This window comes from Mya arenaria, chromosome 10 (assembly GCF_026914265.1).
Source record: "Mya arenaria isolate MELC-2E11 chromosome 10, ASM2691426v1".
Lineage (NCBI taxonomy): Eukaryota > Metazoa > Mollusca > Bivalvia > Myida > Myidae > Mya > Mya arenaria.
In genome coordinates this window covers 42,362,060-42,434,148 of record NC_069131.1, presented here as the reverse complement: position 1 = coordinate 42,434,148, position 72,089 = coordinate 42,362,060, and the positions used below count along the sequence as shown (strand labels likewise).

General features: G+C 34.7%; 1 protein-coding gene across 1 annotated transcript; it reads right to left on the bottom strand.

The window, feature by feature from the left end:
- Positions 1–39,967: 39,967 nt before the first annotated feature.
- Positions 39,968–65,714, bottom strand: LOC128206833 (uncharacterized). The gene is made up of 6 exons (XM_052909515.1): positions 64,726–65,714; positions 52,229–52,283; positions 49,443–49,586; positions 46,930–47,033; positions 42,154–42,310; positions 39,968–40,981 (listed from the first exon to the last, which is right to left on the bottom strand). Exons 1-6 carry the CDS (start codon positions 65,041–65,043, stop codon positions 40,938–40,940), a joined length of 822 nt encoding a protein of 273 aa, XP_052765475.1. The 5' UTR covers positions 65,044–65,714; the 3' UTR covers positions 39,968–40,937.
- Positions 65,715–72,089: the final 6,375 nt, after the last annotated feature.

Genomic DNA, 72,089 nt, shown 5'->3' with positions numbered 1-72,089 from the left:
ATATATCCTGTTCTGTGTGCAGCAGCTTGGGTTGTGGTTACTAAGCCTACGAAAAACCAATTGCACCTGACTAATATGAGTTTTTTACATAATTGTTAAATTTTCATTAACATACCATCTTGGAACATAACGTCGAGATGTGTGGCGCAAGATTACATTTCCCCAAATACGATTTCACCATGCGTATACAAAATAAAAGTCTATGTCGTGGTTTCAATTGTTGTAGCTTTATTTTAATTCACCCTTCTTTGAGGACATGTCGAATAATTTGTTGTTAACCGAATTGATAACGAAAATAGTTTAAACAGGCTGTCTTGTAAGATTTTTATCAAATGGAATGTAATTATTCTAAGCCAAAAGGAAACGCGTCTAAGGCGTCTAAGCTAAAGGGAAAACATGTTGACAGAAAATACGACAAATGCGTTTGCTATATAACAATGAGCTTCTCTCTTTCGCCCATCCTTGTTTTATTTTATTTTTTTCATTTATTTCTTATTCCTTTGGGAACGTTTATGCGATTTAAATGGCTGTGTATTTGTGGAAGGAGTTGGTTGTTACCGAGTTTCAATCTTATAACTGATGCAGCCAACTTATATAACATTTAGTTGTAATTGTTAACACAAAGTGAAGCATTTTCATAGAACTACAGGTATTTGTCGGAGGCATACCCTATAATTATCTGTATGAGCGCCAGCGCCTGCGACGGACTTATGTTTTACTGTAAAAAGTATTTCAATATATAATATTCGTCAAAAGGATATATAAACACTTACATTTAATAGTTTGTACGTACTTTTATTTCATTCATTTCACCGAAACGTGTGTTTACTACCAGTTAATTGAATTAAAAAAAATGACTTGATTAAACAATCGTGGTAAACAGCAATGTTTCGACAATAATAAAATGATAGGGGCCTTTTATCTATATATTATGTAAATGCAAACAATTAAAACAGATGAGTACAATTTGACGTCAACCACTCGCCGTGTGACTTCACCAGCTGTGTACACTCATATTTGTCCCATGACTACTATTTTCTTTTTATAAAGAGGGACAATAGCTTATCAATCTTAATTGGAATTAAAAATAAAGATATATTGGCAATGTCTAAAGAATATATGAGAGCTATTTTAACTGTTCCCGAAAATACAGATACTTTTTACTTCATCCAAAATTTCCACGAGGTGTCCGTTAATTAACCGTTGCTTTGCGAGTTGTCAATATGGACCTTTGACATTTGCAAAATATTAAGAATGATTTGATGGAAAGCATTAAATTCCACTTTTAATGTAATTTTACGTTGATTTTATGGACAATTCTATATAATTTATATGGACTTGTTCTAAAATTACAAATTAAAAAAAAGTTTAAAACAATAACTTAGTAAACGCTGTTTTCTTTTTTCCCCACAAAACACTATGAAACACTATTGAAGACGTTAACAGATGTTTAATGAGACAAGTTTAAAAATGATAAACATATAATTATTATATGTTTTTTTAGATTTTTTTTAAGATAATTTTATGGTTTTAAAGGTCATTATTTTTAAACTGTCCTCATTAAAACGGAATCAATTAATTACAAACAGTCTAAAGTCTGAGTTTAGTCTCAACTGACAAAACAGCAGATCTTCATTTTATTATAACTTTTCATCTAGTTGAGCATTAAAACGGAAAATCGATCAACCTTAATACTATTGAATTTTGTAAAATTATCGTCATTTCTTTACCAAACCAACGGAGTAAGGATGATTCTTTGTAAATTAATTTAAGTGTTTCTCTGAGTTTGAGTCTGGACTCGGAATTGAGAATGTTCGTAATCATTGTCCCAGGTCTCTTATTATTTCATTGGACATAAATTAAAATGGCAGTGAACTGTTTCATTTCGCGGAAATTGGATTTAACACCAACTTTCCTCGGCTGTCAACATCTTGTTTGTGTTCAACGATTGGAAACATGTGGACACGTTAATTGCGTGTCTAAATTCACCAACAAACGATATTTGTGTCATTTTGTTCTTAAACTCATTTGTGGAAATATATGTATATATAATAACTAAAATTCTCATTATTCCTCTGTTAATGGCTACATATTAACAAACCTTTTATATTATGTATTATTTTCACATAAGTAAGTAACTTCTGGAATTTGGAAAAAGACCTTTGCAAGAACGATGTATTACGGACCACGACAATTATTTTTGTCTAAGCCTTTAGGGAACATGCAATCTAAGAGTACTGTCAGCTGTTATAAATTCTCCAGGCTTCGGCGATGTACTGAATGATTCTCTGATTAGACAAAACATTCCGTGTTACGACGTACATTCGTATTGTTGTTTCTGGTATTGGTACTACGTCTAGTATTAAATACGTTTAAATAATATAGTATTTTTAGTATGTACATAAATCCATATATTGACATTCTTTGTATAGACAAAACTTGGCGCTCATATTAAAATGTTATTAATAAGGTATTTTATATATAAGCCGAGTTATTTATCCGAGGTCAGCAGTGTTGGCCTCAGCCAGAAGGGCAAAGACTAATACTGATGACTGAGCATGGGCAACATTAAAAGAGAACCGTTATGTAAAAAAATAATACTTTTTAACTATATTTTGTTTGACTCTATAAGAAGAAAACGCATCTACCATAGCTGCTCGTGTAAGATCCTAACTCGTGCGCATGTTGTTTTTCGCGAACTCGGCAAGACATCCTACGCTCGATTTGGGATGAACCTATCCTCTCTCTCAGTTATTAAAGATACTTATAATCTTCACTCTCGGTCATGGAAGATACTTATAATGTTGACCTTTACAAGGTTTCTAATATTCGATTACATTCTGCCTCTTCCAGTTTATTACAGTTAGTATTTAATTTATTTTATTCTTCGTGATTTCACATGGCAAATATATGTTTACAATGTTGGAAAACGATAGGGAAAGTTTATATTAATGAGTGGTTATTGTTATATTGTGTTGTTGTATTGTCTTTCTGTCTGTCCTAGTCTTGTTGCATTTGTTTAAAGAACATCCTGTATGTCAACCATGTGCAAAAACGCCATAATTTAACCAAATCCTAGTTGTTTACGTAATAATTCCAACAGATTTCAAAAAATAACTTCCTTCTTATTCATATGAGAATTTACTCAAATATAGATGTTTAATCTAAACTTAAGTTCTAGATAACAACGAACGATAGTAATTTTAAAAATACGATAACACATAAAATGACTTCCCGAAAGAAATTATTTAATAACATAATGGTGGATTGCTCTGCAACACACATATCTATAAGAAGTTATTTAAGAAAAACATTCCAATAGTATTAGACTCAAAAGAAAGATGATTCCCTAAGTAGAACAAAAACATTAAAAGTTTGTACTCAATAGATAGAAAGTCACTCATACAAGTGCTTCAGAATTCTTATACACAAGATAAGGTAAAAAGTTGTCAAAACGATCGTCTAATTGCTCTTAAAGACAGTCCCTTAATTTTCACTATTTCCTTCAGGACTTTTATCTCAGAAAACAAATTAAATCGATGTTTCTATTTGAAGCCACAATACTTTATTATTTGATAACCAGTATGCATCTCCACGAAGTAAAAAATTGTGTCGTTCTGTACAATGAGGAAATAGGACAAGATGTTATTTTATTTCAATATGTAGTATGTTTCATGACGAAAAACAAAACGTCAGGTACTAATATTGTGAAAACATTAGCGTCCATGTCTTCTAACGCGGCGAAAAGAAAAACAAACACATTTAGTACTAATTAAAATTTGTTGCAATTATGTCATCACCGCTCTCTAGTTAAAAGCGTAGCGTTTCGCAACCGCCTTTTTCTCAATCATTGTACTGGTTGACTGATGTTTGTTTAACCAAACCATTTGAGACAGACATACCTTATTAAATAGCAATTTCAAAGAATAAGCCATGCAGACAAATGCACTAAATTTCTGGGTTTTATTGGATGTTATTGGTAATGTATCACCAAAAAGGATTTTTAACAAGTAACATTCAACATCGAACAAAATGCTCAACTTTATTCACACTAAAGAATTAATAGAGTTTAACGTGATTGTACCTTCTCTATAAATTTTTTGTCAAAAGTCTTAAATGTATTTAACAAAGCTTATATCAGTTATGTCTCCCATTAATCAACAACGGTCTTGTTCGTCACCATTTCGTTAGAACATTTTACAACATTTGACAGCATGTTCCACGAAAATAATTTTCTCCCAACCAAGATAACCATAATATCAAAATATCTGGCCTTGCTGGAAATCCTTATTTTGCCTATGGACAAAAATACAAAAAGTAACCGTATGCAAAAAAAAAATCCTTTTTAGCTATATTTTGTTTGCATGAGGTGGGAAAAACATCTACCATAGCCGATTGTGTAAGATAGGTTCATCACAAGTCTCGTGTTGTTTGTACTGCGAAACCTCGGCAAAACATTCTACGCTATGTTGGAATGAACACATATCTTTATTCCCGGCCATTTACAATACTAATAATCTTCACTTTCGGCCATGGAAGATACTATAATGTTGACCTTTACATGGTTCCTAATACTCGATTTCATTTTTCCTCTTCGGATTCATTAGAGTAAGTGTTGAAATAATTTTGAACTATATGATTTCAAATGGAGCTTCCGCAAACATTCATGAACAATGCTTTTAAAGCGATAGGGAAAAGTCAATATAGATTTTTATGAATGAGTGATAATTATTATATTGCTCTTCTTTTTCTCTCTTTGTTGTTCTTGTTGCATTCATTTTAACAATAACCTGTATGTAAACCAAAGGTAAATACGCAATCATTTCATCAAGCCCTAGTTGTATACAAAGTTATTCGAAAAGTTTTTCTACACAAAACTTGCTTGTATTCCATATGTGAATTTACTCAAATACAAATGTTAATCTAAACTTATTTTTTGAAAACAACGCACGATTGTCGTTCTAAAGATTGGGATAACACCTTAAATGGCTTCCCGGAATTGCAACACACATATGTATTTAAAGTTATTCAGGAAAAAGCATTCCTATTGTATAAGAAAGAAAGAATAATCCCCAAACGAAACAAAAACGCTCAGAATTTGTAAAAAAAAACTTAATAGAATAGTCATGCAGTAAAAGTTTTCAATACGATCGTCCGACTGCTCTTAAAGACAGTTCCTTAATTTTCCCTATTGCAATTGAATGTTTTGCATGGCGGCAATTGACCAGAACTCGTCCTATTTCAAAATCACAAAGACTAGGTCATTTTATTCAGTACACAGTGCACTCTTATCTCATAAAACAAATTCAATTGCTTTAAAAGTAAGATTTTATAAGCTTTTTTCTTCTCTAGACAACGAAACCTAACCAATGGTAAAAAATAGCAACCACTTCCGCTTTATGTGAAAGTATTGCTCTTGGAAAATTACACAGCACAGATTTCTATGAATTATTAATTGGAGCAAATTTTCTCCATTAGTTTTTATTCAGGATTTTAACGGATGTAAGCCGTATGGATAATTTAGATTTGAAATGAATATGGGTTAAACTAATGTTTGTTGTTTGTTGTAGCTGATTGCCTTGTATCTTAACTTAATGGGTCATTCTAACAAATCGTTGATGAGTTCATTGTCAGCCATTAATATCGAACATTTCTAAAGGCCTTGTGTTTGTATAGTTTGTGAAATATTCACATTTTTTCAGTTTTGAGACTTAGGTAAACAACACAATAAACTACGATGTACGCTTAAGACATTTGAGAAATTGAGGCCATATAATTTTAACACATGTAACAGCAGCGAAGCATTGCTGCATGGTTTTAACTTACGTTAATAAACGAAACAAACTCTTGAGAAACTTTAAATTAGCTTCCAGCTGACGAGAAGCTTATGTTTCCCCTCCTCCAAGGGGCTCCAACCGAGACATCTAACATTGTTCCCAGGTGTCAGTAGAATATTTTTTTAATATCGTCTGTTGAAGCTAAATAAAATAAGACGCTTATTTTTCTTAAGATATTCCAGAAACATGAATGGGCCTTATAACCTAACTCCAAAAGAGAAGTACTATATTAGCTCGACGCCCATCTACAGCAGCGACGGTGCTACCGTGTATTCCAAAGACGGACGGACGTCAAATAACGAAAAGGGATGGAAACAGAAGCCAATGCCAATAGAAAACTGTGCAATTTTGTCGACATGGCTGAACATGTCTACCATATAATGACGGCAACGTAAATTAAGCGATAACACCACCGGTGGTTGAGATGTGCGTCCAGCATGTATGTTCAAATAACATAACAAATTAAAACAATGTCCAGAATGTTAAATGTTTGTTAATAAAAATCACAATGTAATAACCCTGAGTTTGTACTGTGTCAATTGTTCCAAATGCAAGAAAATACTTATTCTTTGATGGTATTGATAGTTCTATAGCGTCAAATGGTTTCTTTCAACAAATCAATCATGATGTGAATGAGCATAAACTATGGCTGTACATGGTGAATTAAACTACAGATGACCGTTTCATTAAGAATAAAGATTTCTAGGAGCGTTATCCTACTTATAAGGGATCTCCACCTATGCAGTACTACTGTTCAAAAGCTCTCGTAACGAAAAATTGCTAAAAGGATTCTTGGTGAAACGGGTCTCGAATGACAAAGCCAGTCTTAATTAAATGTTAGAGAGTGGCGTTGATCCCAGGAGAACTGTATACAAATGTACATATATATATATATATTGATATTGGAAAATTGACAATGCATTGACATTGGAAAATGAAAAAAAATGTTTTATTTTTTGGTAAAATTGAAATATATGTTATATAATTGCCAGGTTTTTAAATTATACAAATCGTTTTTGAAAGTGTGGAAACTGAGTTTTTTCAACTACTTTCGTGTCGTTTCTCAAGCAATTAAACCAAAACATAAACTTAATTTACATATGTGCATACTGCTTCACAATGTAAATGTGAGCGATTTGACTTTATACAAGTGGTTCGTGCAAGAATTGTCTTTGCTCAAACATTCATATTCTCATTTCAGCATTACCTTCAGACTTTAAAACGTTTATCAACATAATTTGCTAAATTTTACAGAGGTACAAGGGTTTTAATTAGGTCTATATATTTGGGCAAATTGAAACGAAACAATTTTGACATCTTGCTAATTTCCTTGCTGCGGTGAAAAAAGTGCAGCACAGAATCAAATGCAAACACATGTTGTATTCCGGTTAAATACTGACTAACCAATCATCTTTTTTTCAATAACTAATCGATGTACATAAATATATCAGCACATCTGGCTAGCAGACCTGATCTAAGAATTCAGAAGGGCTATTTTAGGAAATTCATTGAATAGAGAATATGGGTTTATCAAATAAAGCCCTGCTGATACAGAGCTTGCACAATTATTAGATCAGGACTCGATAAGAGAATAATTGTGAACACTCTTGTGATCATTTCGGTGTCTTGTTGACTGTTAGGATGTATGAAATGTCCAAAACACGACAGAAAATGATACTCTGATTTCTTCATTCGAAGTACGGCCAAAGCGATAGCCTACAGCCGAAAATGTTAAACGTCTTACTTCGAAGAACGACCAACAGCGCACACTGCAGTCATAAATATAACACAACTTTTAAAACGTTTCAAGTAATATGATATACTCGTGATAGCTATAAAGAAAACGTGAGAAATGCAGACAGTCGGAGTCGTGGTCATTGACATAGCGATCGTCGGCGTCGTGGGCATAGCGGTCATCGGTGTCATTGACAAAGCTGTCGTCGGTGTCATTGACAAAGCTGTTGCCGGCGTCATTGACCTATCGGTCGTCGAAGTCATCATACATGTCAAGTGCTTGCTACATACTTCAAATATACTGCAGAACTTGTCAAAATGATATATGATACAATCACATCATAGTTTGTGAGGGTGATATAAAACACGGTCAAACATCTCCTCAATTCATTAAACAAATCTGGAATCTGGAATCAATCATGTATCATGCAGGACAGTGTAACTTTTGCAGGTATAGCAGAGTCTGTCACTAATCGTTTACTGAATTGGTTCGGCCAAGAAGAAGTTCTTCCGCATGCGCATAACCATTGAAAATACGTATACAAATATCGCTGAATTAGCCGAGCTTTGGTAGCTAATAGACTGTTGCAGTGGGTACTCGACACTCGAATTGGATCAAGTCGGTGTACTTCTACAATACAGGAGTTTGCAGCTGGGTCTCCACTCGTGACCCTCACGGTTTGCAGCTTGGGGTATTTGGTAATCAAATTGGGTGTAAAAAGTAGTTGACCCAAAATGAATGTTATTTTGTGAGGGTGAAATAAAACACTGTCAAACATTCCCTCCGTTCATCAAAATAAATTTATCTTAGAATAAAAAGGCTTATGTGAGGTGATTGGATGTACGTACTGATATGATATCTCATAAAATTATTGGCGATTTTTATTCTTGAAACTATAGATATACAGAAGAAAATAGAGACAACTCAAACGTGCATTTCTATCAGTATGACACGTTAACATCGTCAGGATTTAAACAACCAAACAATAAATTTGAATGAATAGATAACATTATGGAATATTTATGTTTTCTGAATTAATGTTGTTGATGTATGTGCTTATTCGATATTAAGGCTTTTTTAAAGGTATATGTTTATTTTTGTAAGATGTATGCGTGCGTTCGTCTTAAAACACTCTATTTTCTATACACATAGGCGATAGCCTTCTGGACATTTTGTAGTAAATTTGGAATCTGGAATCTGGAATCAATCTTGTATTATGCAGGACAGTGTAACTGCCGCAGGTTTAGTCGAGGCTGCCACTAATCGTTTAACGAACCGGTTCGGCCAGTACCAAGTAAACCCGTATGCGCATAACTATTGAAGACACGTTTACAATTATCGCCGAAGTAGCCGAGCTTTGGTAGCTAAAAGATTGTTGTAGTGGATACTAGACGATCAAATTGGATCAAATCGGGTGTACCTCTACAATACAGGCGTTTGTGACTGGGCGTCCACGCGTGTCCCTCATGGTTGGCAACTTGGTGTATCTGGTAATCAAATGGGGTGCAAATAAAGTAGTTGAAGAATTTTATTCATCAAAAATATAATACATGAATATTAGAATAAACAAGTACAAATCAATTAAAGAAATGAGGCTATCATTTAATAAATAAAAATAGTTTAAGGAAGAAAATAAATTAGATTAAATGAAAAATAGATATCGATAGTCTAAAAAATGAATAAAGTAGAATAAATGAAAATGGTGAAATTTACATGAATGTCAAAACGCGTTAAATATCAGAAAATGTTTGTGTTACCTGACGTGACGTCTTTCCCGTTGTACGCTTTGGTGAAATAGATATAAACGACCGGAAATAGACGTCAATTTGTGAAAGCAACATTTGTTTTTGCAATAAAACCTTTACGTTTTGTTTTCCATTTCTGTTTCTGGAAGATTATTATTTAAAGGATATACTTAAACACAAACTAGTGATTTCGATTCATATCACGTATTTTTGTTGAACATTGGTCATTGACGCAATGTGTAAAAAAGTGGACGTCCTTTAATTATTTGTGAAAAACCTAATGTTAGTAAATTATTTTTTTAATATTGGACATTAAATTAGTTTTTTTTGCATCGAACACTAGTATATTGATTGTTTAACATGGCACATTGAAACTGTGTGAAGTGATTGATTTATTAACCTTGATTCAAGTCACCCCATATATTTGCATTCGTAACTTTGCCTATTGTGTACTGCTTTTCATATTAGTGACATATCCATTGAACTAACCTAGATTTTAGTTGCATAATCTTTAATATTGGATACAGTTATACTGTTTGTTTGACATAATAAACTTTCTCTAACATTTGGATAGTGTTAGTTTTAATAATGGGTTCGAGTACTTCACAAATACAAACAAATCCCTTTACTAAAAGCATTGTCGGGGAATCGCAATACTATATTTAGAATAAAGTAAATGCTTAATAGCTAGCAATAAATAAGTATTGACTACACAAACAAATCCTATAGTGAAATACAATGTATAATCGATCGCGCAGGAATTTTTACCGATCTTGTTGATAACGTTCAGTTTCCTGGCCCAGTAATAAGACATCAACAATTGTTATTCTGTGTAACAGTAAGTTTAAGATAAGTAGGTAATAAGGGGTAGCACTATTTTAATGAACCGGTTGATTAAACACTTTTTTCAATTTATCATATGTCCTACCCGCTATGTTATTGAAATAGACCAATCTGTAATAAACTATCAACAGTTGAATATTGATCCACTGTAGATCATCACTTGAAACGGAGCGAAAACAATGCAATGTGTGTCATCGAGGCCAAAATAATTAGTATTTATGATATATGGTGATTGATTCAACGGCGGGTGGTTGGAAGGATAAATCAATAGTTTCTAACGTCTTGAGCTTCTATCTGAATTCTGAGTTTAGGAGGCTGGCTCAAAATAGCAAATTTATAATGGTATAAACTTTTTTTGTTATAATATGTTTAACCAAATGATATATAACCCAGGAAAAACAAGTCATTTAAACTGATACAGCAATTTCTACCACCTCTGCTCTTTTAATGACAAGCTAACAATAAGAAAAAATGTTCCATATTAAAACTTCAGTCTTGAACACAGCAGCAATACGTCATTAAATGTAGGTCATGACCTGTGGGCAGCAGCACGGTTGGTGGTTATAAAGCCTATAAATACCTATTAATCAGACTCATGTTTGTTTTTTATGTACGTGATTGTTAAATTCCATCCTGGAACATAACGTCGAGATGTGAGGCGAAAGACTACATTTCCCCGAATACGCTTTCATCATCCCCATACAAAATTAAAATGTCGCGGCTTGAATTGTTGTACCTTTATTTCCATGTATCCTTCCTTAGAACATGTCGAAGCATGTGTTGCTAACCGAAATGATAGCGGAAATGGTTTATACAGGCTGTCTGGTAAAACTATATAATTATCAAATTGAATGTAATTACTCAAAGCCAAATGGAAACGCACATTCTAGTATGTTGATACAATCCTAATCCATTATGGAACATTTTCGTGATTTGATTTGGTAGTGTATTTTGGGACGTTGTTGTTAGTTATGTAGTTTCAATCTTGTAAATGATACAGCCAATGTATCATATGACCGGTGGTAGTCACTTATAGAACAGATATGTGTCGAAGGCATACCCTATTATTATCTGTAGTTGTGAGCAGCGGACCTATGTTTCACTGTAAAACGTGTTTCGATATCGGATGTAAAAATGATTATCTCATACTCAATTGGTGATCTATTGCAAAATTTCTAATAGTATTTATGGTATTTTTAAGGCCGACTCATTTCTGTCTTCGGTTTGTTGCAGATGTGGATGCGGATGGAGTGCAGCCTCCTGCAAAGTAAACATAAACACAGTGAAAGATATTTCACAAGACAAGGAAACCCTACATAATATTCGCCATAAGGATAAACAGACACTTACAACAGATAGTTTGTACATTCTTTTAGTCCATTTCATTCATTTCACCGAAATATGTGTTATCTACCAGTTATTTCATTTGAAATAATGACGTTATTAAAAAAAATCAAGGTAAACAGCAATGTTTCGACAATAATAAGATGACTAGGGCCTTTTATATTTATAGTATGTGGACAAATGCACATATATTAAATATCTACCACGTGACGTATGAAGTCACCAACTGTGTACACTGATATTTGTCGAATGACTACTATGTTCTTCTTAATAAAGAGAGGTCATTCCTTAAATGATCTTAATTTCAACTTAAAAATAAAGATATTTTGGAAATGGCTGAAGAATATACGATAGCTGTAAACGTTTCCGAAAATCTCATAATTTTTACCTCATCCTAAATTTTCTCTAGGCTTTCGTTTATTACACTTTGTAGGCTGTCAATATGGATCATTGACATTTACAAAATTTGGACTCATTTGTGGGAAGACATTTGAGTTCCACTTTTAATATAATTCTACGTTGCTTTTACGGAAAATTCAATAAATGTTACATGGGCTTGTTCTAAAGCAACATGAACACATATAATTTAAATTTAACAAAAACAATTATTTGTAAGTATCGTCACGGACCTTTATAGTGTATAGGTCCGCGGTATCGTTTAAAACAATAACTCAGTTAACGCTTTTTCTTATTTCCTCGCAAAACACTTCGGCAGACTTTAAAAACATCATTAATTAGTCAAGTTTAAAAATTATTAACATGAAATTATCATATGTTTTTTAAGGGGCTGCACTCCGTATGATGAAACAGCGAAAAAAAAAATGAAAATTGTCGAAAACTGACATAAACTTGATATCATTGTGTTCAATGCATTGAAACTTACTAACTGAAGTACCACAAAGTTTACAATTAATTTTGGTGACAATCTGGTGTATAGTCCCTTTAAGGTAATTAATTTCTTAAAACTTCATTCAACCAGAAACAATTACGAACAGGCAAGTGACAAAACAGCAGATCTTCCTTTTATTGTAACTTTCCATCTAGGTTTGTATTGATGAAGAAAATTGATCAACGTTGCTATTATTTGAAATTGCACAATTATTTACATTTACTTTTTTATAAAACCAATGGAGTAAGGATAATTCTTTGTAATTTAATGTAAGTGTTTCTCTGAGTCTTTGTCTAGACTCGGAATTGAGAATGTTAGAAATCATTGTCCCAGGTCTCTTATTAATTCATTGGACTTAGATCTATATCGCCTTATACTGTTTCATTTCGCGGAAATTGGATTAAGGACCAACTTTCCTCGGCTGTAAACATCTTGTTTGTGTTTAATGATTGGTCATATGTGGACACGTAATTTGCGTGTCTGAATACACCCACCTACGTTATTATGTGTTCTTCTTTAATTAACATCAATTGTCGGGAATATTGCCGAATTTTAATTTCTCATTATTGACGATTTCTGAGAAAATAATTACCTCTTTACGATCACTTCGGGGTGTAGATTTATAAGTCGCTCATAAGAGAGTAACTTCTGGTATTTTACGTCAATGTTCTGAATAATTCTCTCAGGTTATCTCTGTAATTATATAATAGAGTTTAAGTAAATAAATATGGGATATTAGCGGATATTATGACAGGACGCTTTTCTTTAGCCCTGTTTCGTGTCGAGCTCAGTTTAAACGCAAATATATGTGGTGGCGTCGAATATTCGTCCAATATCTTTATATTTGATTTTGATCAAAAGGCAACACTACTTTATTGATTTGAAAGCCTTTCGACAAAGCTTGTATTCCGTAATGTACCCAAATGTGTCGTAAACTTAACAAAATGTTACACTCTTTCAATTTTGAGTAAGTTTCTGTTTTCTTTTGTTTCCTCAAGAGTTTTCCATTAGGTAAGAGAGGTTGTGAATATATTTTTGTACTTGGCTCTTTAAGTCGTTGGCGAAGTTTCTCTGACCTGTTCCGGATATCAGACGACATGTGACTTAAACGCTTACTCTACTAGTTTAAGAAGATGAAAAAAGGTTTTATATATTCACATGAATACGTGTCATAAATGACTACATGCAAGCACCTATGTAGCAAGGTTCATATCTCATGCTCTAAAATGTTTGAGCTATGCCAATTAGTCGACGGAAGGCAAACGGACCAGCGTTCGAGTCCGCTTGAGATGATCTAGCTATTTGGTATATTTCCTTATCGCATCCCTCACTCAAAACCAGTATCATGAAGATCACAATTTTATATCTCTTAGGGAAATCTAATTTACTCTTTTAACATTACCAAGGTTCACATTGGTAGCACTCATTAAATAGTTCACACGTGCTTGTGTATGTAGCGCTTCGCAGCTCTTTGTTTACACGCTCATTGTTCTAGTTGACTTATATTTGTTCAATACAATCGTTTGGCTTTCGACTAGACAGACCTAATTTCACAGAAATAGCCATGAATTGGCCTTTTATTCGATACAAAGTAGACGAACGCACTCAAAGACGGGCTTTTATTGGTAATTTATCACTGGAAAAGATTGTTAACAAAACTATTGAACATTTCTGTCGCTCACCAAAAATAATCACATTGCATTGTTTTTGTCAGTTTATATTTTTCAGATAACAATGATGTTACCAACTTAGTAGATGTACTATGTTGTGAGTTTTCTTTTCTTTATCTTTTGTTTTATTTGGTTAAAACGTTATTTAATTGGCAGTTTATTTAAAAAAACAAAAGCGTTCTTGAAAAATATAATATAATGATGATTTAGTGGTCAACATTTCCTTTTGTCCAATGAGATGGCAGAAGTTCATATGTCCAATATATTTATTTCAGTAAAAAACAGTGAGCCATTATGGATTCAAACCAGGTAAGGTGATATACATATAAAAACAGTGACAGCCCATTTAGAAGGTAGTTTGTACAAGGAAAGGTGTACCATTTAAACGGTAAAAGGTTGATAATATTCACTTTCACAACGTAAATGGTTATTCGACGTCGCTGTAAACTAATTATTATTGTAAGTACATACTAACAACCTTTGAACATTACTCAATTGTTTATACTAAACGTGTTATATTAAATGTATTTGTAAGCGACAGCCCATTAATATGGACAATATCACAGTTTCCTATTGTTTCTTTTACAACTTAGTTTAGTTCGTTTAACGTATTTACCATCTGCCCATTGGTATCATTTACCTTGTGGGCAAATAATGTTTGCATACACACCCAAATACCAATGGGGTTAATTAAAATCAAGGGAAGTCAAGAGGTGGGATAAATTTGTCCCGGTAGCAAATACGTGCATCATATAAACGCCATTACTAATTGCCTTCTTGGATATTTCATCTTTTGATGTTAAGTTTTAAGTGAAGTTCTAAACGAGTAATGCTATCAAAGGAGCACAAGTTGGTCATTTAAACGTAGTCTTTGGACAGACATTACCGATCACATTTTGTGAACATTTTACTTACAGCTTGTTCCCTTGTTGGTCACGAAATACGTTTGGACAAACAGGGCGCGAATATTAAAATCAAATACGGAGCTACACTAGAATGTCACTCTGCCTGTAAGTGCTATAATATAAAATTTCAATATGTTTGAAATGAGACATTTACATCAGTTATTTACACAATACTCAGTGTATGTGAACTGATGACTTGTTTATTAATGGAGACCCCTATTAATATCATTTGTATTTACAAAATAAAGAAATAAAACGCCCTATGAAATGGAACATTGTAAAATACTTTCTGGTAGTACATTCTTGTGCTTGTTTCAAAAGACAATTCTAAATTAACTTTCTTTTTATTCACAACGGCGAGTGTGGACATTTATAAATACATTTATTATAAACTACTGTCCACTATTAAATCATATATACACAATTATAATAGTCCTCAAATTATTGCTGGTGGAATGTTATACGTTTGTATGTCGTATTGACGCGAAGTAACAACGTGAGGTGTGTCATTTAGCACGACATTTACACACAATGCTAAGTGAATACTGTCCACCGCCATAGGGTTATTGCTACATGAGGTGCTTTTGAGACATTTGACACTTCAGCGTAATGACTACATAAGCTGAACATTACGAAGCCATCAATGAGCGCCTAGACCTTCGATGATATCTAAGAATAAAACAGGAATGACTTATTCCGAACAAAATGTATTGCAGGTTTATTTTCAAAAGAATAAATATATTCATGACATGTTGTTGATTCAATATACGATCATTACAAAAATGGTTTAATGATTGATAATATTTTACGTAAGCCTTAGGTGTAAGATTGAAAACCAGTCTTTTAAATTATACATATTTTACTATTGTTTGGCAGGCTACCGTTGTACCCTATCAAGAAGTTGTAAGTTCACAGCTGATACACACATAACGCAGTAATTATATGCAAGAATGGACCTGGTTCGAGTAAATGAACTCAATTGCTCCTTCGTACTGGATGCTGTATAATACAATCTCTGCATGTGTTTACGGACTTACCATTCTGTTTGATCTTTATTGTCTTCACATACTACTCTTTGATTTTTGAACTTGCATTACATTCAATACAGTTCTACCCCTGCTAAAATCAACTCAAATTTCTAACTGTAGTATCCGCTTACCTCACTATTTGATGTCAAAGTAGCCCAAGGCTCTACACATTTAATAAGCACGGATTAATTACCATCGTCATCACATATTTCATATACTCAAGGTCACAGGCTTACCACTATCACATATCACTGCACTTGATGTCCTCAAAGTTTCCATTCTTGTTGACTTATTTATATCTTTATCATGTTTTGCTAAAGTCTAAAAAAAATACGTATAATAAGGGGTTTTTTACTCACCGCTAAAGTCGATGCTATCAAATTGCAGTGTTTCTTCATGTAGACCGTCTGTAACATGTCTTCCACTTCTTTGTCATAACCGGATGTCACCGACAGAGCTCTTCCCGTCGCAATCACCGTCAATTACCTAGACAAATTAACGTCATTTCGCTTATCCAATCTGTTTCTTTTTTATCATAATCCGGCCTTGATGAGAAATATACGTGTGAGAATCATAAAGCAAACTAAATTTACGCTACAACAGAATCGAGGTAAAACTATTTTACGCCCTAACAATAGTCAAAACATGTTATGTAATTTCTCAATGATTGAGAAGGACGGAGTGTTAGCCATTTGTTCCAACTGGAATCAAACTATGACGTCATGTCTATTTCGTTGTAAAATGCAAATCTTAACGATTATGAAAATGTTAGTTGTAATCTCATTCGACGTATATATCGAGGGCAAAGGTGGAAATAATAACTAAAAGCACGCATTTAAAACGGTTAACTAGGCCATGATGACAGCAACTCGTACTAATCATTCGATATAAGACAAACTCTGGATTATCATCATCAGATTTCTATACGCTTTAGATAGGCGTGGATAAGAATAAAGTTTGGTTAGCTAAAATGTGAATATATCAATTATACATTTACACCTAGATGTTTTAATTGACAATACTTGGTAACGGCACAACTTGAATTTCGGATATTTTCTAAACTTACATAAATACAGAAGGTGATGGAATGTGATCATTCTGCGAAGAGTGCGTGTTGTATATATTTTTTTTTTTCAAACAAATTACCTCACAAAATAAAAAGGTAATATTGGCCTAAAATTTAACCTTCCCTAGAATATACGTTCTATCAAAGTGATTCATTTTGTTTTTGACAAATAACCTTTGTTCTTGGATAACTAAGGAAGGTCATTCTAAACATTTGAGAAAACAAATGGCTTCCTTGGAATTTTGACACGAACAAACTTCTTTATTGAAATAATGACGGATTTTTTCTCAACAGATATCTGTATCAGACGTTAAATAAGTAATGAAAACTTTCAAATTGTATAAATGTATGAACACTTTAAAAATAGAACGACCCCCATACATTTGCGTCAGAATATAAACTCACAATATAAGGTAATAGTAGTTTAGTGGTTCTCCTAATACGAATGTCTGATTGCTCTTAATGACAGTCAGTCAATTTTCCCTTCCGCTGTTCTTTTTCAGAGTAAATGAAGTCACGTGAGACAAGTAAGTACCTAAGCCAAGATGATGCAACAAAAAATATATATCAAATAAAGGGCAGAGTAATCAAATTCACAGAAATGAGGAAGATTAATGGCTGTAGGTACGGAATCACATATATTTAGGCAAAACTAGATTTGTACCTAATAATCACTTTATTTGGTATTTACCCTTGTCAGGAAATGTACGATGTTCATCAATCCAAATTCCATAGTTGAAGTTTTCTTGAGTATCCATGATGGTGCTTAAAACTTGTTTAGAATTCTGAGCTCTCAATCTTTTATTTAAAGGTGAACTATGAGGTACTCTGGCACATAATGGTAAATAGTAAGAAATGTATAATTTTAGGGCCAGGCAAGAATATTTTAAACTTGATTATGTTAACTGATGTTTTCCCATACAATGATAATACATGTAAATACTGTTCATGATTCAGAATATATAGAGTCACTGAATATTCTGCTAAAAGTCGAAAAAAGTCATAGCCAGTACCATGCAGTCAAATGAAGAAAGCCGAAGCTGTATTCAACCAAAAGTTCAAAAGGTACTCTTCGTCTGACCCTAGGAAGTGCTAGATTTGTATTCTACAGCCATCGGCACGGATCTACTTTTTGGGCAAATCAGCTCGCTGTATATTTAAATAAGCTTGCATTTGGAACATAAACCTAGTAGGCTTACAATAAACGAAATCTTCCAAAGTAAAACATTGTGGTGAAGAACATTTGTTCTGCTTACATCTTTTGCTAAAACGCATACAGTAATTATAGCTTTGCTTAATTGCCGTGGGCTCAGTTTCCAAAGGCTTTTCACTTAGGTTTTGGGTTCGATGTTTGTATGTCTTCTTTTGATTCTGGCCCACCGTATCTTTGCAGATATCTAAGAAAATATACTGGTATAAGGATTCATGACAGAATGATATAAAATGTATAATGCTGATTTGTTGACATAAATGTTTGTGAAATAACAGTCTGAGAATATTTGGACCATTGCATCAATTTAAAGCAATAAACGAAAAACGTTTTACATTCGTATATCTTGCCCCGGCAACATTGTATCTTATTTTTAATAAAGGTTTTAAGACTGGGCCCTGAAACACCGGTTGTATATAGTACAAATACGATGCAAACAAGATCGAATTTTTACCAGCAGTTCTTTGAATCCATTTATGAGTCTATCATTATTTGACGCTTTAATAATGTATTGTCTATTATATTGGTTATCTGTTAATGCGAGAGATAAAGTTAAATAAAATGGTGTCTTCTGAACATTTGAGATAATCATATATGAAAACATTAGTCATTAGATTGTATCATTACTTGACGCCTAAAAAGGTATTGTTTCTTAAATTGGTTTACTCTTGGTAAGAATGAAAAGGTATATTAAAATGGTGTCTGGTGAACATCTAAGATAATAATAAATGAAATCATTTGTCATCTTTGTCTTCGCACTAAATCTTCACGGTATTTCCATTTAATGTATTTGCATTGTGACATTGGACCTACATTCGTTCTTTTTTAAAACCACAAAGAGGCCCTTTCATAAAGTACACAGTGTACTTAAAAACAACAAATTCAATAGACAGAATTGATGGTTCATTCTTCTGTTAAAAATATAGACACAATAATCTTTGAACTGCTTTAGTCAACAAAACCTAATCAATATCTTGGGTCAAAAATAGCAACCACTTTCGCTCAGTATGCAATTATTTCTCTTCCAAAATTACAGGACTCGGGAGACTTCCATGAATTATTAATTGGAACAAATTTCCCCAATTCTTTAGTTAGTTTATTTCCAGGTCTTAAAGAATGCACGCCTAATGGATAATTTAGGTTTGAATTGTATATGGGTTTAAGTATATTCATATATATTATTTCATTTTTGTCGCTGTTTGCTTTGTCCATGCATATAAGTGGGCATTTTAACAAAGTGTTGATGTCAAATATAAAATGAATATTGTAAGTTGCCTTTCCTCTCTGTAGAAACGATACTTCTATCCATGCAGTTGCTTACACAGTCGTCAAACTCTATTTTCAACATTTATCGAACATTCTTAAGTTCCTTACAACAGTATGAAGCTATGTAGACCATTATTTGAATAAAGTTTGTATAATACTCGCAATATTCTCAGTTTTGCTAGGAGATAAAAAAATCTCGATACACTACTTAAGATGTGGAATCCAGTTTTATGAGTGAAAGTGAACTAAAGGTGCAGATTTGCAAGTAACATTGAGTTATCTTATAAACGTAATAGACATAATAGAAACTTTTCTATTTACAGCTCACAGGTGCATCACTTCCTCCACTTCCCTCCGAGGGGTCCCTAAGGAGTCGTCGCAACATTTCTCCTAGATCTCTCCATCTTGTTTGCCCTACCCTTTGTGAACATCAGTTAAGCGTTTCGTAATTCTGGAAGAGACATTGCCGATATATCTCGCCACACACATTAAGCACCGACCATGGTACCGTATGTTTAAAAGATGGACGGACGTACGATAACGAAAAATGTCGGAAACAGAAGCCAACGCCTACGATAACGGCGCAAATTTGACAAAAACCTCATTTGACAACCTTATCTAAATAGTAACACAGTCGATGTTGGTGATGTTCGACGAGCAGGAATGTTAAAGTAATATTTAATCCGACAAAAATAAGAAAACCTCGCCAAATGTTTCGTTTGTACAAATCATGTTGAAATTAACTTGCGATATGTCTAAACATAATTTTATAGTTTTTAAATGTAAGAAAGATTAATTAATATTTTAATGACATTTTTTATGAATTCTGTGTCTTATAAGGGTTTCTTTCAATTTGTTTTTGCAGAATATGCTCTACACTTAGGTAACAAAAACATTTGTTGTTGTTGTTTCTTTGCAAACAAATGAACTCATCTGACCACGCACTCTACATTGGAGTACTTTTATACAAACGAAGTTTCCGTCTGGAGTTGACACTTCCTGGTGAGCTTTTATCATTGAAGAGATTTCATCGACACTGGGACTAATTGACTACTCAAACTAATCCGCGAGTTATTTTCATAACAATTCCAATACCGGAGAGAACATTGGCGTTTTTAAAGGCATGCTGCAGGTCAGGTTTTTCCCCTGGTTTGTAGCCGGTAAAATATTAAAAGGATAGATTTTTTATTCTTGTTATTTAGCTTTCATGCTTTAACTTGCGAAATAACACGGTAAGCTCTTATACAAAATGATATATAGACAAAGGGTATTTATGATGTTATTTTTGTTACTTAGCAAGTTGAAATTATGACTGTACAATAATAAACCGGAAGGTACTTATAGTCCGAAAACCTCGTGGGGTTAATTGCAAGTTTTAAAACCAAATTATGTTTTACTTTTTACCGTGAATCCCTGATATATGAAGTGTTAACGAGGTGCCTATATCTTTAGTTTGCATTTTCAATACTTTAAGTGCCCAATTAAGTATCAATGCAAGGCTCTTGCATATGTGAGTTCTGTTGGTTTTTCTTCTCTGAACTGCGTTTTGTCCCAACAAAACATCACCCCATAATTCATTACACGTTTTAATGGTAATATATGCATACACGCCTGACGGTATGTTGTCATAACGTTTTTCACATAATGTTGTAAACAGAGTATATCTATAGAATTTTAATTGGGAAACCTAGGAAAAGAGCCCCATGTTATGATAACTGAAACTTAAATAAAACCATAGTAACTGCATTTCTACATGTTAGCCCACTGGCGATTCTAAACCTATGTCATGATAACAATCTAAACACTATTAATGCTACGTTTTCCGTAGCAAAACGGTTGTTGATAGACCGCTATTGATTAAACGCTGAAACCATCATGGGATACGAAACCAATGGAAAGATGTACAAATGACGTCATGATCCTTGCAAAACAAATATGCTTAGACTCAATTTAAAGAGGTAATTAACGGTGAGGTGACGACACCAAGACAATACCAATACATAGACTATGAATTTGATCTGTTTTCTTTGCAGTGGATGTGGGTTTATTTTAAGACGCTAAATGGATATCGGCCCCAGTGACAGTTTCAATCATGTTAAGTAGTGGGGCGTAATGGGCACAAACAGGATGTTTACCTATTCATGGGTCAGCGACAGTATCAGACATATTAAGTTGTGGGGATTTAAGTGCACAGACAGGATGTTACCCTCTGTAGTTGTACATGGTTCTGTAACGTGCACAAGTGTATAACATTGTCATTTTCCCATTTAAATCTCCCTCTCGGAAGACAGTCAGTTGTATTTGCGGGAAATCAAACCTGCAACCCCTTGATCGACAGTGAAGATTCTAAACACCACCAGACCATCGATCTACTACCGTGTTCGTCCATTTTGAATTGTGGAGCAATGTTTTTTATGCCGGTATACAAGGCATTTGCGTGTGTTTGTATTTAAATTACGACGTTGTTTGTCCCTCGTTAATGGATTGCTTGTTGTTGATCCCTGGGTCTCTAAACAGGACAATGGTGATATTTTGATACTATTTACGTGCGTAAGCAATCCTTGACGACACTTCTTTCTCGGATTTATGCAAACATGAACGATGACCAAAACACGGGTCGAAATACTAAATTTAGACATTTGGGCAGTGATTATTTTCCTTTGTCTAAGGAAAGCACTAAGCTTGGGAACCGCTACATTTTCACGCGCATGCCTGTCGTAAGGTTTAATGAAACACAGTGTACCAGTCTTGGGTTCCCAGCAATGATAATAATACTGAAATAGGTAAACATTTTTAAACTCAAAGAAGCCGATAACGCACACTAATATCGACATAACGTTACTTGTTTCGCAGACATTTTATGCGGAATGACTTATTGGGTACCAAACGGGTGGTATGGAATACATATATTTATATATTTATAAGATGCTTCCGACAACATGGCACTCGCTTGATTTAATACGTTCTACCGGTGTTTACTCATTTATGTAAACCGTGTCTGATTTAAACACACATGTATAAGTTAAACGTTTACCTTAAACACGAGCAAAGTAATTGTTCAGCTAATGTTCTTGTCTCCCTGGGTGTTACTGTACTTTTGAATATTTTAAAGATATATCCACCAAAGTCCTTGCTCATAGATTTATCTATAAACTTCAACATTTTGTAGATTGCCTAAAATACCTCATATATTGTCTAGCAAACCTGATCTTAGCAAGCAGAGAGGCTATTTTAGGAAATTCAATGGAAAGAGGATATGGGTTTATCAACTTAAGCTCCGATTTAATACAGGGCAAGCTCGATAATAAGACCAGGAGTCTCTAATGAAATAACTGTGAAAACCTTTGTGACCATTTCGGTTTTTGTTTTGTTTTTGCTATTTTGATGTTTAAACGTCCTTAACATGACAGAAATGATACTTCGATGTATTCTATCGGAGGGTGCGGTCAAAGCGATAGCCTGAAACCGAGCATTTAAAACGCCTTACAACGTACCTTGCAGCAGTGAATATCAACAAGTCTTACCTCAGCGAAAACACTTTTCAATGTACTAACTACTCGTATGTTGTATCTGATAATCCATTATACACATAAACAATGTTAATAACCCTTTCAGTAATATCATTATTATACTTTTGATACCATTATCTAGTACGTTACGTATGAAGATGAAAGAATTTTTCATAACGCAAATCATATTATATCAAGAAACTCAAAATAAATATTGGTACACATATTGCCAGAAACGGTATACACTTGTGTAGAACGACCCAAAATATTGAAAATAAAAGAGAACATCTGAACATGTCTTTGAACGAAAATGTTGATCGTTAGTTTTGCAGAGATTTGTTAGTTTTTTTTAATTGTTGTGATTTTCTTGGCGGACACAAACATTATCTAAAGAAATATTTCTCCAATGCCGTCAAAGCAAAGCGTTAGCTCATTTCCTCGCGCGCACAGTCAGTGTATTGTGAAACGACGGCATCAGAACTTGAAAGAAATAACTGTCCCAAGGGAACTTTAAAATATGGCTGGGTGTGAGTTTGTGGCTATTTTAAGTAACATTTTGCAGAAGGCGAGAATTCAATGACACAATGAGTCTTAGGAAATACTGTTTCCCTAATTCAATCAAGTACAATTTTACCAGGCCTTCCTCGCGATGTTAAAGGAAAAATGTTATAAGTGATATTAAAAAGGAAATATATAGAACTTTACAGCGTTTGCACCTCGATATTTACGAACGTTCTGAGTATGAGAAGCAGGACTTTTTCAAACCTGAATTCCTTAATAGATCTTTATCTAAATGCGACTAGACGAGCATTGCTAAGTTAATTAAAGCAATATTTTGATTTCTTCCCGGTTACAAATATTTAATCGGACAAAAGTGTTTATTTCAGTGTTCATTTGATCATTTCATTTGCTAGTCACATATCAGATGACATTCGTATTTCTGATTATAAACTCAAAACAATAATTTCAACTTTGGAACATAGTTCCTTCTCCTGTAATCTCATTAGAAGTCCATTACTTTATCAGAATGAACTTTGCAAGTAAAGTGCTAGCAAGATACTTTATTGTATTGAATTATATTGGAGAAACATGTAAAAAATGATGTATGACACTATTACATGATTACGTGCAAGGGTGATATAAACAATGTCATATTTCCCCTCAATTCATCAAATAGATTTATCATATGGTAAACACGCACCGTGGAGTCCATGAAGACACTGACATGCTATACCATGAAATTATGATAGTGAAAAGAGCTTAAAAGATTGTGCACGACAAGTTAGCTGTTGCAGGTGTAGTCGAAATGTCCATTTATCGGTTGGGTTGTCTATGGTAACTGAATGAAGTCCTTATATTAATGTTGAGGCACAGGATGCACACTACTGCACACTAGTGCACAGTAAAACACGTGTCCCGATCTGAATTCACCAACAAACGGTAGTTTGCGACATTCTATTCTAAACCACAAGTTGTTCGACAATGGCGAATTTAATTTCAACTTCTCAGAAAAATACCTTAGCCTTATGAAACATGCAATCGTAGATTCCTGTCAGTTTCTATAAGTTGTTGGGTCACGAAAATGTACAGAATGATTATTTCATTAGTTACATTCTTTGGTCCAATGGTTTCCTACGTCCTGTATCATGTCAGGTGTAAACCAGTATCCATAGAGACCGCTTCCAAATGCAACGTTCATGTCTAATACCCTAATAACATATAGGAATGGCCACAATGCAGGGTAAAGGTTTGAGAGCTTTGCAATATACTTGTATTGTTCTAACGAGGAAGAAAAATTAAGTTACATACTACCATACGTCCCATTTTGTTGCCCGGCGCATGAAATAGTAGATCTGACGATACGTGATTTTGATTCCCGGCGCATGAAATAGTAGATCAGACGATACGTGATTTTGATTCCCGGCGCATGAAATAGTAGATCTGACGATACGTGATTTTGATTACCGGCGCATGAAATAGTAGCTCTGACGATACGTGATTTTGATTCCCGGCGCATGAAATAGTAGATCTGACGATACGTGATTTTGATTCCCGGCGCATGAAATAGTAGATCAGACGATACGTGATTTTGATTCCCGGCGCATGAAATAGTAGATCTGACGATACGTGATTTTGATTCCCGGCGCATGAAATAGTAGATCTGACGATACGTGATTTTGATTTACGGTACTTAAGTCGGAAAATCGTGCAATGTTTTTATTTGGAACATTAAATACATGTCACCAATGTCAAAGTACATCTATGTAGGTCCATATCTCATGAAGCTTGAGTATTGCCCTCCATACTACTTGGGAAAATTAGACTTTCGATGGTATTAGCTTGTGTTTCTATTGTTTATTGGTATATATTATTACCGTGTTCCTTATCATAACTTGTATGACGTAAATCTCAATTTAACATATATCATAAAATTCTGATTCACCCTCAAATATAAACAGAGTACATATTTTTTCACAGACGTAGCTCTCATAAAAAAAGTCCCCGCGTACTCGTGTATGTAATGCTTCGCAACTCTTTGTTTTCACGATCATTGTGCTGCTTGACTGATATGTGTTCAACCCTCACCGAGACAGACATGATTACATAGAAATATCATAGAAGTGGCTATTTATTCGACACAAAGGAGACAAATACACTCCAAGACGGGGTTTTATTTATCACCGAAAACGATTGTCAAACAACAGCATTGAACATTTCTGAGGCTCACCAAAATATGGCCATGCAATATTCTAGCTAGTTCAGATGTCAGATGACAATTATGTTACAAAATAAGTAATGATCTCTGTTGTTTGATAGCGAGTGCATTTCTTCGCTTATGTTTGGTTAACGAATTGCAATTTCTTTAAAAGAGAAAAGTTTATGAAACAAACAATAAAATGTCTATATTATTTAAGGGACAGCACATTATATATAATTATATTAACAATATCATAGTTTCTTCTTATTTCTCTTGTAAAAGATGTAAAAGAAATTATTATGCCCATGGACATTTTTATCTTGTGAGCAAATAATGTTTGCATTAAAACCCAAATACCAATAGCGCTAATTAGCTCTATGAAAATGAAAAGGTGAGTTAAACGTTCCCACGGGAACAAATATGCGCATCATATAAACGCAATTACTGGTTTGTCCTTTTTGGTATTTCAACTATTCGTTTTAAGAAAAATCGACATAAGTAATGTTATAGAACGGGCAAAGGTTGGCCATATAAACGTAACAATATTCTCTGGACGGACATAACCGATCACATGGGCTAACACTACAAACGGTTGGCTTATGAGTAATGTAATACGTTTGTGTAAATAGTGTGCAAATATTAATATCATCTACTGAGCCTCTTCAAGAGATCACAAGTGAATGTGCATTTTTTTTAAAATTTCAACATATATGAAGTGAAATACTTACATCAGTGATAAACTCTATAAGCAATAAACATTGACAAACATTTATGTATAGTATGATCATTGATTAGTTAAAACACAAATTCAGAGAATTTAAACTCAGGAATCGTTTATGAATGAATACACAATTATGTTATATTGTTTGTATTTGCCAATTTAAAAAATAAAAACAAGAAAACAATGCACTATGAAAATAAATATACATCTGTTAAGTATTTTCTTGAGGTACCTTAATGCACTTGTAACAAAAGGCAATTTTAAATAATATTTATATGATGCACAAAGCCGAGTGAACACATATATAATAACATTAAGTATACACTAATTAGACTGGTCCTGAAACTATTGCTGATGGAATGTTATATGTTCACATGTAATTTTGACGTGTAGCAAGAGTATGTGGTGCGTCAATTAGCGTGGCAATCACACACGTTGCTAGGTGACGACTGTCTGCTGCAATTATGTTATTGTTATATGAGGTGATCTAGAAACATTTGACACGGAATGTAAAATGAGCTGTACATTATGACTTCATCGGTGACATTACTTCATGTGTCCAAAGGCTTGCCTCGTGTAGACCGTCGTTGATATCTGACAATAGAAACTTCAGACTGCATTTATTGTTGGGTTCACCTTAAAACAAAATTGGTGCTTGCCACCTTACTGTTGCACCCTTTTATGATCATAAACACACATATAGCACATACCTTAAAAACGGTTAGATGCTATAAAGAAAAAATCGCCGAGTGCGAGTATTAACAAAATCAATCAAGCACTATTACACTAAAAACTAGTACAGACAAAATCAAGTTATATTTGAATACTTACGAAACTAACCTGACCAATCTATGAGAATACCTAGATATTTTGAACACCAAACCGTTGTGACGGGAAAGGAAGCAAGTATACAACTGATACACAAAGATAGCAATAGTTCTATGCAAAACTGAAATAGTCCCAGAATTTACCTTGCCCGAGTAAATAAACTCAATTACATCTTTGTACTGGGGCTTGCAACAGACCGACTAACCTATCTGCTGAATCATTAGATTATGCACTAAAATGCGCTCTATACATTTTTTAAATGATGCCACACTTAGGAGTGCTTTTTAACAAACATTAACTCAACTGTCACAGTAACTGTGATATCCGCTTACTTCTGATTTTTTTTGTGAATTTTTCATAGTGGCATTGCTTGTAGACATAATATATATCAAATTCGCACTGATTCCTTATCATCAACAACAGGCAACATTGTCAAAGTCGCGGAGTTTTATCTTGTAGATAAACTGCCATATGCCCTCCATATTTCCATCAGATATATTTAACCTCACAGTCTGCTTGTAAATACATGTTAAAGTAATGTTTCACCACTGCTTCTCTCCAAGTACTTACCGCAGTAGTCGATGTTATTAAGAGTTCACTTGTAGTCAAACAGAGGAATGTCCTACGCACAAGTAGTATGTAGTGAAATTTTCATGACCTTTTCCGGTTACTCGATTCTCCTAAAATTACAGTGTTTTCTCATGTCTAGAATGCAACGTAATTTTATATCTTTGTCACTCATGCTTTAGTTAGTCAAAGTTTTATATTTCCAATATTTCCTCTTGTCAACATTCAGTCATCTTCTCGCCCATGGTGGTCATGAAGTACCGGAAGTTACCGACAGAGATCTTTCTGTCGCCATAACTGTCAAGAACCAGGTCGAAAATAAAGGTAAGGTTAGAAAGCAAATAAATTCTTATTCGAGAATAATCCGTCCAGGGCGAGAACATATAAAGTGAACTCTTAATAATTGAAAAGGGAGAAGTGAGCTCCAGTGTCAGTCATGTGTTCCTTCTGCTTTAGTTATAATGCGTTTAATCAGACCACAGGGGCAGGTTGCGTTGTTTTGACACACCACGCTCCGTCCGTTTTTTATCAAAATTTTAGTAAGAATATGATGTGGTAACTGTAACTTGTGAAAATTGGCAAAAAAAAATATGTTTTTATTTTTTTTTATTTTATTATCTTTGTAAAGGGTGACGACTTGACCCTGAATTTCCATGTATTTGCCGACATGACCCTGTTTAAGAGGCCATAACTTTAGCAAATCTTAACCAAACTCTACATTTTTGGACTTTCCTTGTAGAGTTAGTGTCAATCTTTAGGAAAATGTACAGTTTTAACGAAAACAAATGCAATTTAAAACCCGAATTTCCTAAAACATGTTACTCGACGAACCAATTACCCACAAATTTCACCGAAATTTTCCAGACTAAAATGCATTATCCCGGTATTCCATCATAAATTCAACACGTGTGCTTAAGAGAAACAAAATATCTATCACGATAAAGGTGAAATGGAAGTCAAATATCGTTCCGACTATATTTGATATTACTTTTGAAATATTCTAACTAAGGGACTAGTTCATAAATTGCAGAACAATGCTTTCAATAGTGTCCACGTTGCATGATACAATATGAAGTTTAGTATGTTTTATAAAACTAAACACTTTAATTAATAATGAAACATTAAATTATAAAAGCTCTGCTTATTATTTTGAAATTTTGATTTTAAATACCAACTTAATCATAACAACTCGGCCATCTCCGAGATAGATACAGGCCGAGATGTTCCGATTGATACAAATTCAATAGATGAAGGTTACACAGTACAATTATAATATCCTTCATGTTTGTAAACCTTCTACGCAGTAATCTCCCTTGGCGACAGCAAAAATGCCGAGTTTTGAAGAATTAACATTGAGCCTAATTGTTTGTTTTGAAAATGTCATTCGAAGGAACGAACTCCAGATAATTCCCTCTTGTTGTATAGTATTTTTATCCCCGTTCTATATACTCGTATGAGTGAAATGTGTTACGAAATCTTATACAATATATAAAGCAAGGAATTCACATAACATGCCGGTACAAATAAAATGTGAATTTCATGCTATTGAAATCTATGTATTAGCCCAATGACTCTATTTCTTCCGAAGAAAAGTATGTATATTTTTGGTATAATTTAGTTTTAATTGGAGGTTTAGCTTGGAAAAAACAACAGAATATCTATAATTCCGGGCTTAAACTATTGTAACAATATTTATTAATGTCATATGTACACCCAACATAAAAAAAAACATTATCATTGAAATAATAACCATTTTTGGTTATCTGCATGCACGTGTTTCTTCTAATTTTATTGCGCCGACTTGATGCTATGCATCAACTTTTTTCTTGTATCCTCTGTATAAACTTAAATTCAACACTTACTAAAGTGTACTTGTCATATCATTATCATTCTCGTTTTAAGAAAGAAACGATTTAAATTGGATCACAATATGAATACCAGGCTAAAATATCAATTTGGCAGGCAAAGACCGAGAAAGCTCAGAATATTGGAAATTGAACTATATGAAGACCATTCTCGTAAGTTGAGATGTAATCCTAACCAAATAAATTGGGCTTCGAAAGTGCAAGTATTACTTTCCCAGTTAGGGTTTTACGAAGCTTGGTTAAATCAAGGAGTAGGGAGTACTAAACTATTTTTACTGCTAGTTAAACAAAGATTGCAAGACAATTTCGTCCAAAATCTAAATGCAACTATACATGAATCATCTAGGTCAATGTTTTACAGAAACATTTTCAATTTTAAGTTTAGCGAGTACCTCAACCTTGTAAACATACCAAAATACAGAAAAGCTTTATCTAGATTACGTTTGTCGTCACACAGGTTAGCTGTGGAAACTGGAAGGTGGCGTAGACCAGAAAGTTTACCATATCACGAACGCAAATGTATGAAATGCGGGGTATTGGAAGATGAATTTCATTTTGTTCTGCAATGCGATAGTTATAAAGATATCAGAAAAAAATATAAACAACTACTTTTGGCGTAATCCAAGTTTCTTCAAGTTTATGCAATTGATAAATAGTGAAAGTTCAGTCAAATTAAAAAATCTTGCCACATTTACTTTTAAGGCCTTTGAAATATGACGCCATTTAGTATACGACTGACGTGCTTTTACCTAATACAAATTGAATCGAATACATGTTGTCTCTCCCGACATGAATTTTTTTTTCCTTCAAGTATATAAGTTTCATATTGCTATTTTGAATATATTATGTAAACTTACTATGCCAGATGACATCTGTACCAGTATATTATTATTATACGTTGTTGTTAATTCTGCTATGCTATGGATCTTGTCAGATTTGTTTGCATAATAAAGTCTTCTTCTTCTTCTTCTTCTTCTGTAATCATTAAATACAATTTTCAAAGCTCTTTATCTATATTGATGTAATATTAGTTCTTATTTCGATACCAGCTTTTGAACAGAAACCAAATTTCCTTTATTTTCTTTAAATATGTTTTGGTTGTCCTATTTGTGTGTAGGTTTCTGTTTTTCTATAAAGGCATCCAAAAGTTTTTAGATTTGGATCCTCTAGCTATAGATTTTCGTTTGACACCCTGTTTATTCTTTATTACAGTACACTTACTCTGTTCTTTATGTTCTGGTTATTCGTTTTTTAAAACCTCAGATCATAATCTGTTGAATAATAAATCAGTTGAAATTCTAAACCAGAATATAACCAGATTATCCAACATAAAAATGTAAACCAAACTTTACATGCATGAGTTTTATAAGCCATACGTTTTAAATTCCGTCTTTCCATTTTCTTGTATCGTATTATATTGCAGTAAACATTAATTATTATCATTTAAGTGATTTTTTTTATTTTCCATTTCAACATAGAGGTATATCCATCCGTTTATCTATTAACTAAAACACGAGCAAAATAATTGCTTCGCTGATTTGCTTGTGTATGTGGTTGCCATTGTACTTAAATACTTAAGATCCAGCCTACAAATTTTCTTGCTTATAGTCTTATCTTTAAACATAAACATCTCTGCACATTGTCTATAATACCTCATACATTGTCTAGCAGACTTGATCTAAGATTGCGCAGGGACTATTTTAAGATGTTCAATGGAAAGAGGATATGGGTATATCAAATTAAGCTCCGACCTAATACAGAGCTTGCTCAATTATTAGATAAGGACTCCCTTATGATGTAGTTTGGAAAACATTTGCGACATTTTCGGTCTCTTGTTGGCTTTCAGGATGTATATAATGATCTAAGCACAACAACAAATGATACTTACAATTCATCTAACACAAACCCTGCAACCGAGCATGCACAACATCTTACAACGCACACTGCAGCAGTGAATGTCAGCAACAAATCCGGCCTCAACGGTAACACTTTTCAAGGTACTTATTACTCGTATCATATATATGGTAATTTGTTATAAATATAAAAACGTCTATGATATTTATCAGTAACATAGATATACTCGTGACACCTATAACATTGCACAAACGTAATTAGTTTTAGAGTTATACGATTTTAGCGCGTCTATTCATCCAATAAAAAAAAGATTTTGTGAAAGCCTTTCTATGGCTTTCGTTGGCGTGCATATTTTAAAAACATTTTCCATAACTCAAAAACATATTGTATTAAGATATTCAAATGGAACTTGGTGGACATGTGCCAGAAACAATATACAATTGTGAAGAACGACCCATTATTTTGAAAAAAGCAGTATATCAATATATGTCTTAATACAGATTTGTAAATCGTTAAAACAGACGTTTGCTTCCGTTGGCAGCAGGATTCTCGTGTCGGATATGAACATTACTATTTGAAGAAATTCTCCATTCTGTTTTACAATGAAAGGTAAAAAATCCACCACAATGCTGCCAAAGCAAAGCGTAAACTCATTTCCTAGCATGCCCAGTTAAATTAGTTTCAAACCAAAAAACTAGCTTATGGGGAAAAGACAGCAACAGAACCTTAATGAATGAACTTTCCAATGGGAACTTAAGAAAATGGAATGGTGTGAGTTTGGTGCTATCTTAAGCAATATTTTGCAAGAAGATGTGAACTCAATGACACAATGAGTTTGAGTTGTGTTTCAGGAAATGCTGCTTCCATAATTCGATCAGGTACCCTCTTACCAGGGCCTTCATTGAGAGGTAAAAGGGAAAATGTTATAAGTGCTTTTAAAAATTAAAACAGATAAAACCTTACCGAGTTTGCATCTCGGTATTTACGAACGTTCATAGTTTGAGAAATAGAACTTTTTGAAACCTGACGGTCGTTACAGTTCTTTATTTAATTCCGACTAGATGAGCAATTCTTAGTTGATTTAAGTAGTATTTTGAATACGTCCCGGTTACACGATTTTATCGGCCAAAAGGTTAGTTTTTATCTTCATCCTTTTATTTGCTGTCCATATCTCAGATCGCATTTGTGTGTCTGGTTATAAACAAACTCAAAATGGTGGGACATGTCTCCAAGACTCTACAATATTCTTGTTAAAAGACCATTAATATATCAAAATGATCACAACATGTAAAGTTCTGGCAACCTACTTCAATTATTGTGAAGAAGCATGTCAAACATGATGCATGGCACAATTACATGATTACGTGCCATGGTGATGTATAAACAACGCAACACATCCACTCAATTCATCAAATAAATGTATCATATGGTGAAACGCCAACGCGGATTCATTGGATATACTGACGTGCTATTTCCGGAAAATATTATTGCGAAAAGTATAAGTATGCGTGACAGGTTCGCTGTTGCAGGTGTATTGAGGCGTCTACTAATCGATTACTGAATCAGTTTGGCCGAGACCTAGTCCTTAAGATTAACGTCACACATGCTCACAGCTTACTATGTCTTAATTTTGAACAGTCGTATACGAATATCCCAGAAAAGACGAGCTTTGCAAGCTAGAAGATTGTTGCGAGAGCCATTTGACTCTCAAATTGTTTTAATAGAGCGTGCTTCGACAAGACTGGGTATTTGAACGTGTTCCTGTGAATCTCACGGCTAGCAAATTGGGTGGTCTATGGTAATTAAATAAATTCCTAATATATATGTTAAGGCCCAGGGGTACACACGATGCACAGTTAGATCAAAATACGTGTTATTGTTGTTGTTGTTTGTTTTTGTTTTTTTAATTGCGTCAGAAGCCCTTTTTGTTTGCATCCCTGCTGTTGACAAACACCGTTTGCCGCACAGAAACATTCTCATTCACACACTGATTCATGAATAAAAAATAACTGAAATAAGCATATCAATCAATAAGTAAGAAAGGCAGGCAAAAATGCACAGGAAAGGCAAAAGAAAGGTAGAAAGTAATAAAAAAAGAAAAAGAATGCATAATTACAAAATAATTAGATATAACTGTTTAAATTAAATGTAAAACACTTGTTTGTACTTATGTTTTCTGTACAATGGTGTACATATTATTTCTGTACAAATCAATCCTTTATAAGTGATTCTAAAACAACAATGTTTTTTATTAGTAATTTTGTGAAGGATGCTTGTCAAATAGTTAAACAATGCATGTTCAGATTGCGCAGTTGCACCGATAACAAGGTCATGATATTCCGCCCAGACTATACGGTCAGATTCAAAATTCGATGTCGTAGTCGCATTGGCATTCGTAAATGAGTCAAGTCAGTCAAGTAAAAGATTTCGAACTACTGCTGCTCTATAATAGTTTCAGCAAGCATTGTGGGTATTGTAAAAACATTGATATATATAAATATAATATAATAACATATATTTTAATATTTGTTCTAGAATAATTTGAGATTAAATTAGTATGGAAAGAATGGATGAAATTACATTGATAAAACAACGGTTTAAATCATACCCCCTGGCATGACCTGATTTGTATTATCATAGACATCATACACCTGGCATGACCTGATTTGTATTATCATAGACATCATACACCTGGCATGACCTAATTTGTATTATCATAGACATTGCACATTTCATCAGTAGGGTTTACTTAAATCTCATGGGTCTTTAACCATGCAAAATTACAATGACACGAACGAAGCAAGCAAATTGCAAATGATAACAAAACAAATCTAAGTAGCATGTTGCCTGTCAATCATAGTAGTGACAATACATATATCACACTTAAGTGCAGTCTGGTAGTTTAAATTAAGCCACGTGGTATAATACATCCATAACTGGTGGTGGTATAATGCTCTCGAAACCTTCTGCAATTAATTTGTTAACTGACGCCATGTAATATAATGCATTGTGAATAACACAACAGTTGCCAAGTATGATATGGGTTCTTAAAGGGTTAATTGAAAGTTCCAGCGCAGTAGTAATCGGATTCGTCACACGATATGTTTGAATCCATTAATGGCGACGGTGTTTTCATTGTCAGGACATTTAAATGATTCAGTAGGCAATCGAGAATGGGGACGGAAATAACTATTTAATGCGTTAAAACATTTAAAAAAAAACTCCACTTGCAAACAGAAATATGTATTGTTATAATTATTGGACATTGATAGCTTTTTTAAGATTTGTAAAGTGTGCGTTTAACATTACAATATTCTTTGTCTAACCTTTGGATAGTGTTTGTTTTATTTTGGGTTTCGAGTAGCTCACGATAACAAACAAATCCTACAATGCGTTTTCGGGGAATTACAATACTTCACAAATTAATACTATAGTTAATATGCAGTAACAACTTATAAACAAGTATTCATTTTACACACTTATCCTCAAAGTGAAAAATAGTGGTGTTGGATTGTCCGAGAGCATTCACCAACATGTAGTTTATGATCATTTTTCCCAGCCAAATCAACAAACATCAAAGCAATGAAATGTAAAGAACAACTGTTGAACAGTTAATTTAAAATAAGATATGTGGGATCATAAATTTTCAATCTAACAGTTGATATAACACTGAGATGTAACTTGATCTTCTTTACTTGAAATATGATTATGATAGATCAATCAAGTATAAACGATTATCAGTTAATTGCTAACTGATACCCTGTAGATCATCGCTAAATGAAAACGGATCGGAAATAACCACTGGTTCTGCATTCAGCTCAAAGTTGTTTCTTGTGAATTGATGGATGGTGAGTATCTCAACTGCGGTTGGATAGAGGGGTTAATGAATAGAATGGCGTTTTAAGTAGGCATGGAATGGTTTCTTTATGGGTACACATTACCTTACGTCGACAGTCCGAGCTTCAATCTAAATTCTGAGTTGATATAAAAAGCAATTTTATAATGGTACAGACTATTTTTATTAGAATTAGTTTCGCCAAAAGATGTAAATAATTGTAAAAATAATATTTTATCCCATACAGTAGTTTCTACCATTATTGTTCTTCTAATTAGCAATTATTTAATAAAATAATGTCTCAAACCGCATTTCGGTGTGAATGGCAACTTGGTTGATGGTTATTTTTTATTAAGCCTACCAAGGGGCTATCCACCGGGTTTGAGTTTATAACACAAGTAGATGTTGAATTGATTATCACAACCAATAAAACATACTTTTACAAGTTTAAGCTATTTTTGAACTCTTTAAGTCGTAATCTAGCATGTTAATTACTCCAATCTCATAACCAAATGCACAAAAACATGTGCGGCACATAACGTCGAAATGTGCGGCGTGGAACATTACGTCTTGGTGCGTGACGTTGAACATTGGGTCTAAATGTATGGCGCTTTCACCATGCGCCAACGTCAAATGATTTTTTGTCGCAACTTTAATTGTTACAACTTTATTTGTACTTATTTATGTTCAAGCACATGTCTTAGCGTGTGCGTAAACGGAAATAATAGCGTTCCCGTTTAAACAGGCTGTCCCGTAAGATTTATATCTAATTTAATTATAACTCTAAGCCAAAAGAAAACGCATCTTACTATTGCTAAATGGAAAACATGTTGACAGAACGTACGATATAGCCTTGCGTTTGTCGCATACAAATGTGTTTTTCTCTCTCGCTCATCCTGGTTATAGTTTTAAAATGTTAATACAATCTTTATCCCTTTAGGAACGTTTTTGTGCTTTAAATGCTAGTGTATTTTAGGAAGTAGTGGTGTGTGGTGTGTAATTTCAATCTTGTTAATTATGAAACCTATGTATTATACGACCTGTGGTAGTCATTCATAGAACTACAGATATGTGTTGGAGGCATTTAATTATCTCGATGGGCGTCGGCAGCTTGTGAGCAGCGGACTTATGTTTTATTGAAAAAAGGTGTTTTGATATATCATGCAAAAAAATAATTTTATACTCAATCGTTTTTATATTACATGTTTTACAAAATTATAAAAGTTTTTTGAATGCAAACGCCTGTATCAGTATCTGGTTTGTTTTGGGTGTGAGTGCGGGATGGTTGTACCGATCTGCAAAGAAAACGAATTTATTAATAGGGAACTTTGTTGCGTTTCAGTTCCCTTCTACTAGACAGGGAAACGACAAAAAAGATAAACAGACACTTGCAATAAATATTATGTACATAATTTTTCATTTCTTCAAAATATGTGTTTCTCGCCACTTACTTTAGATTAAAAAATAACTTGATCAAACATTTGTGGTAAATTGCAATGTTTCGGCAATACTAAGACGATAGCGGCTATTTATCTACATAGTTTGTTGATGCATCAACACATTAGAGTATATATGAACAAGTTGACCTTAATCATGAGACCTGACCCATGACTACAAGGTTGTTGGTGTTTTTATTAAGAGTGACAATCTCTCCGCCAGACTAGTTTGACTATGTTTTAAAGTATCGTTGAAAACATCTCAGTAAACACGTTTTAACTCTTTTCCTCGGAAAAGATTTTTGTAGTCATAAAATACATTTTTAATTAGACACTCTAAAAAAATACATGTAATAAGTATGCCTTTTAAGGTGACTGGCGTCATTCAAAAAGAAGCAAGTAATAGCGAACACTCTTAAGTGACAAAACTGCAGGTCTTCCTTTCAGTGTGACTTTCCATCTAGGTGAGTAGTGTTAGTGAAATTTAATCAAGGACAATAATTTCCATTTATTTCTTATAAAAACAATCGAATTAACATGAATTTCTGTGATTTAATAAAATATTTGAATGAATCTAGCCTCAGAATTGAAACTGTTCGAAAATAAGTGTCTTATTAATTCATTGAACAAATATCTAAATCGCCTTTTAAAAACTGTTTTATATCGCGGAGGTGGATCTAGCACAAAAATTCCTGTAAACATCGTGTTTGTGTTTAGTGTTTGGTAACATGTGGACACGTAAATTATCCAACCAACGTTATTTTGTGTCATATTATTCTTAAACTTAATTGCCGGGAATTTTCTATGACAATGCCGAATTTAAGCTCTCATTAATATCAATTACCTGTTTACGATCACTTGGGGGCGTAGATTTATTATTCTCTCATTATAGAGTAACTTCTGATATTTATACCTAAACGAGAACGATAAATTACGGACCACGACAACTAGTTATGTCATAAACTTTAGGGAATATGCAATTTTCGAGTCCTATCAGTGGGTTTAAATTCTCGGTTCTACGTCAATGTACTGACTGATTCTCTCATTAGACAACAATCTTGGGTAATATGGATGTAACATTTATGGTAGATTCGTATTGTGTCAAATGAAATTAAAGACCTCAGGACTTCACTGTTACCATATATAATATGTTTTATTAAGTATATAAAGCCATGTATTGCAATTGGTGTCCATAATTATTATGGTATTTCAAAACCTGCCCATTTACAAACTAATAATAGAAATCGTGTGGCTTTCTTTCCAAGGATGGCGGTAGTCGTGTAAACAGCTTTTGAAGTTTTCTAATTTGGTAGGTTGTTATACATTTTAAACTACCAAATAAGGTTTGACCTTAATCTAAGTCTGTCTCTGATTACTATTCAATTACATGATTGTGTAAATATTATTTTCTTGCTTTCCTTTCCAAATGAAATGTGTATGTCGTATACCCGTGTGCAATTTATGTGTGTATTGTTTCAAATATCTTATTGATTTATAAAATATTAAGGAATGGCCACGGAGCAAACACTAGTTTTTCAGAAGCCTAAACAAAAATTGTTAGTTTCGATCTTTGGCAAGCCCACGGTTCCCTTTAGATTTGTCCGATAAAAAAATGTCAATTTGAATTCCAACGTAAAAACTGAAAATGCAAACCTGTCTAGATGTTATATTCTTTAAGTCTTGTGCAAGGTTTGGTTTTCCATTGCTCAAGAGTTTCCCACTAATAAAGGTATTGTGAATTACAACTTGTACGTGGCTCTTAAATAAGGCAAACTTTCTCTCGCCAACTGTACTGGAAATCTCGCCGACATGCAACTAAAACGCTTTAAGCTCGTCTTTTTTACAAACAAAGAACCGAGTTGTTAAAAATGTGATGGCCTCGTCGAGTTTGTTGTCGAAATCCACGTTTAAATTAAAAACCAAACTTAACTAAAAACCGTTCAATATATTCAATTGATACTTTGAATACATGTAAGCAATGTCAATGTGCATATATATCGCAAGGTCCATATATCATGCTCTAAAACGTTTAAGTTATGCTGGTAATTAGACTAAGGAAAACGGACTAGCGTTGGCGTCCGTTAGTGATGCTCCTCTTATTTTGGTTATGGTCATTACCTATTCCCCTACTAATACCCTTTATGACGTAGATCACATTTTTTTTTATTTCTCAGGGAAATGCACGCAATTACACATTTTTCGATGACGTAGCACCCATAAAATAGTTCATACGTTCTTGTGAATGTAGCGCTTCGCAGTCACATTGTTTTCTCGATCACTGCGCTGGTTGACTCATAGTTGTTCAACCCAACCGTTTGCCTTTAACCAGTCAGACCTAATTACACATAAAAACTCAAGAATTGGTCATTTATTCGACCGAAAGCAGACAATTGCACTCAAAGACGGGTTTTTTATTGGTAATTTTTCATCGAAACAGGTTTTTTGAACATTTATGTCGCTCACCATAAATTAATTATAGTGCATTCTTCTGTACAGTTCATATTTCAGATAAATATATAATAATTGTGCATTTTTTCTTTCTTTTTGTCACGTTTGGTAAAACGTTAATAATTGTGCAGTTTAAAAGAAGGAGGACAGCACATTAATAAAGACAATATCCCAGTTATAGTTGGCGTAACGAATATTACATGGTCACGAAAATCACGCTGCATATATATGACGAGATTTGCCCTTTGTTTTTTTTAACCTTGTGGGCAAATTATGTTTGCATAAAAGAGTCGCACCTTGTGGGTAAATAATGTTTGCATAAAAACTCAAATACCAACGGGGTTAGTTCACTCTAGGGACGTCTAAATGTGGGCTATTTTGCCCCCGGTAGCTAATATGTGCACCATTTACACGCAATTACTGATTTCTTTTCTTGCGTATTTCGACTTTTGATTAATTTTATCGAACCGGCACAAGTTGGTCATAATAAACGTAAAGCAATATCTTCTGGACGGACATTACCGATCACTTGTATAAACATAACTTACAGCCGGTTGGCTTATAAGTAATGTAAGACGTTTGTGCAAACAGTGTGCAAATATAAAGAACATTTACTGAGCTACTCTAAGAGATCACTCGGTGTGAAGTGCAAAAATATAAAATTTCAATATAATATGAAATGAAATACATCAGTCACTGACTCTATGAAATACATCAGTCAATATGACTCTAAATGAAATACTCATTGACAAATATCTATATACAGATTTATCATTGATGAGTTGAAACACAAATGTCAGAGAATGTAAACTCAGGAATGGTTAATGAATACACTTATGTGTTATTGTCATTTGTACTTGCAAATATAAGAAACAAGAAAACAAGAAGCTGAATGTACATATATCGAGTGGATCTACACAAATATGTTGCTGAATGTTTAGTTCATTGCGAAACGAAATGCGAGATTCTTTGGATATTTTGATATTGTAAGTAAGTTTATATAACTATAATCGAAATATAAATACGCCTACCGTAGGTCAAACGTGTAAGCTTCTCTCGGTTTTTAAGGCTATGTTTGTAAATGCATTTACAATAAGGTTAAAGAATGGATAAGCTAAAATATCATTGGTTTAGTGAAAATAGAAAATTGAAAAATCTCGAAACTATGTTTTATGTCACAATATACCGTTCTCAGACCTATTTTAGATTAGTTATTTATTAGAGATTTTGTATATATTTCATTACGGCGGCTTGTGCATTTAACATTGGTACTATATGGCCATTGTATGTATAATTACCTTACACCCGCTCATGCGCGTTGATATGAGTGTAAGCTGACACAAACTGTAATAAATGTTAATAATACTCACAAAAGGCAAATGTCAACATTAAGTATATGCTTATTAAACTTGTCCTCAAATTATTGCTGATGGAATGTTATATGCTCGTTCACATGCCGTTTTGAAGCGTAGTAACAGTACGGTGGTGCGTCAATTTGCACGGCATTCACACACGTTGCTAGGTTACTATTGTCCACTGCAATAGGGTTATTGCTATATGAGGTGCTCTGGAGACATTTGACACGTGAGCGGAATGTATGCATGAGCTGTACATTATGTCGTCATCATTGACAACACTTCATGTATCCGAGAGGCTCGCCTCGTCTAGACCTTCGATGATATCTGAGAATAGAAAACATGACTCTACATTTTGAGCATTGAGTGTTACCCAATTTAACTGAACCATTCCATAAAATATTACATATTTTACTTTCTAAAAACAACACCTATGTTTGCACCTAGAGGAAGTAGTAGGTATATATCAACAACACACATATAATAAATACCTTAAAAATTGTTATATGCTAAAAAGAAATCATACCAGTTTGGGCCTCGTATGAGTATGAATATAAAAACACAATCACACCCTATTGTACTGGATAGTGCTCAAAACAAAATCTACATGTTTAGTCGGACTTACAGACGCCACGGCGACACCGATCCAGTGACAAAACCTCGAGTATTTTCTCAAAAGGAAAACGGAATTGATAAAAGATATTTTTCGACACTCTACTGTAAAACCCTAATTGCATAAGCATGTACACTAATGATACACACTTTTCGCAATGTCTGTATGATATAAATGAATGGAAAGGTCTTCATCCGAGTAAATAAATAAAAAAAACACCTTTTTACTGGATATCGCAAAAGAGAGTTTTTACCTGTATATACTGATTTTCCATCTGCTTGATCGTTAGATATTGTACTTCAATGCACTCAATGCAGTGCTCCCCAAGCTGCCACCACCCAGGAGAGGGTTCGTTTCGCAAAAGTCAACTCAAATATCAAAGTAATTGTCATATCCACTTACCTCTGAAATAATTAATGTCAAAGTGGCACAGCGTGCAGTATTTAGACATATATAATAAGCAGGGATTTAATTTCATCACCGCCACATAGCATTGTACTTCATGTCCTTGAAGTCGCAGAAATTTATCGAGTAGATAAACTGCCATATGCACTCCACTTTTCCATCAATACTGTTTTACCTCACATTCTGATTGTAAGTATAAGTGAATGTAATGTTTCACCTCTGCTTCACCCCAATCACTTACCCTAGTAGTTGATATTTACAGGTCACAGTGTATTCTCTTGTAGTCAAACATGGACATGTCCTAGGCGCAAGTAGTATTTAGTGAGTTTTTTATGACCTTAGTTTTTCGGTATACTCGATATTCCTATAATTAAAGTGTTTTCTCGTGTCTACACTGCAACGTATACTTGATCTTTTTGTCAGTCATATTTTGCTATAAGCTAATAATACTCTTACAAGTAGTGTTTTGTTATTTACTCACCGCTATACTCGATGCTTTCAAAGTTGCAGTGTTTTCTCTTATAGACCGACTTTAACATGTCTTCCACTTCTGCGTCAGTCATCTTCTCGCCCATGGTGGTCATAAAGTACCGGAAGTCACCGACAGAGATCTTCCCGTCGCCATCACCATCAAGTACCTTGTCAGAAAATAAAAGTAAGGCTAAAAAACAAATCAATCTCATTTCCGCAGAACCAATCTGTTTTCCTTTTTTTGATAATAATCTAAATGAAAATCTAAACAGCCTGAATTTATGCTGCAGCAAAGTCAAAGTAAAACTATTATACGCTTTTTTGTTATTAAAAGTCGGCACATATTATGTAAAATCTTCACGACCGGGAAGGGCTTAGCGAGCGAGGTAGTGTTGTCATGTTTTTAAGAGTGCCTTAATAATAATGCGATTCAGCAGACAGGGAGCCAAACTATGACGTTAGGTTTTGAACTACAATTCTTAAAGATAATGAAATGTAGGATATCTAATTCGACGTTTATATCGAAATCAAGAGCAGAAATGACAACTATGAACATGCATTTAGAGCGGTGAACAAGCTTCGCCATGTTAGCAACAACTCGTACTAATCATCCGATCGAAGACGACCTGGGGATCCTCTAATTCTTGACAATGACAAAGTTTATTTGCGATAAGGCCACCGGCCCATTACAATATACAGGCATACAGTATATATTTACAATGTTGTGCAACAGTACATTGAAACACATTGAAACAAATATACAGTAAGGCCACTACTTTTATATAAATTGGTTTACAAAACCGGCGGGTCTAATTTTCCGAAAAGTACAAAAAAAATAAAAAATGAATTTCACTTTTTTTCAAAATTATTTTCCCGACCGTATTGATTTTGGTGCGAAACAAAAGAAAAACAAACAAATAAGAGTACGAATGCAGTTGATCTCGACTGGTTTGTTGTTCCGTAGCCGTATTCTCCAATTTATAGTGATAGCATGTGAGCCAGTCAACTGTTATGGCAGCGCCGTTGGAAATGGCGGAATTGACGATAGCAGTCATTCTTTGTATGAAATAATTTATCAAAATATGCAGGAGTTGTTAAAATAACAATAGCAATAACTATTTGCAAATGTAACAACCGACACAAACAATAACTGTCACGTGATTTTGTTTTTCACCACCAATTTAGGTCATCAAAATATTGTTGTTTATAGATAAAAAAAGTGTCAGCGACTGCCATCGAATTAGTAGACACAAATATCTGTAAATTATGTGTAAGAAAAACATTTTATAGCATTTTATGGTAAAATATCAAACAACAGTGCACTAAGTGTGAGCAGTGAAATCGAAAGTAAAATTTCTAAGTTGACACCGGTGACCTAGTTTCGCAATTTCGGTCGGTGGTGTTTATGGATTTTAAATCACAGAATAGTTTGGAAATACTTGTCATTGAGTCAATTTAAAGCTTGTGTTTATTCTAGATTACATGTTTATTCATGTTTGGGTTAAAAGTAGAGTAAAAACAATGAAAGAGTTGAACACATGTGTCAATGACATTTACTATTTAAATGCCGGGAGTTGTAACCGTGCAAAACATTTAGATAAAACAACACGGAAAACTAAGTCCATTTCAATTCGTAAAGAACTTGACATTTCACTATTAATGAGATTTGTTGTTGTAACCAAGGAATACTTTTTAAAATGAAAAATAAACAATCAAGTATAGATGCCCTGTGAACACAAAATAGCGGAGTTGGGAGAAGATGAAAATATCCGATACATAATTATGGATTTCTCTGTCAGTTTACTATCATTGGCACATAAAGTTAAGTCACATGCTAGATTTATTATTTTGGTATGTGATTTTTATGTACTGATGTGGTAATTTGCTGCAAGATTTGAATTTGAAATGGATTTGGTGAACATCCCATGGTAAATATCCCGGTCCGAAAATATCCGGACTTAGCTAAGTTAGCATGGACCGGGTTACACACAACTAGGACCCCGCATGGTAAGGGTTATTAAAACTCAAATCTAGGTCAATTTAGTACCAATATTGAAATAACTGAAACAACGTCTAGAAAATGTAATGTATTGTTTTAATACGGTGCAATTTTTGTGTATTTTAATGCGTAAAATTCGCCTACTTTTTTCAATTTAATATTGGTCAGTTTTTAAATGTTCTGCATTCACTTTTGCATTAGCAATACTGCATACCCTAAGCTAAAGCTAAACAAATGTCTTGCTGAGTGATATTCAATGTATCTTTGATAAAAAGTGTAGTTTATACATGTAAACATGTTTTATATTCAATTTCATTGATGTTTTATATGCACAGTATGTAAGATTTAAACTGTGTGTTTAATGAGACCTTTGAAACTTTGAGTGTATTAAAGCATGCACTAATAGCAGTTTTAAAATGTCAAGTAAATGATATAAATTTTCAATGTTTATGTTGTTCTCTGATTTTCACCTTTAAAGAGTATGTTTTGTGACTTTTTCCCTTTTTTTTCGACCACCCGGTGGACATTTTTTCCAAAAAATCTTGTAAACCAAAAAATAAAAAAGTAGTGGCCTAATATTGTTTTTATATAGGTATTGATTTTTAGAATTTCATTCTTCAAGTCGAACTTTTCTTTTATTAAATGCATGGTACAAATACGTAGAGACACTTTTAACTATATTAACATTAGATGATGCCATGAGTATTCTAAACTTGTTAATGCTAGGAGTAACATAATATTTCTGTGGTATATATTGGGATCGCAGATCCTCGTAGATATCACAAACAAGTAGAAAGAAGTTTTGGTTGTCCCAAATGTAACCAAAACCTATTGATTGTAGACATACACGTAATTTTGTTACCCAGTTATTTCTACCATGTAAGTCATCATTACACATCATGATATAGCATTTCTTAACAAATCTATGATCAGGCATTTTTAGTATTGTAAGCCAATATTTAACACAACGTTTATAAGATTCTATATACATTGGATATCTACCACATTTCCCTAAAACAGTGTCATTTGTTGTATGTAACTTAGCACACATAAACCTTTTACATGCATAAATATGAACCCTTTCGAGGTCATCATATTTTCCGAGACCCCATACTTCTGCTCCATATACATTTGTAGGAGTTGTGAGCATATTTTTGTATCAAAAAGTTTGAAGAATACTCCATTTGACAGTTGACCGCATTTATATAAAGAACATAACAATGATACCAGCACACGTTTACCCTTTATGCAAAGTTCATGTACCATACAATTAAATGAAAGTTGTGGTGTAAACGTAAGTCCTACATAACAAAATTAATTGACCACTTCTAGAGGAGTAGTGTTGTAGAACCATTTCTCAGTTCTTGAGAGTCTTCCACCTTTTTAAAGACAACAATTTTGGTTTTAGTTTCGTTAACCTTTAACTGTTTTTGCAAACCGTACACAGTATCTGACAATAACGCTATATCATCGGCAAACATAAGTAAAAACAGATTAACAGTCCCTGGATGCAACTGTATTCAATTCAATTTCACATATTTTCAAAACATAAAACCAGAAGGCAATAATGGAATATCATCATTCTTAAAGTAGTGCCTTTTGTTTATATGTTTGTGCATACATTTCCAAACAAAAAAAACCTCACATAAAGGGAAGCTAAAAATTGTTTAAAAGTTTATTTTTCCCTAAAACCATTAGTATTTAATAAAAGACTTCTGTCCTTAGCAATAAAGAAGGAGGGTCATTCTAAAAATAACGATAACACTTAAAATGGCTTAATTGGAATGTTGACACGAACGAAGTTCTTTAATGAAATGAGGATGGATTTCTCGGCAACAGAGATCTGTTTTAGAAATTAATGAAGAAAAAAAACATTCCAATTGTATTGGATTCGATAGAACCCTTTTTTCTCATACAAACAAAAATTCTGTAAATGTATCAAAACTTAATTACAAGAACATCCCCGTACATGTTTGTCAGAATTCAATACACAATATAAGGTTATAGTAGTTAAGTAGTTCTCTTAATACGATTGTCTGATTGCTCTTAATAACAGTCAGTCAATTTTCCCTTCCACTGCCCTTTACCAGAATTAACGAAGCTACCCTTTTCTAGAGTTAATGAAGTCACGTAAGACAAGAAAGTACTTAAGCCAAGATGATGCAACAGAAAACATATTTCAAATAAAGGGCAAAGTAATCGAATTCAAGGAAATGAGGAAGATTAGTAGCTGAAGGAACGGAATTACATGTATTTAGGCCAAATTAGATTTGTACCTAATAATCATTTTATTAGGGATCTATTCTTGTCAGGAAATGGTATATGCGTGACCACTTTTTCGTTTAATGAAGTTCATACAATTACAATACATTGTTGAAGTATTCATTATTTCGAAATATATCGAAACTTGAGTATCACTTATGATGGTAAAAGCTTGGTTAGAATTTTGAGGTTCTGGGGGAATTTATTCTGTACTAAACCATGGAATGCTCTTTGACGTTCTTAAACCACCAGTAATGATAAAATGTTAAGGAATTTGAGATTTGTATTTATTCAATGAACAAGAAAATATTTTTATATCATCAAAAAAAGTTTTTTTTATCATACTATGTTACTATATAATTAAATAATTTGAGATGACATAAGTATTTTGAAATATCGGGGCCAGGCAGGAATAATTCGAACCGGATGATGCAAACTGATATTGATTTTTCCAAATCTCACACAATGAAAATAAATGTAAATATCATTCAAGATCAGTAAAAATATTATTTGTTGACCGAATACCTTAAATGCATCTTGGATGTCCTCTTTGTCACGACAGCCGTAGAAAATGCCGCCACGTTTGGCCATGAAGCGCTCAATCTCCATAAACGTCACAGAGCCTCGCGCTGAAAACCGAAAACAAGTTGCTTTATTTTGTACCGATACATTTGCACAATCAGTACCAGAGAAGACATTCACCGTCTCCTTGGCCTTGTGGTTAAGGCGTCCGCCTACGGAGCGGGAGGTCGAAGATTCGAGTCTAACAAGGGGCTTGTTCGGACATGGCCGGTTGCCGACCCAGCAGCTAGTTAAATCGAGGGGTACCGATTACCTTCCTGCCAGGCGCCCGGCATTTGGGATAAGGATTCGGGGTAAAGATGTTCACGAATGTAGGTGTCTCATAAGCCCAAAGGGCTGGCCCTTAACTAAGAGGGGTGACACTATAATAAGCAAACACTTTACATAGTCAATTCCGTACTGTCATATAAGCAAAACATAGCGGGACTGAACTGTGTATTCACCCAGAAGGTCGTATGTGCTCGTCGTCTGATCAAAGTTTAAGGGAAATAAGACAAACCCGCTAGCGGATCTTGTGTTCCAATGCCATTGGCTGAAGTGAACTGTCTGCTTGGAAATATGTTCATACAGTTATGTGTGTTAAAGCAGAATAGACAATAACGGAAGCATGCGTATATAATAACAGTACTAAATGTAGTGCATTAACAAATATTTCTTCACTTTTTGAGTCAGGTTTGATTTAAATTAGTCTTGTACATTTGTTTGCACTACGAGTCTCGTAACGATATAACGTATATGATTCAGTATTTCTTGTTCGTAATTTCCAATTATTTTGATTAAACACATGTTTTGCTTGGTCTGTGAGTTAAGCGTGTCTTAGCATTTAGATGCACACATTGTGATGTTCGGTTAAATTTGAAGAGGGAATATGCCCAAATATGTGCGGTAGTTTCTCATTTTTAAGCACTGCAGCGACCGGTACTGATCTTATTTTTCGGCAACCAAGTTCGATGTTTTTTAAATGTTTTTGTATAAGGAAACTTTTAAAGAACACAATCAGCCCGAGTCAAACATTGGGATAAAAAAACCTTTGTTCTGCTTTACATCTATTGCTAAAAGACATAATTGTATTTTTTCTTTGGTGCCTTCAGTTCAGTTTTCCATAGCTTTTTACCCTTGGATTTAAGAGTTGAGGTTGTATCTCTGGTTTTAACTCTGCCCAATCGTATCTTTGCAGATATCTTGGAAAATTGCCAGTTCTCTCGACAATAGTTTAACAGTAGAATAATGCTAATTCGTTGTTCGTAATAATGTTTGTGAAATGTTTCTATAGACAATCTGAGAACATATGTATCATTGCCTTGCTTATTTCACAGAGTGTCAACCAATAAATGATTCCATTGGGTTGCCCTGGCAAAATGTGTTTGATATTTGTGATGGAAGTATTCAGACTGGGGTTTAAAGAATGAATCTCCGGATGACTGATTGTTAGGATTCCATGACAAAACTTTAAGCACGTGTACATAACATGCAAACCAGACCAACTTTAATCGAACAGTTTCTTGAATCCGTTTATAAACCGAATCCTCATTTTGACGCTTACGGTATTGTTTCTCGACTGGCTTACTATTGTTGCCAAGTTTTAAGTCCTTTAACAAAATGGTGTTTTGTGCACTTTTGAGAAGATAATAATAAATGCATACATTAGCCATCTATGTGTTTGTCTTTGCACTGAATATGCACGGTATTATAATTAAATGTAATTGCATTGTGACTTTGAACATCCTATTTCAAAACCACAAAGACAACGTCATGTCATAGAGTACAAACTGTACTGTCAATGTTTTAAAACAGAACAAATTCAATAGAAAGAATTGATAGTTCATTTTATTGTTTAAAATACTGATTGTATTAGCTTTTACTGCTCTAGAGAACAAAGCCTAATCAATACCTATGGTAAAAATAGCAACCACTTTCGGTCAATATGTAGTTATTGCTCTTGGAAAATTACAGTATTTAGTAGACTTCTATGCATTATAAATTGGAACAAATATTCCCTATTCTTTATCGTTGTTTGCTTTATCCTTTCACTTAAGTGGGCATTTTAACAAATCGTTGATGTGAAATTCTAAATAATGCTTGTCCGTTCTGAATAATAGATTATTCTATAAATGTAAGTGCTAACGCAGCTGTTAAAGTTCAACGACAATTTCTCGAATAATCATTGGTCCCTTACAACAGCATCACACTTAGTAGACTATAATATTGATATAGTTTTTTTCAATATTCTACATATTTCAAATTACCTGAGAACAATGCCTTTAATTTTATAAAATTATGTTTAAGTAATGAATTAAGCTAAATGAAATAAGATACTTAAGTGTGTCACGCCTAAAATATTCCAAAAATGGGAGCCAGAGGGTTATGAGCGAAATCGAATTTGCTGCATGTTTGCAAATATCGTTTAGTTATCTTTTAAAAGAAAGACACTTTGAAGAAACTGGTCATCTACTTACAGCTGACGACAAGTTCATGTTTCACCTCCTCGAGTTCCCTCTCCGAGGGGTTCCAACCAAGGCATCGCAACATTTCTCCCAGGTCCCTCGCCGCCATCTTATTTTTCCCGCCCTTTTCGAACATCAGAAAGGCCTTGCGTAACTCTGAAGGGGACAACACGGATATGTCATACTAAATTAACCTGCTCCACGCACATCTTCTGCATCAACGATGCTACCATGTGTGCAAAAGCTGGACAAGCGTAAGATAACTAATGGATGGGATAAACGCCAATGCCCTATATCATAGAAAACGGCGCATATTTGACACACACCTCTACCATCGGAAGATGCCATCATCGTCAAAGTCGGTGCTGGTGATGTCCATCGAGCAAGTATGTAAAGGTAATAATTCATTCGAACGAATAAAACTAAAAAATCCTGTCAAAATTGGAAATGTTTCGTTGAAATAAACGAGCGATATGTCTTAACATAAGTTCAATAGTTTTAAATGTAAGAAAGATTTACCATTTGTTAAATGACATTGTTTGCAAGAGTTCGTTGGCTTTTAACGGTCATTTGCAATGCGGTTTTCCTTGGACAGAATATGTTATACGCGTAAGCAACACAAGCAATCATGAGTTAAGATACATTAATATGTCAATTTGTAGATACAGCTCCAATACCGGAGAGAAAATTGGCTTTCTGAAAGGCATGGTGATCACCAGTTGTTTCCTCTGGTGGGTAAGTCGTGCCGGAATTAGGTTGAAATGATAAACTTCTACTTTTGTAACTTCCGTTTGTGGTTTGCAAAATGTCGGTCAATTTGGTTTAAAAGTAATAATCTTAATATAGCAAAGGTGCCACAAGTTGTTACAACATTATATTTATCACTTTCGTCACCATGTGATCTAACACTGTGATCTTGTGCAGTGGTGGAAACCGTAGTACCCTAAGAAAATCCACTTTACCACACTTCGGATTCATAATAGATTTTTAAGCTAAAGTTTGCTGTTATAATATAATTCCGACAATAATTAAAGTTTTAATTTGAATTGCATCTATAAGTGTAATATTTATAAATTAACCTTTATTAAGCAAGTAAACTTCAGGACAATACAAAACAAGAAGTCAGGAGGGCCCGGTGTTATTTGCAATGATGCTCATGCATTATTCAGAATCTCTGATGTATAGCATCAATGAAATTATATTTCTCAAGTCTTCACGCGGTTCCTATGTGTATTTTTCTGCATTTCAATACACTAAATACTCTAAAATTAAATCTACATGCCCTCGGGCTGTTATGAAATGATTTTGTAAGGGCCCTTATATAGCTCAATGTCCGAGATAAGGCAATTCCGCAGTAGGTTTTGTTCAGTTTCTTCCGTCCGAGCAGCATATATCGCACTCTTTACGCTTCTTTTGCATGCTTCTTTTGCATACGTGTTAAACTGTGTTTTTTATGACGTTGGTCGCAGTCGTTTTGTGAATAGAGTATATTTATAGAGTATAAAATTGGAAAACTTATGAAATTAGCCCCATGTAAAGGTAACTGAAACAAAAGTATAGCCATGGGAATAGCTACACGTTTGCGTACTGCCAATTCATTTCATGATAACAATTTAAACGGCAATCAAAATATGTCTTATTCTAGCACTTAAGTTTTTTTGTTTTCCTTTTTTTTCATCTATTGATGCTACACTGCAACCATCCTGGAATATGAAACCAATGGGGAGATGTACATATGGCGTGAAAAACCTTGTAAACACATGCGCCTAGACTTGGATTTAATATAAACTAGAAACGCCGCAATGCAACGAAACTATGTTTTTCATATGGGAAACACGAAATTATAGCCATGATCATATATCGTCATATATTAAGCTACCTACACACCAAGTTTCATTACTTTTCATCAATTCTAACTCTAGTTATTTGGCGGAAACTATTTTTCTAGTTTGGTAAAAGTGACCATGGCCTTGACCCCCACCCCATCAAAAGCAATCCTAAGCTAGTTGTTAACATAAGCTCCCTACACACGAAGTTTCATCAATCACTATCCATTAATCCTTACTAAAGTTATTGGACAAACACCAATGTTTGATGCACAACCACGCCCGCCCGACTCCTATTTAAGCGACATATCAAGTTGGCAAAATACGACACCAAAGATATTTATATCAATATATACCATGAACTTGATCTGATTTTGTACAGTAAGCGAACGTTTATTTTAGGACGACATCGGTCAATACATTGACGTTGGCTTAATTGACAGTATCACTCATGTTAAATAAAGGTACGTATAGTGCACAGATAGGATGTTACCCTTATGAAGTGGTTCTGTAACGTGCACCAGTGTATATCACTGTTAGTTTACCGCATTTTAACGTTCCTCCCTGAAGTCTATTAGTTGTTAATAACTTGTGTGGAAAATCAAACTCTCAGAAGTCCGTGTTTTGTAAAAGGTCTTAATCATCCTTTTTTTGTTGCGAGTTCGTGCTTGTCATATTACGTTGCGATTCTCTCGTTTAGTGTTTGTTCTTAATCCATGTGCCTCGAAACACGATCAGGGGTTTATTTCAGGGCCATGTTTATTTCATCGTTTTATGAGAAGACCTTAATGTAAGAAGGATTTGTATTCCCAATAGTCGCACATATTGCATCGTTGTTGTTTGTTGCGCTTTTACCGGAAATTTTGGACATGGTCGTCAGAGGATGAGGATATAAAATGTTTCCTCTGGTCCTATTTTAACATATTAAATTGGACAAAAATGCGGACTTAAAGAGTTATCAAGTATATGTACCTCTTCGTTGTTCTTCTGTGAGTTCGTTGTCCTCTGATGAGATGGAGTTTGAGGGCTGTAACAAAAGAAACATACCTGCATCAAAATTCAACCCCATTCAAATCAATTTAAGTTTGCATACAGTAAAACTGTAGGATTATTTTGTATTTATTCACTCCTTTTGTATTATATATTGATTATTTCCAATGCGATATGAGAAAATGGTACTGGTATGATAAGATGAAGTATCACGTTTAAAAACAGATGAAGATAACAATACACAATTGTGATTTTTGTTGTTGTTTTTTGCTTTTTGACCAAATTAATGGTAAGCATTCAAAGAACATAACATAACCATCTGATATCTTCAGCATAAAAACCTCAGAAAAATACTGTTTCGACTGCATATTTGTTTTTATCTCAAATTATTATTTTTGTTTGGTTCAGCTTGTGACAACAAAAAATGAACAATTTACGCAAGGCGAAACACAAGTGAAATATAACTTATATTGGTCACTCGATGAAAAATACTTGTATCTTAAACTGAAATAAAGCATTTACCTTTATATAAACGTTAAGGCGCAAAATATAGGTTGATGCCATTTTTGTTATTCATTTTAATACACTCTCCTGTTTAACTCATTTGACTTGAATGATCCAAACAAAAAAAGCATTTGATTTAGGTCAGATAAAAAGAGATATTATGGCTCTTCTTAACTGGTATATATGGCTATGTAGCTATGAATCAAAACAAACATTTTTAAAGGCTATTATTCTTTTAACTATACCTTTAATTGAACTCATATTAAAGTGTAGTTGTCATATCATTATTAAATTCGTTTTTTAAATTATTACCCTTTAAAAGGACTATTTCAAAACAGGTTGAAATACCAATTTGAAATGCATAGACATAGATAGAGAAGCTAAAAAGATTTTTCTTCTTTGCAAAACTGAATTATATCTGCCAATTATGCGATAAAATTATTCTTCTGTTTCATTTTTAATGTGTTATTGAAAGTAAAAAAGTGTAATGATAAAGTACACAAATTGAGTTTTTCAACTCCTTTTTTGTCTTAATTTACAAATTTAGACCAATTATTTTTATGTTCAACATTTTGATTGGCGATTTAAAATTTAGCATTTTTTATTGATTTGTAATATACTTAAAGCGGTCTTTGCCCATAAAAACGCATTTTCCTTTCAATTTGCAATTTGAATTAAAACACTCTCGACGTTCTTTTTATTTCTTTATTGCATTAAAATTCACAGAAAATAGAGTTTTGTACCGTTTCAAATACAGAAACTCTACAATGATTCTGTGCTTTAGATTCACGAATTATTATATGATACAATAACATGATTGGAATGTAATTTAATACGTATGACTTATAAAAATTGAACTTGAAAACTTGGTTTACATTCTGATGTTGATTTTTCGGGTAATGTATTGTTTAAGATTTCAACACACGTATTTGGATTGTGTGGTCTAAGGTTTAAAAACAGAATAACCAGACATTCAAATGTAATGATTTAAGTGCATAAATGTATACTTTTAACATGCAATCAGCTCAACGATTACCTTAAACTGTTTAGCTGATTTATTTGTCTCCGCTGGTGCCAAGGTACAATTTGAAGATACCCAAGATCGATCTTACAGAAATGCTTGCTCATAGACTAATCTTTAAACATAAACATCTCTGCACATTGTCTATTAGACCTCATATATTGTCTAGCAGACCTGATTTAAGAATGCAGAAAGGCTATTCTAGGAGAGAGGATATGGGTTTAACAAATTAAGCCCTGACAATACAGACCTTGCACAGTTATTAGATCAGGACTGCCTAATGAAATAACAGGGAAAACTTTTGTGACCATTTCAGTCTCTTGTTGGTTATTAGGACGTATTTAATGTCCTAAACACAAGATAAACTGATACTTAAATTACTTCTTTCGAAAGATGGCCAAAGCGATAGCCTGTAACCGAACATGTTTAACGTCTTACTTCGAAGAACGACCAACAACGATGCAGTTATAAATATAATACAAATTGTATGACGTTTTGAGTATTATGATGTACTCGTGGTATATAGAGAGAGTACGTTATACATGGAGACAATCGATGGTACAAATGTACTTCTAAATTCGTTTTAAAGTCATTCATTTTTAGCTCGTCTTTAATAAATCGAAGAAAAAGAGTCGAGGTGTTGTGGAAGCCGTTTTATCGCCGTCGTATGCGTCATCGATATATGGTGTACTCGGCGTGTAGTTTTTAACATTTGCCATAACTCTAAAACATTAAAGATATTCAAATGGAAATTGTACAGATGATGCCAGAAACGAAACACAATTGTGTGGAACGACCAATATGTAGAAAATTAAGAACTATGTTTGTATACGTCTTAAAAAAGAAATAATTTTCGATAGATGTGCAAAACCGGACGTTTGCTAACATTGTTATAATTCGCTTGACAGACATAAACATTATCAAGAGAAGTATTTCTAAACTCTGTTTTACCATAAAATTTAAGAATACGGTTGCTGTCAAAGCAAAGCGTTTCCTATCGTGCCCATTTTAATTAGATTAAAACAAAAATGGCATATGATGAAACAACAGAACTTTAACGAAAGAACTCTCCGTATGGATCTTTAGATTATTGAGGGTGTGAGTTTTGGGCTTTCTTAAGTAACACTTTACAAGAAGGCGAGAACTCAATGACACAGTGAGTTTATGACGTTACAAGGAGGTAGTTGGTAGTTTGGGGTTCGAATATTCAAATATCTGTTGGTTGCCAGTTGGGGATTCGAATAATCAAATATATAGTTGTGAGATGTTGATGTTAATATTAATCTATTAGACCATTTCCAGTTGGTTATTTGCGAATATTCTACGACCAACCAGATGGTAGTTGGGTATTCAGATTGTGTCTTGTTTATGGTTGAAGGGTACACATGTGAGCATATCACGCGTCAAATGTATGTGTATGCGTGTTCACATATGTATCTTCGTGACAAACACTGTTCAATTACGTATATTTGCTACATTCGCAAGTTGGTTATTTGCGAATATCTAGTTGGTACTTTGGGATTCAGATTTTGTCTATTTGAAAATGGTCTAAAGGTATTCATTTAAAGAAATCACACTCTTAGTGAGCTTTTATGCATGTACACATATTTACCTTCGTAACAAACACTGTTTTAAATCATTATCGCTCGTGCATTCGCCAGAAGTATATTTGGTTATTCGCGAATATGCAACTACCAATCACATGTTAGATTGGGATTCAGAGTGCGTCTTGTTTGTTTTTTATTTAAAGGTACACATGCTAAGAAATCATACCTTTAAGTCTTTTTATGCATAAACACGCATGTATCATCGTGAAAAAAAACAAGTTTTATTTGAACATTTTTTCTACATTTGACAGCTGGTTACGCGAACATTTCCAGTTGGTTATTCGCGAATACCCAACTACCAACCAATTATGTCTTTTTAGCCATGTACACATATGTATATCATATCAATCACTTCTAAATGATTCCAAAAACAAAAAGGTGTCACCAAGTATCTAAAACTCGCATAAGTTTAACGAAGTACATGTTATTACTCATAGAAAACGTGCGTATATACCCAGACAGAACCCATTCCAAACGTTAAAACCTTAGTATTCATAATTGCGTAACTTAAGATCTAGTAAGACTACAGAAATGTTTTAAACCACTCTGGCTTTGGCATGACTCTGGCTTTCAGAAGATCATTGATATACCCTAAAATGTTTGCCAAAACATAATACAGTATAAAATAGACATTGGCTGTATTTCAGTTATTATGGTATTACTGTTGCGACGGATGCTCGCCAATCAGTTAAACAAAGTATGTTCAGATTGCAATGTTGCAGCGATAACGAGGTCATGATATTCCGCCCAGATTATACGGTCAGACTCAAAATTAAAAACAGATGTCGATGTGGTCTTCGCATTGCCATTCGCAAATGAGTTAAGTCACTCAGGTAAATATTATTTGTGAGTCGGTACATACAACAAAGCCTCTGCAATTGCATTGATATTAAACATATACAAATAATCCTGAAAAAGCATTAAAATGACAATAAGATTAATACAGATTTCGGAATAATGCTTCTATCTTATAGTTTCAGCTAGCATTGTAAAACATTGATATATACTAGAATAATATGAGATCAAATTAGTATGGAGAGATTGAATGAATTTACATTAATAAAACAACGGTAACAGTAATACACCTGGCATGACATGATTTGTAATATCATAGACATTGTACACATATTAAAAAAATGTAAGGGTTCTTTAGTCCTGCAAATTAAAACTGACACAAAACAAAGCAAGCAGGTAGCAAATTATAATAAAGCAGATCAAAGTCTGGTGTGGACTGTCTATCAAAGAAGTGGCAACCCATATATCTCACGATTTAGTTTAATGCACCAGTCAATTGTAACCACGGCCCCCAAGGTCCAGGGGTATACCGGGGATAGCCGGGGAAATGGGCCGTGTTTTTACCTTCCCGGTGGCCCCGCAGTGCCGGGTGAATGCGGTGGTTTTGTATTCGCGCCAAATATAGCGGGGAATGTGCCTTACTTAGGGTCCCTGGGGTGCGGGGGCATTTGGCGGGGATTTTACCATTAGTTCATCCCCGCAGGGCGGGGATTTTACCCGGGCTTTGCTGGACCGAAAGTCAAAGTCCCCGCTATTCCCCAGAGGTGGAGAGGCAGTGGTTACAATTGACTGGTGCATAATAGCAGTCTGGTAGTTTGAATTGAACAGGTTCAGGTGAAATTATTCACCCATAACTGGAGGTGGTTTAATGCACTGAAACCTTATGCAATTTGTTCCATAAATGACGGCATGTAATATATGTATTGTGTATAAAACCACATTTGCCATCAATAATGGTGTGAGTAAATAAAGGGTGTTTGAATTTCACCGCTTTCGTTATTCGACACGTTAAAATCCATAATTATTGGCGATCCTTTGGTGTTATCGACAGGTAAAACAATCCGTTTAAATTGGGCGGAAACAAATATTTAATGCTGCGTGAAATATTAAGTAAATTTTATATGACATGAAGTTAGTTTTTAATGAATAAGAATGGAAGGAGTGAGCGAAGCAAGCGAGCCCTTCTTAAGCATTAAAATATTACTTCAAGTCATGTAAATGACCAAGAATGCAACCTCATTTGCTGACACATTGTAAACGCAAAATCTGACGCCGGGGGACTGTGTATTGGATGATTGGCAGTAGGCGGACCTTTTAATCATCCGCGAAAGTTGACATTCTTAATGATTAAGCGTAGTACTTAATGAAAGTCTATCTGTAATTTTATTGACAAGAATGTAGGCTGTATTTTAAGTAAAAAAAGTGAGACGCCATATTACAATTACATCTTCACGCATGCGCTTTTGTCATGTGCCAACGCAAAATCGAAATTTATGCCGCAGCGTTATTTTTTTCAGCTTTTTTTGCACTGCCAATTTCTCAAGCACATGTGGAGCTAAAACGGAAATAATAACGGAGTCTTTTGAAAACTTTTAGTTGAAAGATTCATATCAAATTGAATGTAATTACGCTTAGCAATAAAAAAATACATCTAAAGCATCTCAGCTTTTCCTTTGACAGAAAATACGACATGGCTTTGCGTTCGCTGCATTTCCGTTTTTTTATGGTTTAAATTAATCCTTATCCGCTGGAGTACTGTTTGTGATTCAAATATTTTTTTTATTTACCTACCTAAATGAGTAGTGTTGTTTGTTGTTTGTTTGATTTCGAGTTTCAATCTTTTTAATCATACAGTATTATATGTCCATTTCTAGTGACTATTCGCACAAAGTAAAGCGTTTTGGCGCCACTCAAAAGTTCATAGAAGTACAGATATCGGATGGAGGCTTACAACTACTATATTAATAGCTTGAGAACATTAAACCGCGGACCTCTGTTCTACTGTAAAGTGTATTTTGATATTACATATAAACATATTATTAAAGTGTTGAAGTCCAAGGGTCAGGTAGAAAATTGTTATAATCTATCGTTTTACTGATTCATTATTCGAAACAAATACGATACATTAAAGGCAAACGCATGTCTGTGGTCTAGTTGTTGCGAGTGTTGGTGCAGGAGGGGTGCCCCCTTATGCAAAGAAAATAATTATAAGAAAGAAACAAACATTTATTAGAGAATTGCGGTGCAGTATAGCGCATACATATGGAAACCCAACTGAAATATTCGCCATATAGATCAACAGATTCCTTTTGTAATATGTTTAAAACAATGGTCTACTTTAATTCATCCAAGACAGGAAAACCAAACTAATGTGATATTTATATACAAAAAAAAAGAAAAAAAGAAAATGTACCGACGTTTATTTCATTCATTTCACTTTATGTATGTACTAATTACTTAGAAAATAGTGGCTTAATAACAATGTCCGTGGTAATAGCACGCACCCACCCACACACACACACGCACGCACGCACACACAATTAAAACATATATTAACAGCTGACAACAATTACGCGGCGTGTGACGTCACACACTTTGTACACGCATTTTCGTCCCATGACTAATAGTGTAGGTTTTTTTCTATAAAGAGTGGCTGAACCTAAAAACAGTCTGACTTTTAATGAAGAAATGCAAATAATACTTCAGAGCTCATTAAACTGCGCCTGCAAAGAATTAAGCTGTCAAAATAGACTTTTGACATTTGAAGAATACAGAAATAGACTCATTAGAATGAAAACATCCGAGCTCTTCTTTAATTGTAATTTTACGTTCCTTTCAAGGAAAATTGCGTAAAGGCACTAAGATCATGTTCAATATCACATGAAAAACACATTGAAGAAAACAAGTATAATTAGTTTGTCCATACGCCAGACTTGTTTCGTAATGTGTAACCCTTTCGACTTCTTTCCTAACAAAGCATTGTAGTGCACCACTGTAGTAATAAAACACATCTAAAATTAAACCAGTTTTTAAAAAAGCAAAACAAATGTTATTATTGTATGTTTTTTAAGGTGCTTCAACTCCTAAAAGCTCACTGTATTTAAGATATTTTACAAGGATACAAACATGACTTAACATCGACAAATAGCTGCTGTTGTTGTTGTTGTAGTTGCTGTTGTTGTTGTTGTTGTTGTTGTTGTTTAGTATGACGTCTTCACTTTTTTTCTTTTGCAGATATTGTCATTAATTCCGTATTGTTCCTTAGAGACATGATCCACTTAAGACATATTGTGTTACCATCGGGACAAATCAGGGTTTTGTAATATCGCCAGGAATATTTGCAGCATTTGCAAATGATCTTGTTTATTTCCTAGGGGCACGTTCTCCATACAGGTATCTGATGTTTGCCGACAATATATCTAGTTTCGCCAACACAGATGTAACTTATAGGGACGGATCATCCTTATGGACGAAGTGTGTTTAAAGTTTATTTATTTTGCAACGATTGTAAAATAATAATTAAAGGGAATAAGACACCTGATGGTCCAAACATTCGCAAATACAGTATTTACTCAAACCAAGCTTAGATTCGGCTAGTATGAGGCCGATAGTACATCCCTTTACATGACTAAAATAATATTTCGTCGCTGTCCCAGCGGAGTTTATCCGTTTAAAAATAGCGCATATTGGCTTCCCAGTATATGGCGTGAATATTTAGCATGTGAAAGACACGTGGTTAGTACAGATACATATACCGACGCTATTTTTAAATTGACTGGGATCTACGTGGTAAGAAGACACGGCAATTTCAATTTGAAAATACTCAAACACTGTTTAAGATGCATGTGTCGCTAGCGATATGATACATCAGTAAGTAAGATTCAACGCGTTGTACACAACGATATCAATTTTATGCAAGTTTCCTTCATTTCTTGTATTTTTTCATCTGGTGTATAGTCCCTTTAAGTCGCTCTTGTTAGCACGATTTTGCGCGAGTGTGGTTTTGCATTGTTGACCACCAACCGAACTCACTACGAAGTTAAATAAATATATATAAGTTGTTCGTGTTAAGTGTCATGCCTCCTCGAATATGATGACCAGACAGATTCACATTTGATCATTGAGAAGATCTTTGACAACCAACAATCTATTGAGCAGGCAACCGCCAAATTTCCATTTAGTAACGAAAACGTCCGCCAGATTTCAATTCAGTTTTATTAAGCGAGTAATTCACAATAGGCATTTCGATCTGAACACGAAGAAGATTAAATGATTAGTCGGTGCGGAACGTTACCAAGCCTGCCGACTTGATGGTTTAGAAAACCTGAAATGAACACATACTATAACTTAGAAACTGCGAAGCTAGAAGTCGTACCTGGTGTTTACTAAGGGTCGGCAGCGATGAAAAAGTATATTGACCAAAATTTTAAATGTTTCAAAAAGTCAACTTCTATTTAGTTTTGAGTTTCAATAGTTGACAAGCATGACTCCGATGCAGCGTGAAAAACTGTCATTAGAAGTTGAACATTTTTTACGAAAAAATATTATATCAGCTTTTCAATCAAATAACATACGTTTTCCCGGAAATGTCTTAATACAAAAAGAATATGTTTGTGAGTCAAATTTATCGGAACTGCCCAATCAACAATGTATTGTGGCTTTGTGTTGATTGCAGCTATTTTAAAAAAAAGATATCTGCATTTTTGTAACCCGGAAATGAATTTAATCCACGAAATTTCATTATTTTTCTGAATAACTTTCGTATTTGAAAATATATCATCACGATCTCTCACGACATTGTTGTATAGGTAGTCTGGGGCATTTTGACATAAAAAAAATACTAATGTCGACAGACCTTTCCGTAATAATATGAATGCTTTTTTATCCTAAATCTGGTAAAATCTTTTTTTTTGTAATATTTGGTTAGCTCCTTACTATTCCAAAACATGTCCACGGGTGCGAAACAGTGGCTCCAGGTCTTTAAGGAGCTGTGTATAAAAAAGAGCCAATGACACTTCCGAGCTAGAGCAAAAGAACGGATATCATCATAAAACGTAGGGTTTCAATAGTTTCGACAACCAGTTTCGGTTTTCGTTAAAAAAAACGATAAAACTGGTTTTGGTTTTATTTAAAACTGTAACAACAAATGCACAGTTTGTGAAACCGAAATAAAACCGAAACCAGTTTATAACCGACAAAAACGCCCTTAATAAGACAATTATCAAACTTAAGATGCTAAGGTCACTCACTTTTAATTGAAATTGCCACGGCACTTGAATTTCGACATCGACGGCAGTCACAGAACTTTCTTCCGTTACACTTCATACATACCGTGGGTTAATTGACTGACAAAATCTCGTTTTAATGAATATGCAAGAGGCAGGAAAGGCAACTCTTCTTCCAATGAATGTGCATGTTACGCTCAAATAGTGTTCAATAACTATACAATGTAAGTAGCCTCCGTGGCCGTGTGGTCATGATTACTGCCAAATATTGTTGTACTAAGAAGGCGAATATTTTTCAGCCGTAAAGCATCTGGTACTTTGCGGAACCAATGAAACTGCTTTATTAATTATTCATGATTACGAGATTTTCCTGGCCAAACTGCCCACGGTATACAATGAAGCAACGATGGCATTTCGAGTAATACCACAGAATTTGCTCTTATCGTTTGTCTAAATATATAAGTAAAGTAAAAAGTAAAGTGTTTGTTTATTATAGTGTCACCCATCTTAGTTAAGGGCCAGTCCGTTGGGCTTATGAGACACCTACATTCGTGAACATCTTTACCCCGATTCCTTATCCCAAATGCCAGGCGCCTGGCAGAAAGGCAATCGGTACCCGTCGATTTAACTAGCTGCTGGGTCGGCAACCGGCCATTTCAGAACAAGCCCCTTGTGAGACTCGAACATTCGACCTCCCGCTCCGTAGGCGGACGCCTTTACCACAAGGCCACGGAGACGGTATAACATAACTTAATATATGTATATATCGTTGAAGACCGAATCCACATGTTTATGATATGCTCTTTGAATTCAGTCTTGCGAAATGAGTATTTTGATCTCAAGTGGATTACGGAACGAAGCGTTATTTTACATGATGTCATATTATTCAGAAACCAGTATTATATTTATTGCAAAGTTCACTTTTAATTATTTTGAATCAAGAGAAAGTTTCTTAACCCTTCTAGTGACATTTAGAACATATATGTTTCCTTTATTGTAACTATGTTATATATATCATAATCATATTAAATCTTGTCAAAGCAACTGTTTTATGGTTTGTAAAATGCACTTAAAATGGGAAAAGAAAATACGAAATTAAGAGTGCAAATCATAAGGAGTGTTTTACTAAGATACTGACGGCTGGAACCCTTTAATCGTGTTGATAAAAACTGTAGCAGGAATGGTTTGTTGATAGTATCATGTGATGCTCCCAATGTATTCAATAAAGGATAAACTATCCGTCCGCTTAAAAACTAGTCCTAGTGGGCGAGTGGATAAGGTTTCGGTTTTTGTTTTTGTTTTTAAATCTTGGGCGGCGTGGGTTCATTCCCCATTACAACCAGGTTTATTTGTAAAATGTTCTTGTTTTTTCTGCAATGTCGGTATCAAAGAGTAAAATAACAATATAAGTGCTTTCAGATGCATTACCGGTAAACCTTTTTTGTGGTGCCAAAACATAAGCGAGTCCTGAACTGTATTGTTCACAATCGCAGGTACCCAAATTCTACACATTATGCTTTTTTTATGCAATATCGGTGTACAAGCTTAGTACAACGAAACATTATCTTGTGGAATGATTCAACTACAAGTATTGTATATATATATATATGTATACATTTCTGAAAACTACAAACTGAAAAACTACAACCTCATTTTATATCATTTATATGCAGGTAGTAGAACATAATCATTGTTTGTTTCAGTGTGAGATCACACTAAATTCACTTAGTTACCACCAATATTAACACCACTTGTGAGATACAACATTTGGTGGTCACTCCATGAAAAATATGGAGGACTTAAACTGAAACAAACAAGTATTCTTTCTTTATATGTCTGAATAACTGACTGATGGAACACAGACCATATATAGCAACTAACTATATGGTACGTTGGGTTACGTTACGTTGCGATTTTTTTGTGTTATGTTATGTTGTGTTGTGTTGTGATGTGTTGAGCTGTGTAATGTTATGTTATGTCATGTCATGTTATATGTTATTTTATGTTATGTTATCTTATGTAATGGTATGTTACTATATCTTATTTTATATGATATTTTATGTTATGGTATGCAATGTTATGTTATGTTATGTTATGTTATGTTATGTTATGTTATGTTATGTTATGTTATGTTATTTTATGTTATGTTATGTTATGTTATGTTATGTTATGTTATGTTATGTTATGTTATGTTATTTTATGTTATGTTATGTTATGTTATGTTATGTTATGTTATGCTATGTTATGTTCTGGTATGTTCTGGTATTTTATGTTATGTTATGTTATGTTATGTTATGTTATGTTATGTTATGTTATGTTATGTTATGTTATGTTATGTTATGTTATGTTATGTTATGTTATGTCATGTTATGTGTTGTTATGTTATAATAAGCTATGCTATGATATGTTATGCTATGTTATGCTATGCTATTTTATGCTATGTTATGTCATGTTATTTTATTTGTTTAAATTTGCTTAGAAATGTTTGTGGTCACTACATATACGGTTCTTTACAACCAAATACAAACTATCGTCACGCTATTTCATTACCATTTGAATCAATAAAAATGACTCCAATTGTTGTGTTTAACTAGCCCCTTAAACAAAAATACCACATTTCAATAACTAAACAAATTGACACATGTTCATGTCTTAAATTCAGCACTTTCATTATCTTTAATTTAGACGCAGCTGTTCACGGTGTATTTTACCGCATCTTAAACAATTTCATTAGAAAAACCAACCCGATTTGGTGTGAACATTTAACGTTATGGATGTATTGCTAAATTTAGCAGCTGAACAACAGCGACATTTCCCTGTAAAGTATTGTTCTATCATAATAACATATTCTGTCAATGTTAGATGGCACAAACCAAAGAAAAACACATGATTATATTTCTAAATAAATCGTCTTAAACAATACGAGTTACATATCTCTTATAATTATTATATTTGTAAAAATGAGATGAGCTAAAGATGTTTGAGAAAAGAGCAGTCACTAAGTACTTTAGTTTTATCATTAATTTATCACACAATGCCACAGCTCAATTAGAGATATTTAATTTATTAATTTATTATAATAATTTTAAAAATCTTCAGTGGTATTAGTTTTCGTAAGCTAGGTTTAAATTTTGATTACAACACAGATCAGTGTGTTTTTTATAATATACAAAAAATGAAATTTTTCCTCAATAGCATTAGTCGAATAAAAAAACATTTTCGTTTACATTCATATCTTTATATGAGCGATGCAACTAAATGTTTAATTTGATTATTTATTAAATTTCTTTAAAACAATTTCATTTTCATCCCTCAAAATCGACATACCGATGGGACCTCGCTGCTTCCAAGTTTCATCATCTGTAAGGACTTTAGAGAAGGCTTCCGGTCGCCCCTTGCCTGCATTTCCATCGCCAACGGCATGGCACAAGGCGCCGAGCACCTCCGCCGCCCAATCCGGCCCCGCCGCAGCTCTTCCGGTGTGGGGGATGCCTCGGAGGAGCGATCCACTGTCCGCCAGTTGGCGGTTTCTTCTTTCACTGACTTTTGCCAGCATAGGGAGCGCGCCTTTGCCGAGGAAGATTTAAGGTTGGATTTGAATGGAGAAAACGAAAGGAAAGATGATTTAGAGTTGGACTTCTCCATCACTGAAATTGTATTTCGCGATCTATGGGTTCATCATTATTAAACTATTTTGCTGTTTAAATGATGGTTATCTGGTTTATTTTAGTCAAAATCACTGATTGAGCAAAGTGCGTTTATTATACATAGACCGACTTCATAATGTGCAAAAGTTTGAGCAAAATTTTATTCCAACAATCTATGAACGTTGTAATCTCCTTTGATTTGAAAATATGTATCCACTCAAAGTCAACAAATATTTAAAAGCCAAAACGGCAGACGGTTTATGCCAATCCGTGTATGCATCTAACATAGATCAGTAATTTCATAGTGTCTCTCATTCACAAGACTAATACGGAGTCTGTAAGAAAATAAACCATGACAGCAAAAGCACGGTCGTTTTCCGTGCTATAAATTATTCAGAGCTTATTATTGCTGCTGAACGTCGTCGGAGAAATTTCCCGCCCAAATTGGTAAATGATGTCGTAAAATGGTATGTTGTCAGACGTCATACATGGGAGTTTCGCTTTAGACAGCAATGTCGCTTTAGACAGCAATGTCGTTTTCACGTTTGATTTAATCATTCCAAGCATGTAATTCACTATTTCAGCACACACTAGTGATTTCTGCGATCCGTAATTCCCGTTTAACAAATCTTTGCAAAATCCATAACCTTAAAATTATTTAAAAAAAAATAGTCCCCACTGTAAACGCTAATCGATTTTGTTAATTTAATCCGTCGAGAGTTCCATTAAATATTCAATTAAAACATTAAATCTCGCTCATCTGTGTTGAAATGGCTTTTCTATTTGTAGAAGTTTCTGATTTCCCTCCCAAGATATTTACCAATACCTTATAGTGAGTTCGAGTTGGCTGCTTATTTAAACACTGTGGCAATCAATACATTGTCTATACAGAGAGATGAAAGCCAAGATGGTCTAAGGGCCAGTTAAATAGACGGAGTTAAATGTTTTTCCCTTCAACCCCCTGATACCATTAATTTCAAGAGATGACGAGATGCAATGAGGCGGAGGCACCAATCTCCTATTTTAATCTCCACTATCCTGTATCGTGAGCCAGCTTTGTTTTGCCTAAGACATATTTTGTTTTATCTATAACCAGCTTTGTTCATCTTGATTAATTTCCATTGCGGATACTTCAGATGGACAAAATGAATACGATAGGAATCTATTTAATCTGCATGTAACAAATATTAGTAGCATTTCCAAAGATGATTTGATTATGAGATTGTATCTTATTTGTGATTGTTGAATTGCATACATCAGACGGATAGTTGTTTATATGTGTGCCAGAGCTGAGATGGTAAACTCACCTTGTCTACCAGAGTAACAAAGATACAATCTCCTTGTATACCATAGTTACAATGGTAGGATCTCCTGGTGTGCCAGAGTTACAATGGTAGGATCTCCTGGTGTGCCAGAGTTACAATGGTAGAATCTCCTTGTGTGCCAGAGTTACAATCATGGTAGAATCTCCTTGTGTGCCTAAGTTGCGATGGTAGAATCTCCTTGTGTGCCAGAGTTACAATGGTAGAATCTCTTTGTGTGTCAGAGTTACAATCATGGTAGAATCTCCTTGTGTGCCTAAGTTGCGATGGTAGAATCTCCTTGTGTGTCAGTGTTACAATGGTAGAATCTCCTTGTGTGCCAGTGTTACAATGGTAGAATCTCTTTGTGTGTCAGTGTTACAATGGTAGGATCTCCTTGTGTGTCAGTGTTACAATGGTAGAATCTCCTTGTGTGCCAGTGTTACAATGGTAGAATCTCCTTGTGTGCCAGTGTTACAATGGTAGAATCTCCTTGTGTGTCAGTGTTACAATGGTAGAATCTCCTTGTGTGCCAGTGTTACAATGGTAGAATCTCCTTGTGTGCCAGTGTTACAATGGTAGAATCTCCTTGTGTGTCAGTGTTACAATGGTAGAATCTCTTTGTGTGCCAGTGTTACAATGGTAGGATCTCCTTGTGTGTCAGTGTTACAATGGTAGAATCTCCTTGTGTGTCAGTGTTACAATGGTAGAATCTCCTTGTGTGCCAGTGTTACAATGGTAGAATCTCCTTGTGTGCCAGTGTTACAATGGTAGAATCTCCTTGTGTGCCAGTGTTACAATGGTAGAATCTCCTTGTGTGCCAGTGTTACAATGGTAGAATCTCCTTGTGTGCCAGTGTTACAATGGTAGAATCTCTTTGTGTGCCAGTGTTACAATGGTAGGATCTCCTTGTGTGTCAGTGTTACAATGGTAGAATCTCCTTGTGTGCCAGTGTTACAATGGTAGGATCTCCTTGTGTGTCAGTGTTACAATGGTAGGATCTCTTTGTGTGTCAGTGTTACAATGGTAGGATCTCCTGGTGTGCCAGAGTTACAATGGTAGAATCTCCTTGTGTGCCAGAGTTACAATGGTAGAATCTCCTTGTGTGCCAGAGTTACAATGGTAGAATCTCCTTGTGTGCCAGAGTTACAATGGTAGAATCTCCTGGTGTGCCAGAGTTACAATGGTAGAATCTCCTTGTGTGCCAGAGTTACAATCATGGTAGAATCTCCTTGTGTGCCTAAGTTGCGATGGTAGAATCTCCTTGTGTGCCAGAGTTACAATGGTAGAATCTCTTTGTGTGTCAGTGTTACAATGGTAGAATCTCCTTGTGTGCCAGGGTTACAATGGTAGAATCTCCTTGTGTGTCAGTGTTACAATGGTAGAATCTCCTTGTGTGTCAGTGTTACAATGGTAGAATCTCCTTGTGTGTCAGTGTTACAATGGTAGGATCTCCTTGTGTGTCAGAGTTACAATGGTAGAATCTCCTGGTGTGTCAGAGATACAATGGTAGAATCTCCTTGTGTGCCAGAGTTACAATGGTAGAATCTCCTTGTGTGTCAGTGTTACAATGGTAGGATCTCCTTGTGTGTCAGTGTTACAATGGTAGAATCTCCTTGTGTGCCAGTGTTACAATGGTAGAATCTCTTTGTGTGTCAGTGTTACAATGGTAGGATCTCCTTGTGTGTCAGAGTTACAATGGTAGAATCTCCTTGTGTGCCAGTGTTACAATGGTAGAATCTCCTTGTGTGCCAGTGTTACAATGGTAGAATCTCTTTGTGTGTCAGTGTTACAATGGTAGAATCTCCTTGTGTGTCAGTGTTACAATGGTAGGATCTCCTTGTGTGTCAGTGTTACAATGGTAGAATCTCCTTGTGTGCCAGTGTTACAATGGTAGAATCTCTTTGTGTGTCAGAGTTACAATGGTAGAATCTCTTTGTGTGCCAGTGTTACAATGGTAGAATCTCCTTGTGTGCCAGTGTTACAATGGTAGAATCTCTTTGTGTGCCAGAGTTACAATGGTAGAATCTCCTTGTGTGTCAGAGTTACAATGGTAGAATCTCCTGGTGTGTCAGTGTTACAATGGTAGAATCTCCTTGTGTGCCAGTGTTACAATGGTAGAATCTCCTTGTGTGTCAGTGTTACAATGGTAGAATCTCCTTGTGTGCCAGTGTTACAATGGTAGAATCTCCTTGTGTGCCAGTGTTACAATGGTAGAATCTCCTTGTGTGTCAGTGTTACAATGGTAGAATCTCCTTGTGTGTCAGTGTTACAATGGTAGAATCTCCTTGTGTGTCAGTGTTACAATGGTAGAATCTCCTTGTGTGTCAGTGTTACAATGGTAGAATCTCCTTGTGTGCCAGTGTTACAATGGTAGAATCTCCTTGTGTGCCAGTGTTACAATGGCAGAATCTCCTTGTGTGCCAGTGTTACAATGGTAGAATCTCCTTGTGTGTCAGTGTTACAATGGTAGAATCTCCTTGTGTGCCAGTGTTACAATGGTAGAATCTCCTTGTGTGCCAGTGTTACAATGGTAGGATCTCCTTGTGTGTCAGTGTTACAATGGTAGGATCTCCTTGTGTGTCAGTGTTACAATGGTAGGATCTCCTTGTGTGTCAGTGTTACAATGGTAGGATCTCCTTGTGTGTCAGTGTTACAATGGTAGGATCTCCTGGTGTGTCAGAGTTACAATGGTAGAATCTCCTGGTGTGTCAGAGTTACAATGGTAGAATCTCCTTGTGTGCCAGTGTTACAATGGTAGAATCTCCTTGTGTGTCAGTGTTACAATGGTAGAATCTCCTTGTGTGTCAGTGTTACAATGGTAGAATCTCCTTGTGTGTCAGTGTTACAATGGTAGAATCTCCTTGTGTGCCAGTGTTACAATGGTAGAATCTCCTGGTGTGTCAGTGTTACAATGGTAGAATCTCCTGGTGTGTCAGTGTTACAATGGTAGAATCTCCTTGTGTGCCAGTGTTACAATGGTAGAATCTCTTTGTGTGTCAGTGTTACAATGGTAGAATCTCCTTGTGTGTCAGAGTTACAATGGTAGAATCTCTTTGTGTGTCAGTGTTACAATGGTAGAATCTCCTTGTGTGCCAGTGTTACAATGGTAGAATCTCCTTGTGTGCCAGTGTTACAATGGTAGAATCTCCTTGTGTGCCAGTGTTACAATGGTAGAATCTCCTTGTGTGCCAGTGTTACAATGGTAGGATCTCCTTGTGTGTCAGTGTTGCAATGGTAGAATCTCCTTGTGTGTCAGTGTTACAATGGTAGAATCTCCTTGTGTGTCAGTGTTACAATGGTAGAATCTCCTTGTGTGTCAGTGTTACAATGGTAGGATCTCCTGGTGTGTCAGTGTTACAATGGTAGAATCTCCTTGTGTGTCAGTGTTACAATGGTAGAATCTCCTTGTGTGTCAGAGTTACAATGGTAGAATCTCCTTGTGTGTCAGAGTTACAATGGTAGAATCTCCTTGTGTGTCAGTGTTACAATGGTAGAATCTCCTTGTGTGTCAGTGTTACAATGGTAGAATCTCCTTGTGTGTCAGAGTTACAATGGTAGAATCTCCTTGTGTGCCAGTGTTACAATGGTAGAATCTCCTTGTGTGCCAGTGTTACAATGGTAGAATCTCCTTGTGTGCCATTGTTAAAATGGTAGAAACTCCTTGTGTGCCAGTGTTACGATGGTAGAATCTCCTTGTGTGTCAGTGTTACAATGGTAGAATCTCCTGGTGTGCCAGAGTTACAATGGTAGAATCTCCTTGTGTGCCAGTGTTACAATGGTAGGATCTCCTTGTGTGTCAGTGTTACAATGGTAGGATCTCCTTGTGTGTCAGTGTTACAATGGTAGGATCTCTTTGTGTGCCAGTGTTACAATGGTAGAATCTCCTTGTGTGCCAGTGTTACAATGGTAGAATCTCCTTGTGTGTCAGAGTTACAATGGTAGAATCTCCTTGTGTGTCAGTGTTACAATGGTAGAATCTCCTTGTGTGTCAGTGTTACAATGGTAGAATCTCCTTGTGTGTCAGTGTTACAATGGTAGAATCTCCTTGTGTGTCAGAGTTACAATGGTAGAATCTCCTTGTGTGCCAGTGTAACAATGGTAGAATCTCCTTGTGTGTCAGTGTTACAATGGTAGAATCTCCTTGTGTTTCAGTGTTACAATGGTAGAATCTCCTTGTGTGTCAGTGTTACAATGGTAGAATCTCCTTGTGTGCCAGTGTTACAATGGTAGAATCTCTTTGTGTGTCAGTGTTACAATGGTAGAATCTCTTTGTGTGTCAGTGTTACAATGGTAGAATCTCCTTGTGTGCCAGTGTTACAATGGTAGAATCTCCTTGTGTGTCAGTGTTACAATGGTAGAATCTCTTTGTGTGTCAGAGTTACAATGGTAGAATCTCCTTGTGTGTCAGTGTTACAATGGTAGAATCTCCTTGTGTGTCAGTGTTACAATGGTAGAATCTCCTTGTGTGTCAGTGTTACAATGGTAGAATCTCTTTGTGTGTCAGTGTTACAATGGTAGGATCTCCTTGTGTGTCAGTGTTACAATGGTAGGATCTCCTTGTGTGTCAGAGTTACAATGGTAGGATCTCCTTGTGTGTCAGTGTTACAATGGTAGGATCTCTTTGTGTGTCAGTGTTACAATGGTAGGATCTCTTTGTGTGCCAGTGTTACAATGGTAGGATCTCCTTGTGTGTCAGTGTTACAATGGTAGAATCTCCTTGTGTGCCAGAGTTACAATGGTAGAATCTCCTTGTGTGCCAGAGTTACAATGGTAGAATCTCCTTGTGTGTCAGTGTTACAATGGTAGGATCTCCTTGTGTGTCAGAGTTACAATGGTAGAATCTCCTTGTGTGTCAGTGTTACAATGGTAGAATCTCCTTGTGTGCCAGAGTTACAATGGTAGGATCTCCTTGTGTGTCAGTGTTACAATGGTAGGATCTCCTTGTGTGTCAATGTTACAATGGTAGGATCTCCTTGTGTGTCAGTGTTACAATGGTAGAATCTCTTTGTGTGTCAGTGTTACAATGGTAGGATCTCCTTGTGTGTCAGTGTTACAATGGTAGAATCTCTTTGTGTGTCAGTGTTACAATGGTAGAATCTCCTTGTGTGTCAGTGTTACAATGGTAGAATCTCTTTGTGTGCCATAGTTACAATGGTAGAATCTCCTTGTGTGCCAGAGTTACAATGGTAGAATCTCCTTGTGTGTCAGTGTTACAATGGTAGAATCTCTTTGTGTGCCAGAGTTACAATGGTAGAATCTCCTTGTGTGTCAGAGTTACAATGGTAGAATCTCCTTGTGTGCCAGAGTTACAATGGTAGAATCTCCTTGTGTGCCAGAGTTACAATGGTAGAATCTCCTTGTGTGCCAGGGTTACAATGGTAGAATCTCCTTGTGTGTCAGTGTTACAATGGTAGAATCTCCTTGTGTGTCAGTGTTACAATGGTAGAATATCCTTGTGTGCCAGTGTTACAATGGTAGAATCTCCTTGTGTGCCAGAGTTACAATGGTAGAATCTCCTTGTGTGTCAGAGTTACAATGGTAGAATCTCCTTGTGTGTCATTGTTACAATGGTAGAATCTCCTTGTGTGCCAGAGTTACAATGGTAGAATCTCCTTGTGTGCCAGTGTTACAATGGTAGAATCTCCTTGTGTGCCAGTGTTACAATGGTAGAATCTCTTTGTGTGTCAGAGTTACAATGGTAGAATCTCCTTGTGTGTCAGTGTTACAATGGTAGAATCTC

What these genes read in the sequence shown, in the direction of transcription:
- LOC128206833 (XM_052909515.1), bottom strand. Translation starts at nt 65,043, where the DNA reads ATGGAGAAGTCCAACTCTAAATCATCTTTCCTTTCGTTTTCTCCATTC. An exon ending in GAAGCAGCGAGGTCCCATCG is followed by an intron (nt 52,284 to 64,725) that starts GTATGTCGATTT and finishes CTTTTGTTACAG; the next exon opens with CCCTCAAACTCCATCTCATC. An exon ending in ACATCCAAGATGCATTTAAG is followed by an intron (nt 42,311 to 46,929) that starts GTATTCGGTCAA and finishes TTTTCTGACAAG; the next exon opens with GTACTTGATGGTGATGGCGA.